Raw genomic sequence first — 68,095 nt, 5'->3', positions numbered from 1 at the left:
CCTGAAGTGGCTATTTTCTAAACTTGAGTTATTTACGTATCACTCTCAGGGTTTTTGCTATATCCCTGGATCACCTTTCTTAGTATTTGCTTAACATTTTAATTTAAATCAACTTTAAATCCACTCACTTTGTTTTTAGTTAGTGTCATTTTAAGCAGTTAGTATCCACAAAATCACCAGTTTGAAGTGCTGCTGAGCTTTTCCGATTACAGATCAAAATGACATTGTGAAAGCATTCCCCGTGTACCATGGGAAGTGACTCACCTGGGAAGGGAAGCACTTTACTATGGATGGTGTACATGGAAATAGCAGTGGTGGGAGGCAGCATGGAAAGGCAGGCACGCTAACTGCTCTGCTTTCTCTTGCCCTGTGCTCTTCTCAGATGCCGACACGGCCCTTTGGGGAAATGTGTGCACTGTGTTCCTCTAGAGGTGAGTCTGGGGAGCAAGTTCCTGGCAGGCGTGATGGCTGCCTCCCCGAGCCGTGGAAACACTTGAAGCCCCTGCCCTTGGCCGTGGTGGTTGGGAGACCTTCCTGTTAATCATTGTCCTGGGCCTCGTAGTCCCACTGGTGCCTGCTGCACAGAGGACAAGCTTTATTTATGGGAGTGACCTTCCGGTGGGCTGGGGTAGCTGAAGCATTTCTCCTGCTCTGACAGAGAGGCCGCGTTTGCAGTGGGCTCCCTAACAATCCTTTCAAAGCCTGACACGAGCTGGCCTGGTGGTCGTGCTCATCACTGTTTTGATTTACGTCGCCTGGAATCTCACGTCTCCTCCGTTAGTTCGTCCTGATGAGACCGAGAGCCAGCATAATAGTGCTGACTACGACTGGGTAGCGCTGGCTTCACAGCAGCAAGGCCACCCAATTTCCTCCATGAGGCTCCTTTTCATCTGGTGACTTTTTATTTTTTTTATTTATTTTCTTTTTCAAAATTGTCCTCATATTTACTTGACTTAGTGCATTTTACATTTAATAGAAATTCATTTCATCTTGCAAAGGTAACTGGTACACAAAGAAAAAGTGCTTCTGATGTAGAACAGGAGAGACCTAAGCCCTGTCCTCCCTCGTCGCCCTCAGTAGGGCTTGGCTCTGCCCCTGTGCCTGCCTCTGCGTGCCCTATGACCCCAGCAGGTATGTGACCTACTGATTATGTGTTGGCAGCCATTCGATGAGGACTACCTAAACCATCTCGAACCACCCGTGAAGCACATGTCTTTCCACGCCTACATCCGAAAGCTGACCGGAGGGGCCGACAAGTAAGCACCTGAGCGCGGCCAGGCCACACCACTGTGGCCTTGACGCCCAGTTTGTTTTGTGAATCTGGCTGGTGTTGCTGAAAACCACTGGGCATCTGAATGAGAAACATAAAGATTAGGGTCTAGGCACGAAGTGTTTGAACTCATGACTTTGCCCTGATTGTAGGAAAGAAACAGGTGGTGCAGACTCTGATGGCCTGCTGTAATCCACAGTGCCTCTAGTGCTGGGCAGCTGCCAGGCTGGTTATGGCCACCGTGGAGGCCCCTGGGGGACCTCACTGACACTCCTGGCAACTTAGTTGTGTGTGAAGGTGGGTGAGATAAGGTGTGATGGTGGATAGTTGTGTCTGTGGAGTCTCACCTTTTCCTCTGCTCTTTGGGCAAACTGAACCACATGTCGGACAGCCCCTGGCAGCCCCTGGCCCGGTGGCCTTGTGGTGCCTCCGCAGCTGCTGTCTGCGGGCTCAGCCTGCCAGGCACTTGGGGGAGGCAGGGTGGGCAGTGGGGCTGCTGGCTTTCCTTGAGTGGGGGCTGTGACAGCGGCCAGAGAGGGACACACACAGTATTTTGATTTATTTTAAACCACATCAGGCACTAGCCTGTGTGACCCCTTCTGGTGCCCGTGTGCTCACCTCACCAGAAAATAACGGACTCCATACTGTGATTTTATAACTGCTGTTAGTGCAGCCAGAGGAGATGCTGGCTGAACCGGAGTCAGCAACATTCGGTGAAGAATGCCATGTTGGCCTGATTGTAGTTTTTCTCTGACAACTCGCTGACATCCTAAAATGACTTTTTAAACAAGTTAGACCAGGAGAAAAAAGTCCCACCAGAAACCCACTGTTGCCTGTCATTGGGAAAGCTATGGAGCTTTCTGGACAAGGCAGTGAGGAGAGGCTTGTTGTGCTAAAATCCTCCAGCCTTTCATCAGTTTCGGTCAAGGGCCATGGTCTCCAGTGGGGGCACATTTGTAGCTGTCATTAACATGAGGACGTGGTGGCAGTCATTGCTCCCAGGGGCAATCAGACCAGCAGTGGCTGTGAAGATGACATAGAATTTTTTGGACCATTTTGTGAACGGAAAACGGGCAGAGGGTGGAGTCAGTTGTGCAGCTTCACCCCAGGTTTAGGGTGGGGCCCAGGACTTCCTTATAACCGCAGTCTCCTAACTAGAGTTTTATTTTGGCCAACAGGAGAGTGAAGCTATCGTTGTTGTATATCCGAATCAGGTTTTTCCTGCAAAGAAGAGTTTTTTACAAACAACCTAAGAATGAGACTCAATTAATGTAACTTAAAAAGAACTCTTTGTTTCCCCTCAGTGGTGCAGGTTAGGTCAGTAGATATTCAACAGTATTCTTGAAAATCTTTGTGGATGTGAGTGACAGATGGTGGAAATGAAAACCGTTTTCATAGGAGAGTAGTTCTGCCTCCCTGTGCAGGATGGAAGCTGCGCCCACTGAAGAGTTCTAGCACATTTCCCTGCTGCTGCCGCCTCGTGCTCAGCCTCGTGCTCAGCTCCGTAGGGCTCTGTCCAGAGGTGTCAGACATCAGGATGTTATTTCCAGTCTCCTGCTCAGCTTTTCTCCACCGTAAGGTTTAATTAAGTTGCCTCCTCTTACTCAGGGGGAAGTTCGTTGCTCTGGAGAACATCAGTTGCAAGATTAAATCAGGGTGCGAGGGGCATCTTCCATGGCCTAACGGCATCTGTACGAAGTGCCAGCCAAGCGCCATCACCCTGAACAGACAGGTGAGCTGCTCACTGTGCCCGTCCAGACTATGGGGGGGCGGGTTTGCCTTCATGGCTGAGAAAGGAGCGCTTCCTTGGCGAGCAGCTGCCCTAGCAGAGTGGCACACGTGGCACACTCACTCCTTGGTGACCAGTGACCCTTGTGGAACTCATACACTGCAGACATTATTTGTAAGACTTGCAGCTTGCCGGACAAGCATGAGGAGGGGCTTCGGTTCGCTGTTCTGTTGGCTGTGTGGAGGCAGAATTGTCCTGGTGACTGTTTAAAATGCTCAGCGGTTGTGACTTTGCCTTTTAAGAAACCGTGGCCCTGGAAGCTGGTAACAGACCTGTGCTGGGACCAGCTCAGGGCACCCCGCCAGGCCAGGGAGGAAGGGAGCTGAGCTGGGCTGAAGGAGGAGGCAGAGAACCAGCGAAAATTGCATGCGGTTAGGCTGCCTTTCCCTTGGAGAGTGGCCGCCTCACCTACCCCTGCCTTGCCCCCGCCCCTCCCCGTCTGCCCTCTGCCCCCACAGGCCCACATGCTGTGGCTTGACTGTTTGGAGCCCTTTCTTCCTTTTCTTCCTTTCCCTCCCTCCACCCAGCTCTTTGTTGTCCTCTCCCTCTTTTTGAAAACTATTCTTTCCCCTAGAGATTCTGAAAACCTCTATTTTAGGTGAAATCCCAATAAGATTAATTTGAATTAATTTCTTTTGTTTTTTTTTTTTTTAAAGATTTTATTGGGGAATTGGGGAAGGGGAACAGTGTTGGGGAGTCAGGGAAGGGGAACAGCCAAGTTGTTGTCCTTCAATCTTAGTTGTGGAGGGCTCAGCTAGATCAGCTCCAAGTCCAGTCGCCATCCGGCTGCCTGTCGGCAGAAGCTGCTGCAGAGCTCAGGCTGCTGGTTCAGTCTTAGTTGCAGGTAGGCATAGCCCACCATCCCATGCGGGAGTCAAACTGGAAACCTTGTTGCTGAGAGCGCACGATCTAACCACTGAGCCATCCAGCTGCCTGTCAGCAGCTCAGCAGCAGCTCAGCTCCGGCGCAGCTCACTGGCACATGTGGGAATCGAACCGGCAGCCCTTTAGCTCAGACCTCGCGCTCTTAACCAACTGAGCCACTCGGCCGGTCCCTTGAATTAATGTCTTGAGGAACCCCACTCCTATACTGCCTACCCACTAGAATCTGAAGTAGATTTAAGGGCAGAGCATGGTCTTAAAATGTGCACGTGCATATGTTTTTTTTTTTAAAGAGCCAAGTAAAAACTATTTATGAATGGTTTGTACTAGAAAAAAATTATTTACTTTTGATGAATGTTTGTATTTAGCCCATTGTTGTTAACTCGACAGAAATACAGACACGTGGACAACATCATGTTTGAGAATCACACAGTTGCTGATCGCTTCCTTGACTTCTGGAGGAAGACAGGGAACCAGCATTTCGGGTACTTGTACGGACGGTACACTGAGCACAAAGACATTCCTCTGGGCATCAGGGCCGAAGTAGCGGCCATTTACGAGCCCCCGCAGGTAGGGCTGCCGCTCACGGGCCTGTCCGCGTTGCTGTGTTTGAAGGCTGTGAGGCCCTTGCCGACAGCGTGCTTCTGCTTTAGCATCGGCCCAGTCTGTCTTGTCTGTCTGTCCCAGCACACACGCACACAATACTTGTTTTCTGAGTTATTGGAGAGTAACATGGCCGCTAAATGTTCCGGTGTGTATTTCCAAAGAATAGGCATTCTCTTACATAATGTTGATCAGATTAAGTAAATTGAACATCGATACAGTATTTTTATCTAACCTGCCATCTGTGTTCCACTCTTGTCAATTGCCCCCAAAGTGTCACACAATTGCTCCCTCTCTCCTCAGTTCTGTGTCTCGTCTGCCCATGCCTGCTGTTAGCTATCACAGGAATGATGGAATTAAGAGACTCACAGAATTACTCCATTCTGTGTGTCTCAACTGTGTCAGAATAACACCACCAAATGCCTGTACAGGACTGAAAACAGCTGAAGATTATTTTGGTGGTGGGAGGAGAGTCCTTAGGGTACATCCCACAAGGGGCCAGCAGTCTGTTACTGTGTTTTAAAGTCGCGTGGAAGGTCCTTTCTCTGTGATTACAAAGTACCAGCTAGTTACACATTTGCTTTATAATATTTTCAATATTTAGGGATTGGTTTTATATACTGTGAACACGTTGGATTCTAGTTGATGATGAGCATACTGTCATGGGGGGGGTGCACTCATGTCTGCACTTAACTGTGGATGGAACAAAAATAAGACGGGCTGGGGGGCGACTAGGGGACGGGAGGACGTGGAGGTGCTGATGGCTGGTCCAGGCACGGGGTACCTGGGGTTTCACTGTAAAGTTCTTTAGTCTGCTGTATGTTTAAAATTGTTTATAAAAGTTGAAAAGAAAAAAATTTGCACATTTCTAAAGTCACATCTACAAACAAGGTATTTGGTCCTCATCCTGTTTCCTCCCTTCCCCTACAGGTAAGTCCACCTGTAGAAACTTCTGGTTTAGACTTCTAAAGTTTCATTTTTTTAATATGAGTAGATACAGATACCCATACTGTCCCGTCCTGGCTGTGTTTGGGTTCGTACTGTACCGTACACACCTTTGCCACCTATCTGTTCTAGACAGCATGCTGTGACTGGCCTACTCTGTAAATAAACCGGGGTCTGAAACTGCAGGCTTGTGGCCTCCGGCATCAGTGCCCGTGTCCTCCCTGGCTATGTTTACAGATTTTGAGTAGCCTTACTCCTCTGACATTTCCCGTGTTTACTGAGAGCTACGATGGGTGGGTAGGTGGATGGATGGATGGATAGGATAGATGGATGGGGTGCTTGCAGAGGCCCTTGTGACAATTCACTTACAAGGAGACATTAGGTGCCAGTAGACACCCACCAGAGGGGGCCAGGCTCTCTGACCCTAGGGCACAAGTGTACTGCAGTCAGGGGGGGCTCCTTGTGGAAGCACAAGGTGCTCACGTTCAGTTTTCACTAGGGAGTCACTTTCATGAAGAGTTTCAGCTGTTACAAGTGTGACTGAACAGATGCCTCTGGTGTCCAAACTAACAGCATCATCAGAGCTCCTAGTTTGGGGGTCCTGGAGGTTGAAACAATTGACCTGTGAAAACCTGTAGCTCATTAGCAATCAAAGCTCATGCTGGCACATGTTGTGAAACGAGGTCCTCCCGTTTGTCCTGAGTTGGGGATTTGACCTCTGCTCTGGAGGTATTAATGCTCTCCAGATGAGTGATACCAGCAACATCCAGTTCTTCCGTTTTGCGAGAATTTGACTAATTTATAAGAATAGATCCAGTTAGGAAGTGCGGTTTGGGCTCACCTTCCCTGTCCTGTTTCTGGGCCGGGGCTTCCGCTCAGCAGGGTGCTTCTCATGGTGACCCACGATCTGATTTCAGTGCAGATTAGAGATAGTGGCGAGCGTTGTCCACGCAGGCATTCAGGCTGCATGTGAGCCCCCAGAGCCTAAGCCCACTTGCCTCCCTGAGCGGAGCGCGCTGCCCACCAAGCCGCTGGTTCCCGACTGCAGGTGCCTTTCTGTTTGCTGAGTGCGGGTGTGTCTGCCGCGTCTCACTCGGTACCTGGCCTGTACCTGGCCTGTGAAGCCGAGCGCTGTGCCTGCAGGAGCTGCACACGCGTTTACCACGGCTCTTTTTGGGACGCATCTTGCCCAGTCTCGCCAAATCTATCTGGAATGAAACTGTCCAAGGAAGCTTTGAAACTAACTTCTTTCCCCAACAAAGAAACCTTAAAAAAACGTGTAGAGACCCTGCCGTCCTGAACAACCCACACTTGATACGGAACTGACAGGACAGCCTGAGGACCGCATCTCCGTGTGCTCTCTGAGTCTTGATTCAAAGCGCGGTGCAGCCTGAGAAGGGGAGAGCCCCGAGGGGGCTGCTGTGCTTCATCTGCTTGCCTTGAGCTTTTTCTGCTTCCGTCACTCTCCCTTTTGGCCGAGGGAGACCAGCTCCTCTGTGACATCTGAGCCAGAATGGAGCAGAGCAGCTGTGCTGCTTCCCTGAGCCCACTCCTCTAACTCTGTTTCTCCCTTTGCCGGCCTGACAGATTGGTACACAGAACAGCTTGGAGCTTCTTGAAGACCCGAAAGCCGAGGTGGTGGATGAAATCGCTGCCAAGCTTGGCCTGAGGAAGGTACTGAGGCCTGTGAGGGGGCCCTGGGCTCTGTTGGGGATGTGCAGGTGGACGGCATGGCGAGGCCTCATCTGGGGCCGAGCTCTGAGCTGTACAAGGTCGGGTGCAGGCCAGCACGCTTTGAAGCCTCGTTTGTGTTTATTGGATGCTATTAGCTTTTATGTTTCTCCGATTTAAAGTAAACTGAGAACATTTCCCTGAGCATAAAAAGAATGATCCCAACGCAGGGGCTGTTCACTTAAAAATCTGCCAACCACACTTCTTGGGGACTACTTCAGAGGGGAGGGAAGAAGTAGCGGGAGCCAGACCCCTTCTTCCTGCCCGCTTGGGGACCTCGACGCCAGGCTGTGTGTCCTGCCCGCCCCGCTGGGGCAGAGCCCTAGGTGTGAGCTCTTCCTTTGTGCACCTTTGCCGCCAGTAGCCAAGGCCCGTTCACAGTGTTCGTTTTCTGCCCGTGCGCTTGAAGCTTCTGGATTCCCTCTTCAGTCACTGAGTTTTCCTGTTTACAGTTTAGGCGTCTGAGCATGTAAGCCTTCCAAGTCTTACTGGCGGTTAGAGGGCAGGGAAGAATTCTTCTGAGTCTGTTGATCTACTTTATCTCACATCCTTGGTAAAGTTCCCAGAAGCTTCAGAGATGGGTTTTTACAAGCACATGTTGAACTGGGAATTTGAACACATCTTAGAAGTTCACTATTATAGCCATGTGAGTTTTATCCTTTACTTCCTAATCAGCTTAGACAGTGAAAACTAAATTCCCTACAGATAGACGGCGCAAACTGGAAATGTACTTAACAACCTCGGAATGTCACAGAACAAAGTCACTATACCATCATAAGAAAACGTTTTAAGGAAAAAAATGTCCTTTTATTTTTAACAAAGAGTCCGCATCTTGAGTTAGGGTCATATTCCTGTTTAAAATCTGTAAGTTTCTCTTGTTCAGAAGAGAAATCGGTATAGTTTTTTTGTGTGTGTTACAAACGCATAGTTCATGGTCCTCGTGACAATGATACAAGAGCTTAAGGGTACGTCAGTGTCCGTCCCCAAAACACTGGTTCCTTAGCCCTCACCCATCTCAGGTTGGTTTTGGTTCTGCCTTGTTTACTGCTTACTTACATTGGTCATGTATCCTTTAAGTCTCGTTTTCTTCATTGCCATCCTCCTTGTGGCTTTCGTTCATTGGGGCATTTTAAGGAAAATGAAAGTCTCCAAAGTTGTTTGGCCATGTGTGCAGGAGATGGATCTGAAGAGCTCTGTGTCGGTTGTACTGGAGAGTGTCCCGGGCACCAGGTCACGTCTCCAAGGAACAGAAGTGGGGTGTGTGCCTGGATTCCAGCCCCACTTGTAAACCTCCCAGCTAGGAGGCTCGTGGCCACGGGAGGGTCAGGGTCACAGAGCACAGACAGGCACTGTACTGCAGCAGGGTACACAGGGAAAGCTGGCTGTGCTCCGAGCTCGGGAGACTGGCGTGAGGGTGCCCTGGTGACGGGGGCCTCACATCCTATACTCTTAGGTGCTTCCTTCAGCCCCGCTTCGGTGCTCAAAGGAGCAGCTAGGCCAAGTCCCTGAGGCATGTTCCGTCTCTAGGAAGCTAGTTTTCTCCTTTCTCAGAGAAAGCCCAGCACCTGGCACGTCGCCTTTGTGTACTTGCTCTTGTCCATCCTCTTCTTCGCATCGAGTGTTCCCTGTGCTCCAGCATTCTGTTCACTGTGTCGGCCCCGGGCGGGCCCGCCCCTGGCACAGTGCTGGGCATGGCCTTCCCCCCCGGCCAGTCGGTGAACTTCGCTCGTTTGCCCTCCTCTCCAACCCGGCATCACCACAGGGTGGTCAGTTGCCCCTGAGCAGCCTCTGGAAGCTCTGGTGTGGCCTGGTAGCTTAGCTGAGGGGCCGACTCACCTAGAAGGAGAGAGCTGGCTCTCAGGAGTCTCTCACTGAGAACAGTGTTCTTCAGCTTCTCTGGGCAGAAAACATTCATCACCCGGTTCAGGAGGAGACTCAGGACAATTTCCTTTGTTGTGCAGGTCGGCTGGATATTCACAGACCTCGTCTCGGAAGACACCCGGAAGGGGACAGTCCGATACAGTCGGAATAAGGTGAGGTGGGCGGGAGTGCTCGCCGAGCCTGCACCACGCCTCCAGTGAGCCCTGGCTCATGCGCTCAGGGGCTCTGCACAGCTCATTCTGGCTTTGAGACCAAAGTATTTTCAGCACAGTGTTCCTGACACAGTAAGGCTGGGTCTGGGGTTCTGCCTCATAGAGCAGAGCCCACCCGACCTTGTACACCAGGCCAGCCGTGGGGCTGCTTGCCCAGTGCTTCTGGCCTTATAGTGGCTTTGCATGAGGGTTGCAGCGGCTGGAATTACAGGTATTTTCATCGTAGTTCCTGACGTGTTGTAGTTTACTCCTTTGTATCGTCTAAAGAAGGAACAGAATCATGTTTTGACATGATGCTGTAAAACGTGATATGCTGGTTCTCTTTCCTTAGGACACCTATTTCCTGAGTGCAGAAGAATGTATCACTGCAGGAGACTTCCAGAATAAGCATCCCAACATATGTCGGCTCTCTCCAGACGGACACTTTGGATCCAAGTTTGTCACTGCAGTGGCTACAGGTATAAACGCGGACAGTTACGTTGTAAGCACTACTACTTGTTAGTATATTTTGTTCCTCTTTAACTTCTCATCCTTCACTTAGTTACAGTAGATTTTCTTACTGGGCCTGTGCGTTATAGATTCCCCCTTTTGGTTTGTGGTTAAAACCCTGAACATATCAGCATCACTCACAAAACTGCTAGAATCAGGTTCTCCGTTCACTCTCCTCTAGTCCAGTCTCTCGTCCTACGTCCAAGTTGACTGGGTTCTGGATCTGAGCTCGGGGCTGCCTTTGCCCCTTCCAGTAACCAAAGATGGCTGTGGCTGTCTGGGAGGAAAGAGATTCACTGCTTCTGATACACGTTTATTTTTGACATCATGAATGGGAGTGTCATTTTAAGGAACCATTTTCATAAAGCTTTTTTGAAAGTGACGTGTATGTGTGATGTTATGTATATTACATTAGGTCTTGTGGACATCGTAAATATATAATAAGATATTGTGGTCTGTAAAAAAGTGCCACCAAATCTTTCATAACATATTTGAAACTTGGAGAGCCCACTCATAAAAACTGTTTGGTCAGTTTTTTAAAGTAAACACTGACGTTGGTCTGTACCCCCACAGGGACAGTCATTCAATTCGTTCTTGGTAACCATTCTTCCCCTAGTTCTGTAGAAAGAAGCTCCCCCTAGTCTAACAAACACCAGTTCACAAACAGCCCGCTGCCTGGGGAACCACGAAGAAAAACATCCTCACACCGCCTGGATTTTTAAGATCCATTGGCTTAAGACCCATTTTGATTGACAGGCGCCTTCTTTTTGAAATACGTGCTTTGCTGAAGCGGGGGCAAGGACAGCATCCTTCACACGTTAGTGTGAATCAGTTGAGTCAGATTTATTTTTCTGAATTGTTGGTCAGGTGCTAAGGGAGTGGATGGGCCTTTTGATGAGGATTAAAGGGAACAGTAATTCTACAGCATGAGTCCTTCCGTGAGGGCAGAGGGCAGACTGGGCGGGGCCAGTCAGGATGGGGACCTGAAGGGCAGCAGGACAACAGGTGAGACTGGATGCCACGGAGGGGAGTAGAGAACAGATAAGTTTTACATAAAATACAATTTTCCCTCATCTCAGGTCATCATAAACGGGGGTCTTTGTGTCCATGAGTGTGCAAGGGAGGGACATTCAAGGTCATGTGGGATGTGGAACAGTTGTTTGTTGTGGGGCACTCTCCTGAGCTCAGCAGGACATCTGCCGCCTTTGACTCCAGCCCGCCAAACCTCCCTGCCACCTGTGAGCAGCCAGACGTCACCCTCACAGGGTTCCAGAACTGCCCCTCGTGAGAAACGCTGTTTTAGGCTCCTGGGTAGCCTGACCCTTTAATTACTGTTTCTGTCGGGAATTACTCGATGGGCCAAAAGGACTGGCACGTGTTTGGAACTGTAAACAGTCTAACTTGGGGCCACCGGGACCTTCAGTCACAAGGCACACTTCTTGTGGGGAGTTTGGAAATTGCCATGGAATTTTTGCCTTTGAAAGTGACATTTCACAGAAAGGTTTTAGAACTGACACAGTAAGTATCTTATACAGAAAGGTTGAAATCCTTCCATGTCTGTGCGGAGTTGTTTTGGCAATGTTGTGAGATGCTCACGTATAACTCTCTTTCCCTGGGGGCAGCCGGCAGAAAGGTGTTGTCCAAAACCCCATAGAGCTTCTTACTCCAAAGGAATGTGCTGTCTGTCTGGCAGTGGTTCTTAACCTGATGGCACCCTGTACACCTGCCTGAAATGCATCTTCCTGAGGCCCTGATGGCTGGAAGGGAGCAGGTCTGTGTGTGTCTGGCTGTCTCCCGGGAGTCTGACCGTTGCATCACAGGGTCCGTGGTGCTTCGGCAGGTATAGTGCTCTCAGCTGTCCCCAAGCTGCTGCTGAAGCTGCACGGGGGTCGGGGGCAGAGGCCTTGTGTCCACAGATCCCTCTATGCCGGGCACTTCTCTTGCCTGAGACTGTTGGAGTGATGGTTGTGTGTGGGGCTTGCTCATGAGCCTGGAGAATCTCACGGAAAGAAAACGCATCACAGGGCCTGAGCTTGAACCCCTGCCATGACACCAGCGTCCGTCTTTGTCAGCTGGCACACCCAGTTCTCTGGGCTGTGAAAGGTCCTTTCTGAGGCTGCACCTTACATTAGTAGCAGCTGAGTTCTTCCTGTCACAACCTCTTTCCATCCCACGTGTGGATTTCCTGGCAGACTCATTTGGAAGGGGTTGAGTAAGCCATCAGGCCTCCCTTGGCATCTCAGCCAGGGTTCAGTTTCTGAGGAGGTAAAAGCAGCTCATCGGGCATGGTTTCCTGCGACTCCCGGGCAGAGGCCTTGCAGCTCCTGGTGCTGAGTCTGCCTTTGGGGACCACCCACAAGCACCACGTTGGCTGTTTCAAGCAGCCATCAGATTCACAAATGGCGCTTTCCATTTTTCTCTGGTTCTCAAAGGTCAGATGTTTCTTTCTCTAACAAGCTATCACACTTTAATGATTAATGTAAAAACTGGTGCCAGTTACAGTGCCCAAAGCAAAGCAGTAATCCAGTGCGCACGTGAGGGCGGCTCCACCACTCCCTGTGCCCCTTGGAACCCACACCTGCTCACTCATGCTGCAGGACTCGTCTGAGCACAGCAGGGGGCAGTGCCCAGGCTTTGCCACCTGCCCTCAGGTAAGGGAGGGCCAGGCAGAGGTGCAGGACTTGGTTGGACTTAGAATCTGGGAGCCGGCTGCTGTCGGCCTTTGGTGGTTCAGTTTGGTGGTGCAGTTGAGCAGACAGCAGGCCTGGGCCCCAGGTCCCCTCAGGCTGGCTCTGTCCCCATCCTTTACTTTTTCTGATTGCTTGGCCGTCAGGTCTGGTTTTTGGTAAATGTTTCAAAGACAGACAGACAAAATTTCTGTTCCCTGATCAGTAACTTCATTCTGTTTTTGTCAAAGAATCTAAAACAGAGATAGTCAGGGTTTTTAAAATTTTCCAAAGCCTTAACAGATCATGGATGTTAGAGTTGTCCGAGTGTAGCTGGATTCTGGAAGCGCACGTCTGTGGCGGTGGAAGTTAGCTGTGGGCACGGTCTCATCTTACCTCCCCCAGAGGCTCAGGGCCCGCCTTTCACAGCGGGCCGTCCTCCTTTCAGCTTGTCTCAGCCAGCTTCCTGCTCAGCGTCACATGACCAGATCCTTTCCACTCAGCAGCTTTTGGCACTTACCCTGGTCCTTACCGTGACATGTTGGCAGTTTTTATGAAGTGAGTGTTGAGAGGGACGTAAGAGTGAAAGGTGTGGAGGGTGGCACACAGTGCAGTGCAGGCAGTGACCTGGGCTGGGGCCATGCTGCCCGCGGCTCTGGTGGTGCCCGCAGCTCCTGCATGGGGAACTCTGCAGCTTTCTCTCAGGCGGACACTACTGTGCGAGCGATGCAAACACTGGCGTCGTCCCTGCCGCCAACGGCTCTGTCTTGCTCTTCTCCCTTTTCCTCCCTCCCACGCCTCTCCCTGCCTCCAGATACGTCTACTCACACACGCCTACTGGCTCGCAGGGTTCTGTCTGGCCTTCCTGAAAACCAAGCGCCCAAGTCCTGGGTGACACTGGGCTGAGTTTGTGCGGATGTTGGAGAATGTTGACCAGTTTTGAGTTTTGTTTCCTGATTCGGCGAGTATGTATCCCTTGGTGGGACCTGTTTGAGGAGCTGTAGTGGTGCCTCCATGCCTGTGTTCAAGGCCTCCTGCTCAAGCCGCTTGTGTAATTGCCATCCAGCATTTTTGAATTCTTCCCCACGACAGCCTCCTAAGAGTTGGTGTGCTCTGTGGGCCCGAGGGGAAGGGCAGCAGATACAGACTTGTTCTGAATGTCCTTTGGTGGATTCTCACTGAAGGCATGTTTCTTACAGGTGGTCCCGACAACCAGGTCCACTTTGAAGGGTACCAGGTATCCAATCAGTGCATGGCGCTGGTCCGTGACGAGTGCCTGCTGCCGTGCAAGGATGCCCCCGAGCTCGGCTACGCCAAGGAGTCCAGCAGCGAGCAGTACGTGCCTGATGTGTTTTATAAGGTAAAAATGCAACGGTGGGAAGGTGTTGAGTAGCTGGAGAACGGTGTGGACACTGGACGCCTAGGACCTGACTGGCTGTCGGTCCGCCGTGGTTGTTTAGCTCCCAGCTTGTGGATGAGGGATTCCACAGCACTCCCAGGCTTGTTGTCATTAGACTGCTGTGATGTTAGTGCTTCCAGCCAGAAGCGGAAATAGTGTCCAGCCAGAAGCGGAAATAGTGTACAGGGCCCGGTACGTAGAACACCACACCAGACCGTCGCAGCACACACACAGCTTCAGCTTCTAAAAACGAGAAGATGGTATATGCCAGAGCCTCCCCAGGGGTAAAGAGTGGAGCTGTAGGGGCAGGATCTAGGCACTCCTGAGCGGTACAGAAGTTTCAGCTAAAATTGAGACAAACAGTTGTCCATCCTTAAGTCTGTTTCTTGTGACAGCTATAAAAACTCTTTTTATTGACAGTTCTCGGGGTTGGACACGTAGGTGTTGGGTGCTTCCCGGCAGGACCAGAGACACTGCCGGTCTCACCGCAGCTCGGGACATGTTCCCAGTCATAACTGGGCACCTGGCCCCACCTGCCGCCCGGAGGGCTCCTTGATATCACACCACAGGCAGCTTCTGTATGTCGGAAAGTAGTTTGTCTGCATTTTTGAAGGACCTTTTCTAGGTTGACAGGTTTGCTCCACTGTCGCCTGACTCAGTGTTTCTAGCTGGAAGTCTGCTGTCACCATCATGTGTCCCTCTGTCCAGACTGTGACCTTTTCCCACGGGCTGACCCGTCCTCTCTGATCACTGGGTTTTAGCACTTCGGTCACAAGTGCCTGGTGGCTTTACTCATGTATCCTGTGTTTGGGCTTTGGTGAGCTTCTTGGGCCTGTGGTTTGATGGTGGTGTTTTGGGGCCGTCGTGTTCATTTTCTCTGGAGGCCAGAACCAATGGCTGCATACGAAGCGGCTGTAAAACAACGCTCGTGTCTCGCCTCACACTCTGTGCTCAGGGGTCTGGGCAGAGCTCGGCTGCGTTCTCACTCTGGGCCGTCCAGGCTGCTGTCGTGAGTCAGCTGGAGCTTGATTCCATGAGGCGTGGGATGTACTGGCAGCGTTTAGCTTCTTGGCGCCTGGCCCCCTGGCAGCTCCTGGAATGGCAGTTTGCTGCTGCTCCCCTCAGCCTCGCAGGAGTGCCTGTCTTGCTGGCTGCTGCTGCCAGCAGAGCCTTGAAAAGGCCTCTGTTCTTTGTGTTGGCCCACCCAAGTGACCCCGATTTTAAGGCTGGTTGATTAGTAGTGACCTCGATTACAGCTGAACAGTCCCCTTTGCCTGTTAAGGGACCGTAGTCATGGGCATGGTTTTTCATCACGTTCCCAGTCCTGGGGAGTAAGGCGGGAAATACCTCAGGGCTGCTTTTAGAATTCTGCGTAGGATAGCCACCCAACCAAATGTTCCTAGTAGTGGCTTTCTGGCACGGGCAGGGCCTGAATTCTCAGCCTCACGTGCAGCCAGGGTTGAAAAGAGCCCTAGGCAGGAGAGAGCTTTTAGTCTCCAGGTCACTGATCACTCTTCCGGGTTTCGCTGGTTGCCTGTTCTGTTTCCAGGCCCCTTCCGCCTGAGGACATGAGACAAACGGCCCCAGTGCTCAGCCCTCCAGGCAGCTCAGCAGAATGGTGTCTGGTGGGAATCTGGCTCAGCCCAGCCCCACCTTCGCGGGCATCCTGCAGCGTCTGTGAGTCAGCGGAGAGCAGGCCTTCCGTCCTGCATCAGCGGACGCCCTGGCCGGCTGCGTGCTCGTCTCTGGACAGTCCCCACCCAGGAGTTTAGTCCACTTAGTCCTCGTTCATCTTTGTTGCTTCCACAGCTCTCTAATTCATTTTAAAATGTTTTTATAATTTTTTTCCCCTTGTTTGTGGGAGCGGTGACCTGCCATGACCTGTCGTATCCCATTAGGAAGGGGAAATCCAAGTATCTTTTCAACATTTTTGCCCACAGCTGAAATCCTTTGTTGTTCCTGACCATGTTTCTGTTCTGGGGTCTTCCTTGCAGTCCTTTATAGCTGAGAAGGAGCTTGCTTCGATCCTGATAAAAGGCTCTAGCTGGCCTGTAGGCACACAGTAGGACCCCCAGGGATTGTCATGGCTGGCTTCCAACATGGCTGCCTGCTTTCTAGGGTCTTTATAGGTGTTTCTTATATCCTCACAGCAGCCACAGGGTGAGGTTTCATTGTGATTGCTGTCATTGTCATCCTTCCTGTTTTCCAGTTGAGGAAATAGAGGCTTGCAGAGGGTCACATAGCTGGTGATGGGGAGAGGGTGACAGAGAGGGATGGGTAGGGGCAGGTCTGAGACTTTGAGGAGCCCTCATGGCGCTGTAAACACTTAAAATCATAACATTCAGTTTGAATGTTTTAGTTGCCTAGTGAATGGAAAATTCTAGAATGGATAAAAACCTTGTTTGGTGAACCTAATGCCCTGCATGAAACCTGCCCCAAAGATTTCCCTCTTAACTGTCTCTACTGACTAATCATGATTCATTCTAAAATTGTTTTTGTTGTGAAATAGCCTACATGTAAAAGTCCATAAAACACGTAAACAAAAGTAGTAAACATGCGCTTGTCTTTATCCGTGAGAAGCAGAACACGACCCGCACCACAGGAGCCCCTAGGAGCCCTCCCTGAGCTGTTCGTCATCCCTGCTCATCTGACTATTTTTACCAGATATGTCCTCGTATGCCTTTTTTCAAACTGCATTTAAATGAGATGCCCTTGCTTTTCTTCGGGAGCCCTGACTGTTCTTGGCCCTTTACTCCACGTACATTTTATTTTAAGATTTTATTGAGGAATTGTTGAAGGGAAACAGCGTTGGGGAATCGGGGAAGGGGAACAAACAAGTTGCTGTCCTTTTGTTCTTCAGTCTAGTTGTGGAGGACGTCGCTTCACTGGCCCATGTTGGTATTATCATTGCACTCTTCCCTGGTGAGGCAGTCGCTTGCCGGCTATTGGACGGCCACTTATGGTGGCTCTTGGCAGCTCATGCTGGCTGCCGACCGCTCATGGTGGCTCATGAAAGCTCATACCAGCTCCCGGCCAGCCCCACTGCAGCTTTACTGCAGCCTACCTACGCTGTCGCCAGTGACTCATGGCAGCCCAGCTCCATGTCGAGCTGTTGTTCACCATCTTAGCTGTAGAAGGCGCAGCGTCACTGGCCCTCATGTGGGATCTGAACCGGGGCCCTGCTGCTCAGAGCTGGCATCCCAAACCAACTCTTTTTTTTTTTAAAGATTTTTTTGGGGAATTGGGGGAAGAGGAATAGGCAAGTTGCTATCCTTTTGTTCTTCAGTCTAGTTGTGGAGGACGTTGCTTCACTGGCCCAAGTTGCACCATCATTGCGCTCTTCCCGGGCGAGGCAGATCAGTCGCCGGCTTCTGGACGGCCGCTCACGCTGGCTTCTGGCTACACATGGTAGCCCATGGCAATCCACCTGCCGTCACTGTTGACTCACGGCAGCCTAGCTCCAGGTTGAGCTGTTGTTCAGCATCTTAGCTGTAGAGGGCAGTGCCACTAGCCCTCATATGTGGAATCCGAACTGGGGCCCTCTGGCATCCCAAGCCAACTCTTAACCAACATGCCACTCAGCCGGCCCCTCTACATACATTTTAGAGTTGCCATGCAGGCTGCACCCAAACAGACAGGTCTCCTTAGGGTTTCTTTGACCCCATTTCTGTGCAGGTCCCCCTCCGAATGTGGAGTACTGCGCTGTGTTGTGTCCTTTAATGACTTTCACATGAAGGTCTGGCCCATCATTATTAGATTGCTCCTCCATGTTACAGGTATCATGTCTTTATTTATTTTTATTATTTTGTTTTTTTAAAGATTTTATTGGGGAATTGGGGGAGAGGAACAATATTGGGGAATCGGGGAAGGGGAACAGACAAGTTGCTGTCCTTTTGTTCTTCAGTCTAGTTGTAGAGGACATTACTTCACTGGCCCATGTTGGTATTATCATTGCGCTCTTCCTGGGTGAGGCAGATCGGTTGCTGGCCCCTGGATATCGGCTCACGATGGCTCTTGGCAGCTCATGCCGCCTGTAAGCCACTCACGCCAGCTGCCAGCTACTCACGATAGCTTACGGCAGCCCACTGCAGCCTCACTGCAGCCTACGCTGTCGCTGGCGACTCAAGGCAGCCCAGCTCCAGGTCGAGCTGTTGTTCACCATCTTAGCTGTAGAGGGCAGTGTCACTGGCCTGCATGTGGGATCCGAACCGGGGCCCTGCTGCTCAGAGCTGGCGTCCCAAGCCAGCTCTTAACCAACGTGCCACTCGGCTGGCCCGGTATCATGTCTTTAAAATTATGTTTTCAAACTGTTGCTGTTTGAAACTGGTACGCTTGTGTTTGGAGCAACTGTGCTATTGGTTACTTGTTCCTCTAATTTATATATATATACACACACACACACATTCACATACACACACGCTGACATTCACACACATACACAACCTCTCTCTCTCTCTCTCTCTCTCTCTCTCACTCTCACTCACACTCACACACTCTTTTGGGTTTTGTACACAGACAAGCATCTTACCCAGAAGTGACAGTTCTGCTTATTCTTTTCATTCATCCTGGCCCCTCGTGCTGGCCAGGCTTTCAGAACAGTGTCCAGTGTCCAGCATTTTTGTCCTGTTTTTAAGCATAATGGAAATGCTTTCACGATTTCATCATTAGCTAGGAGTTTGCTGTGGGCTTTTCGAGTTTTTTATTTAATTTATTTTTTTAAGCTGAGCCATCCTGCTACCTGTTGGCAGCTCAGCAGCTGCTCAGCTCGGGCTGGGAATCGAACCGCTGTTGCTCAGAGCTCAAACACTTGAGCAAGCTCTTAACCAACTGATCCACTCGGCCGGCCCTTGAGTTTTTTTGTATTACCCTTTTTCAGGTTTGAAATTGGCATTTTATTTCTGTCTTGTGAGTTTCTTGCACTTGGCCATGGGAGCCGTGTTACTTCCTTGATCATGCGTCATTTTCATACATTGCTGATTTGCCTTAGTGAGAGCAGCCAGACTTGCACCCAGGGCTCTCTGTAGCCCTGGAGGATTGGACACACTTCTCATGTTGCAGAAAAGTGCTAGTTTGAGCAAAGACATGTGAAAGCAAACATTGAAGTAACCCTGCAAGTCCCCCTGGGAGTGTTGGGAGTCAGATTTAAAATGTACCTGTGAGCAGGACCCACCGTGGTCTTTGTCTCAGGCTGCTCGGTGTGGCCTTATATGTGGTAACAAATTGGAAGCAATCTGAAAGTGTAGTAACGGGTGTTAAATTATAACACATCTACATGTAGGATGTTACTGATCACTACAGGCTTGTGTTTAAAAATTATCTCAAGATACGGGCTAAAACTCATGATGTAAAATTGAAGGTATACCTGTATGTACATTTTTGTGTTGTAAAGACATGTGTAGCTGTGCATGTGTGTGCATGTGTCTGTGTGTGCGTCCACACACAGGACAGGAGGGAAACTTGGAGGCCCATCGGAGGACCCGTCTGTCTGGGATGCACTGTTCAGCCAGGGAGACACAGCCCAGAAGCACGTCCTGCAGGTGGGGGGGGCTGTATGCGGACCCTGACATTGGAGGCCTGTGTGTGACTTTGCCTGAGGCATTCAGCACTCACACGGGCTCCCTGGGGCAATTGGGGAGGGACGTGTGGTCTTTCCCCTGCACACCACGGGCGCGCCCCTTTATGACTTAAGACGAGTCACCCGTTTCTTGTACCATGCTTCACCCCTGCAGAAGGACATATTAACAGTAATCACTAGGGCCGGCCGAGTTGCTCGTTGGTTAAGAGCTGGTTTGGGACGCCTGCTCTGAGTAGCAGGGCCTGGGTTCGGATCCTACATAGCTGGGCTGCCATGGGGCAATGGCCAGCTGGGAGGTCGGTGGGGGGGAGTGGGGACAGGGACGTCTGCAAGTTCAGTTGCTCACCGGAAGCCAAGTTATCTGCTGAGAGTGAGGCAGGAGGTGGAGTGCTGGCGAAGCGAGCATCTCGGCAGGAGGCAAGGGATGGCAGGGGACAGGCAGCAGGACCGCAAAGTTGGGGTCACGATCAGAGTCTCGTGTGCATCAGGAGTGCAGGTAGTCCAAAAATTAATGTACAGAACATTTTATTAATATGAAATCAAGTTTGCATTTATAATGGATTAATGAGACATTAGGCCTGCCTTCACCTGTCCTTCCAGCCCCACCCTGTGCACGCAGGATGTATGCAAGCTGCTAATGGCATCACCACTGGGCCTGCAGCCTCTTCTCTGGTCCAGACTTTAATCAGGGGCCAGGTGTTCCGCCCAGGTCCTGGGCCTCCCGCGGTGAGCAGGTCACACATTGCCCCTCCTCCCGGGCTGTCTGGGTGACTGTTGAGGTGTCCTGGTGTGGTGTGGTAGATGCTCCAGGACCTGAAGAGTGTGAGACGTAGCCAGGTGGGTGGGAGCCCATCCAGGGGCTACAGTCCAGAGGCTCGGTCTGGCTGACGGGTGCTTGTGATGGGTGTGGTGGGCAGGAGGAAGCCAAAAGGAGAGATGGAAGGTGGTTGTGGGACATTCCTGCTGGGGGTGTGAAGACTGGTCAGGAGGCACAGGCGTCAGATGCCCGTGGCCGACCCAGGAGAGGGCAGCAGGAGAGAGATGTGAGGTGGGTCTGAAGTCGAGGGTGAAATGCAGCAGCAGGAAAGGGCTGAAAACCAAGTCGGTGAGAAGGCTGATGCCCTAATCCAGGTGACATGTGTCCATCCCCTGTGGCATTTAGGGATGGAGAGGGTGTGCTGGAGCGAGTCCCAGAGGCCTTGCAGGGCTGCAGGGAGGAGCCCAGATGGGTCCAGGTCTGTGGTTCGGGTGGGGGTGTATACTGAGACCGAGCTGCCAGTGTGTGGGGTGGGGGTTCAGTTGCTGACATTAGGGGTTTGCTGTCAAGCTGTTAAGAGGTGTGGACCGAGAATGCTGTTTTCAAGGTCATCTGCACAGAAAGCCCAAATTAAAGCCCTGGAAGTAGATGAGAGAAGCTGAGATTGTTCCAAGGACAAAGAGGGTGTTGAGCAGACCTGGGGAACCTGCTCTTAGGGGGCTGGCCCAGCCAGGGGTCGGAGGGTGGATTCCTGGCTTGAGGGGCCGGTGTGGTGCCAGTGTTGCGAGGTCAGGAAGAGGTGACAGGAGCTGCAGCGGCGCGCCTGGAGTTGCTGGCTGTGGAGGGACTGGCTGTTCCAGGGCTCCCTTCCGGCTAGGTCATCATATCTGTTACCACCAGTCCCTCAGCCACACACACGTGGGTCTGTCCTAGCGTCTGGCGCTTACCCATCGTGCTCTGTGGGCCATCCGTAGCTCATTCTGCAAGTTTCTAAACCACCGGGACAAATTCCCAGAACTGGCATCATTTTGTCAATGGATGACATATATTTAAAGGGTTTTATGAGTTCTCCCAATTTCTCTCTAAGAAGATTGGGTAGTTTACTCTGGAAAGCTGTAGGCAGACCAGCCCTGCCCTGGGCCCTCCCGCCCAGGCACCCCACTCTGGAAGTCTTCCCTCAGTGGGGTCTCCTGTGTGTATCGGCGTTTTCTCTGAATCTCCTACGTGTGCTTAGGTAATTGAGAGATGGTTCATCATTTCTGCGTTCATATGTGAGGTCTTTTCTATGCTAACGCTTTGTCATGTTGCAAACATGGGCCAGGTCATCATTTTCTGAATGCTTTTCATACAAAAAACCCAAATATTTTCTAATTTCAAAGATACAGCATTCCTTTGTCATCATACTTAGGAAGCAATTCTTTATCCTAAAGGTATATGTTTACCTACACTTTCTTACAGTGCTTTTATGATTTAATTTTACACTGAGATCCATAGTCCATTTACCCATTATATCCTTATTTATTACAGCTCCACAGTACACTTTTGTATTTGTTAGGGCAAGACCCTGCACTATTCAACTTCTTGAAAGAAATGTTTTCATCACAGGGATTATGAATTGTTATTGCATTATTCAGGAAAATTTATCAATCAATCAAGAAATTGCCAATAAGAAAAAAGATTCTGAACAACACAAGGACGTGATACCCAGTCTGGAGAAAGGACTTTGTGGTACCTGCCACCTGAGCTTGGTGGTCACTCTTTCCCTTGAGTGGGACGTGCGTCTTGCTGGGCGAGGTCTGCTGTCAGCGTGGGGGCCTGCGGCAGGGGCGTGGTTGGGAGGTACTGAGATCCTGTGTTCTGATGTGGATGGGTTGGTCTCTCACCCCCCACGTCCTCCACCCCCGGCTGGTAGAGCTCTGGCGCCTCACTTATTTTCTCACCTTCAGCAGCCTCAGCACGTCTTGGGCAGCCAGTGGTTGTGTGCTTGTGGCGGTGAGCCTGGAGCAGACGCCATGACGTCTCAGAAATAAATGCCAGCGGCTGATGGTTTGCACCTAATAGGGACTCCGTGGGTCTCATCAGCTTGACTGTTCCCTAAAGGGTGATGCTTCACGAAACTGTTGTGAGTTTTTCTTGCTCTGTCCTGTGAAGTTACAGATCAAGCTGCTTGTGTTACTTGTTACCCTTCTCTTCAGTTCTTTAAAGAGAAAAGCAATAGATTCAGGATTTCATCTGCTTTTCCAAAGCAAGGTGCTGCCACCAACCCATGGAGTTTGCTGCTGTTGTAGCACCGGGGCCACGTTCCTTCGTGCTCACAAAGACGGAGGCCCTGGGTTTCTTCCTGGTGGCACCATGCTGGTGCCGCTGTTTGCAGAAGTGGCCCTTAGCAGGTAGTGAGGCAGTGAGTGGAGGTAAAGCCACTGACACTGGCAACTGCCAGACTTAGATTACCGTGTCTTCCTCCAAGCGTATTCCTGCTGGCATTTGCTGATGCCCATAAAAAGTGATTGCCTGTTAAAGTGGTGGATAGGGTTGGGGTCGGCCGGCCAAACCACTGGGGTAAAGGCATGGGCAGCGATAGAAGTTACCTGTTTGCCCCAGAAGAAAGGGGGTGCAACATCTTAATCTTTTTGGTGAGCAGCAAGGCACAGTTGGGTAGTTAAATTTGAAAGAGAATAGCAAGACACAGAAAAAGAGAGAGGTGCATTTAGCAAAAAAAATCCCTGGAGGGGAAGACGAAAGGAGCAGATGCTAGAGAAATGTCTCTGCCTCTTAGAGCTTAATTAGGTTCGAGGATGAATTCCAGACGGGCTAGTGATGTGTGAGTTGTTGCAGGTTATTTCTTGTAAGGGCAAGGGTGTATATTTGGAAATGGTGATTTCATTTGATTGGGTTCAATTCTTGCTTCCTACCATGTCTCTTCCATTGAGAAACTGCTACTTCCAGGGCCCTGGGACCCACTCAGCGGCTCACATCTCGGGCTGCCCCTGTCAAAGCTGGGAGAGCTCCCAAAGCTGGATCCAACCAACCTGGCTGCTGCAGAAACAAGCACAGGGCACACCTGTCCATGGAGGGACCAACGACTCCTACCCAGACGGAGTGGAGAGTCGTTCCCGCATCACAGGAAGGCAGGCAGACAGAGCTTATGTTGCCAGGAAGGCGCCCTGTGTAGATAGCGGGTTAGATGGGTTTTCTGCGGGGGCAAAAGGACAAGTCCTTGTTGGCAGTTGTGTGGGTGGTAAACTGAGATGTATTGCAGCTAGAAATGTTCATTTCTGAACAAAAGGAACACAACCAGATGGGGTCTCTGGGCTTCCCTTGAGGGCAGCGGACCAGGTCTCCCTCAGGAGTAGCCTGTGAAGCTTGTCTGAAAGATGGCATGGGGCTCTGGGCTGCCCGGGAAGGTGTGGAGAGCCGGGGGTGGCTTTGCATTGCCCTGCTCACCTCAGGGACATCTGCTTGGCACCCATTCGGATATGAGAGCTTAATAAACATAAACTTTTATGTAAGGCCCTGTAATGGGAAATTATGGATGTATAATTTATATACGACTCAATGAATGATATATATAATGTTAAGTGATGATTTAGATAGAAAATATGACCCCCTCTTACAGAATCTTTAATGAAAAGCATCAGTTTTTATGAATTTATTCCTAGAGCTCTGTTTGAACGCAGCATGTTTGACATAAATCAGATCTAATTGTCATTTTATGATTAATGAACATATGCTGGCCATTTTTCCCCATAATTAAACTTTATGTTCCGTGCATCTGACAAAGCAAAGCAAGTTTAGACTTTGACAGGTGGGTGGTGGGGCTTTTCCATGTCTGTGTGTTTGTGTGTGTGCACTCATTTGTGTGCATATTTTTTTAGTAATGTACAAGTATTAAGTTTCCGTAAAGTCGGGTTCTCTGAGGTGTGAGCTCATTAAGAATTAGTATTCAGACCTGTGATTGAGCCAGCTTGCAGAGGCAGAGAGGGCACAGATGGAGCCTGAGGCGGCAGGAGCCAGGCTGGAGTGCGAGTGGGGGTGGCAAGGCTGGAAGGCGCTCCCCGTGGGGACTCCCCGTCCGCCAAGAGCACGGCTGCTTTCTCGTGTTATGGCCATCGTGAAGAGCTCCAGGAAATGATGGAAGGAGGATTCACTGGAAAGAGGCACATTTTCCTTTCTGCTTTTCATATACTTCACCAAGAATTGTAGTAATTTAAAAGGTGAGACAAACATGTGGAAGGAAAAATGTGTCACTGGTCAGCACGCCTTCACTTACCTTTGTTTCCCCTTTCAGGACACAGACAAGTTTGGCAACGAGATCACCCAGCTGGCCCGCCCCCTGCCCGTGGAGTATCTGATCATAGATGTAAGTGCGTGTCGTCTCCTCCTGGGCTCACGGTGGGCGAGTTAGAGGTCAGGACTGGGGGTGGTCACTGCACGAGGCTGGCAGCATCCTGGACAGTCTCCCCCCTGGTAGCGCAGGACAGGCCGCCAGGGGTGCTGGGCCCATTAAGCTCCTGGCATCCCTGGAAAAGCTTACAATTTTAGGGTCTTTTTCTTTCAGTTTTGTTTTTTTCCTTAAAAACAACTTAGGGGTTAACTTCTCCCAAACTAAAGTGCAACGAAGGATCACTGACCAAGCCGAGCAGCCTCTGGAGGTCAGAGACCCAGCGTGGCTTCATGGGTGGCATGTGTGGGTGCTGCCCTGGTCACAGCTCACAGGGGGCCACTGTGCCTGAGTCGGCCCCAGGCAACACAGCTGTGACTATTCTTACATGAGTGGTCGTGTGGATTCCTGGGTGGAGCTCTAGGAGCCAAGAAGGCCCAGGACTCCAATGCACCTGCTCAGAGTCTCAGCTCTGGCTGCACGCTCTGGTCATGGAGCAGTGGCTGCAGACCACGGCTGTGAGCGTTGCAGGACGGAAGTCCGTCACGTCTGCAGCAGTCAGTGCTCTGTCCGAGGTGACGGGAGCAGCTCGTTTCCTAGCTGCTGCCCGCCAGCATCTGTGTGGCTGCGTGTGGACTTGGGGGAGGCGTGTGATGCAGGCTGTAAAAGACGATTGCGCTGGGGGCAGCAGGTCCCTGGGAGCCGAGCACTGGCGCTCCATCCATTAATAGCTCCCGAGATCATATTTCTTACCTGGGCCATAAAGGCATCTGTTTTAGGCTACCTGGGGTATAATTAAGATGAAAACAGATTGATGGAGCACATTCTTAGGCAGCGTCGGCATGATTTCAGGCCAGCTTTCTGAGGGCTTCTCTCCCAGTGGCTGCTCCACCCCTCTTCTTTTATAAAGGAGCTAAGTTTTTGCCTTAGTGCAGGGCTTGGCAGACTGTGGCTCACAAGCCACATGCGGCTCTTTGGGTACGTACATGTGGCTCTAAAGTAAAATTAAAAATGAAAATAAACTCTCATAGTTTCATTTATAATATTACTTTAAATTTTTCTTACTTGTAAAAATATATTTATGGCTCTCAAATAATTTTAAATTGTTGTGAGGGACAGGCTTGGCTCTTCCAGGGGTCGGCAAACCTTTGAGACGGAACGTCTCCAGAGAGCCGCGTGTGGCTCGCGAGCCGCAGTTTGCTGACCCCTGCCCTAGTGCATTGTTTCAGTGATTTGGGTTGATGAAGGAACATTCCCCCTGTGTGATGCTGAAGGTCTCTGTTCTTGGTGAAGAAGTTGGAGCAGTCCCTTGATGGCGTGTGCCCAGACAAGTGTGCTCAGCTCCTCATCTAGCCCCAGGCCCACCACCTGACCAGAGCAGGTAGGGAGAGGGGTTAAGCACAGCTCAGGGGCTCAGTCCCTGTGTCCCCTTCCCCAGGCGCCTTGGATGGGTACTGAGCACTCCAAGGGGCAATCACGTGTCTAACAAACACTCCTCTTAACCCCACATTTAGTTACTAGTGGGTGTTCCGCTGTGCTGGCCCATGGCCGTATCTGCCTTCCCAGAGGGAGGGCCCAAGCCGTCCACAGGCCTTGGTCTCAACAGCGTGGACTCTGCTGACTTTGGAGTCATGACCGCAGCTAAGCTGAGCCTGTGTGTACCGGCCACTCTGAGGGCTTCGCCTCTGTGGGCATTTAATCCTCATGGCAGCCTTAGGGTGTGGGAATGAACAAAGTGAGGCAGGGGGTCCTGGCTGACAGGGCCACGCAGCTGGGACAGGCCGTGTCCCTCAAGTCCACAGCCTCCTCCACGAGGCCACTTGGTCTGGTCCATGAGAGGGCGTGGGGCTCGGCTTGGCCTTAGTGCTGGTGCAGTCACAGCGTGTCGCTGCCTCTGCCAAGCTGAAAAACAGACAGGACAACATTTTCATTCTTTAGAAATAGTCCCAAAGGAACCAGCGTGGCTGCCTAAACCTTTTGCTGCTAGTGTCGTCTTGCAGAGGAAAAGCTGCGTCAGCCAAAAGGTGGATGACAGCTCCCACTTGGGGCTCTTGTGGGAGGGACTCTGCCAGGAGCAGTGAGAAGCCACCTGTCGATTCTCGCACATTTACACTGTTCCTGTGGTTTCTGGTGATGATATGTTAGATGTAACGTGCCCCCGGTCGTCGCAAAAGCGTGTCTGAGCCAATGAAGGGCTTAGGCTCCCTTCAGACACCAGTTCTCGGTCCCAGTGTCCCCAGGGGAGAGTGGGAGCTGTGCCCTGCAGCCCAGAGGCCCTGGTCCTTCCTGCCTGCTCACACCCTGGCCCCACGGAGCAGTGCCCTGAACTCAGAAGCGCTGCGGCTCTCAGAACCATCGGGCTGACTCTGCATGTGCCCTTCAGACCATGGTGGGAGCAGCCAGCTCCCGAAAGGCCTCCGTGCTGTCCCCATGGTCACCCGTGAGTTCATACATGGCCGCAGAGAGCAGCTGTGTGGCAGGCTTATCACATGGGAGCTGTGCCTCGGGCAGTCCCAGGTGGGCTTGAGTGGTACATCATGGAGCCGGTCTGCTGTCCTCAGGCTGCCCACATGTGGCATGATCTTAGGAATTATTAAAAATGATTCCTTAGTTTGCTTCCCAGAGTCAATGCCTAAATTTTCATTCAGGTGGTTCTAAGGGTTAAATTAGGGCTCTGTTTGCTGTAACTTGGGGCTGGGGCTGGGGGACACTTGAGGGCTGCCCTGTTTACAGTATAATTAATTTGTCATGGGTTTGTCTTTTTATTCATTAGATCACAACAACTTTCCCCAAGGACCCAGTTTATACTTTTTCTATTTCGCAAAATCCATTTCCTATTGAAAACCGGGATGTGTTGGGTGAGACACAGGTAAGCTCTTTATCTCTAGAAATATAATTTAAGTAACTCTTGCTTGTTTATGTAGTGCTAGCATTGCTTTTCCGAAGTACCCAGCTTTCAGATGCCCTGATTCATTCTGTGGCAGAGCCCAGCTGGCCCTTTTTCCCTGACACTGTCCATCACTGATCCCTCCCTGAGCTAGGTGACAGGTGACCACCAAGGCACATCCCCGCCAGTCAGGCCTACGGCTTGGCCAGGAGGACCATTCTTAGTTGACTTGTTTTTCTCCCCAAAATTTGTCACTTAGTGTCCTCTTACAACAACTTCTTGTTGTTGATGCACGTTGTCTCTTTATGGAGCTGTCTCACTCCACTGTTGGCCCCGGCCCTGCCTGCTCACCCGCTGTGTTTCTCAGGCAGCATGCGAGCGTGGGGCCTCTCGTGCCTGGCCACCCTGGCTTTCCTGCTCGTGCAGTGGCCTCCGCTCTCCCCTGCAGAGCAGGGCAGATCAGAACTGCTGTGACTGCACTGTGGGGGCCACGTAGATGGTCTGATTGGGTAAAAGGCGTTGCAGAAAATGGCTTCATTAAAGAATGTCTGTAAAGAGATTTTCTTTTGAGGCGGTGGTTTGTTTACAAAACCTCTGACACTTTGGTCTCCTCACCGCCCATCTGCCTGGAGACTCGGGGTGCTTATAGAGGTGCAGAGCCACTTATTGGGGCGGCAACCATGAGTCTCCTGTTTATAGTCCTTGTTACATAGTGCGCCTGCACCCCCCCACACACACACACACACACAACTCCTCCCCAGTGTCTTCCTTGGGTCAACAAGGCACCTAGGCGGGAAGGGACAGTCCCTGAGTGCACATGTCTCACAGCTGGATCACCTTCCTGGGAGAAGAAGGCCGCAGCTTATTCCTCAGCTGCGTGTTCCTCTGTCCCTTGGTCCCCATCAGTGGCTGTAGAAAAAGAGGTAGAGAGACGTCCATCAGCCTTAAATGTATTCAGTTATGTCTTGAGAGGAGAAAGGCTTTCCTCTGGGTCTGGCACTAGGGACTGTGATGGAATGCCGTGTTTATTCCCTTTCCTCCCATCCCTTCACTAGGACTTCCATAGTTTGGCCACCTATTTGTCCCAGAATACCTCGTCCGTGTTCTTGGATACCATCTCGGATTTCCACCTCCTGCTGTTTTTGGTCACCAATGAGGTCATGCCTCTGCAGGTACGGACCAGCGCGTGCCTGCTAAGCACCTACCTGGCTTTGGTGGTCCCCAGGTGGGGTTTGGCTATAAAGAGGTGTTTCCTTTCCTCACCAACCAGAGACTTGGGTCGAAGTCCCCGCCTTACGTGCTGTGGGCCGTAGCTTTTCACAAGGGGCTTATTGATAGAAAGATGATTTTTTTTCACAGTTAGCACTTGCATGAAAACACTTACGTGTCCGCTTTCTGTGACGGAGGCTGGCCTCCTTCGTTTGTTACAACCATGTGGGAAGCAGAGATGGTTGAGGTCTGTGTTCCTTGGCACGGAGCATCAGAGACCCAACCAAAACTCCAGGCCTGACAGCTTCAGAACCGCAGCCCTGCTTCCTACTGACGTCCCCTCTCCCACCTCAGCTTCTATTGCCTTGGCCAGCAGCCAGGCCCTGCGTGCACAGCTGCACAGCCGGCACTTTAAGACACCCTGTCGCGGGACAAGAGGGTGAGTGGGCCAGACGGCAGCTGCTTTCTGAGCAGGGGGGCAGTCGGCCGCTGGGCAGCAGATCCAGCCGGGAGGCCCTTTGCATGTGCTGTGTCGTGGGCGTCCTTTCTTTGGCCTTTTTCTGCCTGAGACACCCAGAAACACCAGAAAGGAATGGTTTCTTTCTGAGATACTGATATCCCTGACTCAACACCTTCCCCCAAAGGTGACAGAACAAGATGGGGAGGCCCCGCCTCCCCTCTGCTGTTCCCCATCAGGTGGCCTGTAGCTTTTCTTGTATTCTGCTGGCTTTATCTTGTGTCTTTATTTTGTCCAAAATCTACCCTTTTCTGATACTTCACACCAGGCACCCTGAGACTTGCCCCGGTTTTGCCTTCCCTGTTAAGCCCTGAGAGCTGCACCTCCAGTCCCAGGTTCAGCCGCTGCCCGTGTAGTTGGCCAGATGTGAAAGGTGGGGCTCGACAGCAGGGCCCCCTCGCCAGCCAGCAGGTCCTGGTTTGCAGTCCCCTATCAGAAATCATTTTCTGTAGGTACTGAGGGCCCCCTGAGGCTTATAAACCTCTCATTATGTATTCTCTTCATTTTGCCCCCTGAGGCCTAGGCTATAGAGTGTGCTTTTAAATATGTGATTGAAAAGAGAAAGCTGGAGGGAGAAGGGTGGACTGATGACCATGGGCTCCTGTCCCTTCACCTAAGTCCCCAGGAGAAGGGATGGGAGCTTCTGTTACCTACGTGACAGATGGCACAGCAGCCAACTTGGGGCCGTTTGGGCAGAATTTAATTCCTAGCTCAATGTAGCACTCGTATTTATAGACCAAAGTGTGTGGCATTTTGCATTTTATAAGGACAGACTGCCAGGTTTTCTCAGTTCCCTTTGAAGTTGCATTGTGATGTTAGGGAAGAAGAAACCTATAGCAAGAGTGTGTCTACCGAGGGCCGGCCGAGTGGCTCAGTTGGTTAAGAGCTCGCTCAAGAGTTTGAGCTCTGAGCAACAGCGGTTTGAGTCCCGGCCCGAGCTGAGCAGCCACTGAGCTGCCAACAGGTGGCAGGATGGCTCAGCTAAAAAAAAAAAAAAAGTGTGTCCACTGCAGGCAGAGTAAGTCGGAACCTTCTTATCTGGCTTCTCGCAGGACAGCATCAGCTTGCTGCTGGAGGCCGTGAGGACCAGAAATGAGGAGCTTGCGCAGACATGGAAGAAGTCGGAGCAGTGGGCCACCATCGAGCAGCTTTGCAGTAAGTGGCCTCCCCTTCCTCCGTTCCCAGGGTCACACCTGAGCCCAGGGTGCTGGTCACAGACCTACAGAGCTCCAGAGCTTCTCATTATGCTCTAGAAGCCTGACCCCAGATGTGTTCCGATGGGAGTCGTGGGCTGTTGGGCGAGCACAGATGGATCTGCCAGGGCATGTTGGGCGTTCACTACTGTGACACACGTGCTCCAGGGCCACAGATCGTTAGTACACAGCTCTGTGAGTTCTGACACATGTGCGCACTGGACACACTAATGTTCAAGCATCTTGGGAGCACTTGAAAAGTCACTATTTTAGATAAACAGACCACATTCACACACGTGCTGCGAGGACAGGAACCTTGTGGTGTTCTCAGGCTTTTCTTTCTCCTTTTTCCCACTAGTCCTCAGAGTTTTCTTGATTGAAAGGGGAGAAGAGTTCTAGAATAGAATGTGGGGTGCTGTGCCTCCAGGAGCCTGAGTGACCGCACCACCCGGATGAGAGAGGCTTGTGCGCTGTTGGGGGCAGCTGCTCCCAGCGCAGCCATCTCGTGCGTGTGAGCTGCTGCACCGTGCGGCCCGGCCCAGCCCGTCCAGCCGTGAAGCCAAAGGGCAGGCGCTGTGTCTTCTCTGTGGGCTTGAGAAGGACAGGCCCTTCAGGACAACTGAAAATGCATATATAAAGAAGCTTACACTGTCTTCTCAATCTAGTGGGTAGGCACCAGAGCCCAAATTAGCCCAGCAGAACCTCCGCAGGACCTGAGCCAAGTGGAGCCGACTGAGCGTCCTCACTCTCGCGATACTGAGACACCCAGGAGTTCTGTGGTTCCAGAGCCTTGGTTGTGTTGTGCTTCTTGTTAAGTTTTCTTTCCACACAGTTCTGAAGGCCAAGCCAGTGGTGTGGCCGCCCTGTGTGCCATGTGTTCTTGGTGTTCTGAACACTGCTCAGATGTTCTGGAAGAGACGGAGGACAAATTGTTCCCACCAAACTCCCTAAAATAGAGCCCTGCAGCCTTGTGTCCCTGGGTGGACAGTGGTGCTGCTGGCTAGTGGCCTCAGCACCTGGTGTAACTCCCACATAAGGGGCTCTCCGCACCCCGTGCTATTTGGGGATCCTTCACACAGAAACTGATTGCAGTAGCTTCCATGTACTGGAGCCCCCTCTCTTAACCCAGGAAGAGTCCCAAAAGGGACTGCACACAGGGAAGCGGACAAGCACAGGGCTCCCTGGGGGCCTGACGGGAGGGCGGGTCGGCCAGGAGGTCATCCAGGACACGCAGTGGCCCAGCTGGGGAAACGGAGACTAGGTCTGAAGAGGTTCCAGTCTGAGCAGTCAGCATGTTTTTGCCATCCCCATTAGACACTAACCTAAAGCTAGCGGCCCCATGGGAGCTGGGGTCCGCGGGCTGCACCCTGTGTGCTTAGACGGGGGGAGAGAAAACCCACTCCGTGTCTGGCGTCGGTGCCATGGCAGCAGGGAGACACAGCCTTGCTTGGAGAGCTCCTGGCGGTCGTGACTCACTTTGCTGCCAAGTGTGTTATGTGATTGTCAGATCCTATCAACAGGTATTCTACTCATGGAGCTGAAATCACTGTGCATGGCATTGGTGACAAATTAATGCTAGCACCACAATACATTGCAACGCCTAGGGGCACAGTTAGTGAAGCCATGCAAGAGCTCCCTGCTGAAAGCTAGCACTCTGCCAAAAGCAGAACTAAGTAAATGGGAAGAAATACCATCTTTCCGATTGAGCGACTCATATTATATAAGATGTCAGTTTTCCCCAAATTAGCACAATCCCAGTCACAATCCCCACAGGCTTTTTCTTTTTCGGAGTGGGGGTGGGGGGAGTTACATCATTTATCTGGGAGTGCAGAGGGCCTAGACCACCTTGAAAAAGAGCACACAGACCTTAACCTCCACAGCGTACGCCATGTACAGAAGTCAACTCAAGATGGGTCATAGATGTCGAGGTAAAAGTTACGACGACAGCAAGCTGACCATCTTGAGGACCTTGTGGTAGGACTGAGAAAAACACTGACTGTGAAAGATCAGCCAATAGAACTTGATCGAATTGAAACTTTGTGCTCATCACAAGACTCTTAAAATACAAAAAGTCAGGGCACAGACTGGGGGGAAGTGTCTGCAATACATGTATATGACATGGGACTGAAGTGCAGTCGTGTGCCACTTAACGACGGGATACTGAGAAATGCGTCATCATGCTGTTACATGACTGGCAGCTCAGGGGGTCTGTTGATGCAAGTGTCCCCACAAATGGGAATGCACTGCGATGTCATGCCAGCCATGACATCACTAGACCATAGAAAACTCCAGCTCCATTGTATATGGACCACCGTCATATGGGTGGGTCCATTGTTGACCAAAATGTTGTTACGTGGCACATGATTGTATAGAGAGCTCTGCATATTGATAATCAATAATTCAAAAGAAAGAGCATGAGTAAAAACTGGGCAAAAGATTTAGACATTTCACAAAAATATAGCAGTGGTTAACATTAGTTATCAAGGAAATGCAAATTAAATGAGATGCCATTGCCGTTCATTGGAGCGGCTAAAATGAAAGAATTGACTGCGGCCGGAACCTTGGCATACCTGGTGAGAGTGAGAATATGACAGGCCCACTCCTGGGTTTTTACCCAAGAGACATGAAAACATGCACACAAAGGTTCGTGCAGGACTATTCACGGTAGCTCAGGACTGGAAGTGACCCAGATGTTCATCATGAGGGGTGGGTGACCAGTGAGGGAGTTCACACAGAACTGCCTCAGCAAGGAGGGCGGGGGTGAGTGGGTGGCCCCTCCACGCTGGAGCTCTGCAGACAGCAGCTCTGTGGTGGGGTTCTGGAAGTACGCGGGGACGCTGGGTTCTCGAGCCACATCTGCTGGCACCCAGAACAGAGTCCACTTTCACTCTGACGAGCGTAACAGAGTCCCAAAGGGTGGAAGTTTTCCTGTGCAGAAGTGACGGACACTGGCTTCTCTCCCCACCCACAGGCACAGTCGGGGTACAGCTCCCAGGCCTCCACGAGTACGGCGCTGTCGGGGGCTCCTCTCACGCCGCCACGGCCGCCATGTGGGCCTGTCAACACTGCACCTTCATGAACCAGCCGGGCACCGGCCACTGCGAGATGTGCAGCCTCCCCAGGACCTAGGGCTTCCGGCCCCTGCTGGCAGGACTGGGCCCACCCCAGCCCTCTCTGACCAGGATCGTTGGGACCGTTCCCACGCCGGCAGCCCCAAAGGCAGGGCGGGGGTGGCTGCCCTGGAAGAGGGGCCAGGCTGGTGCTCTGCTGGCTGGAACCAGTCCCCCAGTGGGGCCCGGGCGGCCTCCTCTGGACGCCTCGGGTGCCAGCCCCCACTGCTGGGAGGACTGGCGCCTCTAACTTCACCTGGAATGGAGGGGCAGGAGCACCTGCTGCTGCCATCGGCTTTCTTTCTCCTTCCTTTGGATGCTTTTTGTTCTTGCTCCTCCCGTGGTTTTGGTTGGGGGCTCTTGCTGGCCTCTGTACCCTGATGCTCTGGGGCAGACCCTGCCTGCTGCGGCCACAGGCTCACTGGCCTCCCGTCTGCTTGATCCGCAGGTTAACTTGCTGCCTACCCTTCTTCCTGTCCCCACCTGACATCCAGGTGGGGGTTTAAAGTCGGAATTGGTTGTAATAACAGTTATCAGTAATTCCTGCCCGGAAGACTTTTATTTATTATTTTTTTAAGATGAAAACTGCATAAAAGGGGAGTGAGACTAGTTTCCACTTCCTTCCCTCTAGTGAGTCCCTGTGGGTGTGTGCAGGGTGGGTGAGTGTGGACGGGGACCCACAGTCACTTCTTGGAAGTAAACCTCAGTGCCTGAGACTTTTCTGCCAAGCTGTATAGCTGCGGCAGCTGCAGACGCGGGCCATCTGAGCAGGAGCGCAGCAGCGGCTCCTGCCAGGCAAACGGCCGATACCGCTGGCCAGGCCTGCACAGGGTGAGCTGGGTTGCCCAGGACCAGAAGCTCCGGTCGCCTTCGCCCCAGACACCGTTCTTTCCCATGGCCCAGCCCAGCCCCTGGTCTGTGGCACAGTGACGGAGCCATTGAGACCTGCCCAACTGAGGGAGTAGGGGCTTTTGGCCTGTTGTGAGGCCACTTGGGCCTGCTGTGGGGACATTGGAAAGTGGCCACTGTGCTGATGGTGTGAGGTCTGGGTGGTAGTCAGACCTTGCGCATGTGCTCTGGGCTCCCTGAATTTCCTCTGGCTGGGCTGTCGTCGGGCCCTTCCCTAGGGACTTGTGGGCACGCTGATGCCTCTTTGCCTTAACAAGAGCCGTGTCTCCAAGCTGCCCCGAACCCATGCGAGAGGCCGGCCCAGATAACAGAATGTGCTTGGGGACTTCATGTCTGCCCTGGGGTGGGGGCAGGCCTGTGCAGAGAGCACTGGGTGTTGGCTTCTGCCATGCATGGTCCACAGGCACAGACTGGTCTGCTCTCGGGGCCACGGCAGAACAGCTGGTCCAGAGGGCAGGAGGGCCAGAGCAGCCCGTCTGCAGCACAGCCCGCTACCCAGGACTGTCTGGCCGCACCCCTAGGAACACTGGCTGAGCTCGGCCTCTGTTTGGTCCCTGCAGTACGATGTGAGGCTGCAGGTGGGCCTTGTGCGTGGCCTTTGTTCCCCGGCGCCGCGGGGAGGCCAGAGGTGCCGCTTGCTCTGTCTTCACCCACCCAGCTAGTTCCTTTCAGCCAATATTCTCTCAAGTTCTGGCATCCGCACCGTTCGTTTGTTTCCTTCTGTCTTTTAGCTAAAGAAAAAGCGTGATTTCTCTGCTTCTGGTTCTGAGTCACTCTGTTCAGTAATGCACTTTATTTTATTGTCCAAAGAGTTGAGCTCAGCGAGGGGTTGGGAGCGCCCTGCCAACTGGCGGGTCTGGGCCCAGGCAGCTCAGCCTCACTCTGCGCAGGGGAAGGGCCCCCCGAGTTCCACCTGCCTCCTACCTGCCCTCGCGTGGACACGACCTCTCATGCCACCAGACGCCGTAGCCCAGCAAGGGGTGGCTGAGCGCACACCTGCCCTGGTGAACACAGTGGCTGCCTGGCCTCTATCATTCTGCTCCTGGTGCTCCCACTTCGGCTCTGCTGGGGGCTCATGGGTGTGCGTTGGCCGGGCTTGCGTGAGCGTTACCTGGACTCCAGCCCTGCAGTGCAACTAATAAAAGCACCTGAAGCGATGCCAGGCTCCCCATTTGTCGTTCTGGGCCCTGATGCCTCTCCTTGTACCCTCAGCTTTTTGTCTGCAGGGCGAGTTCGCATCTCCTTTGTGTCAGGTGACCACTTTATCCACACCTCACTGTGTCAGTGTCCTCTACTGACACGTTTGGACTATTGAAGGGCGACCCCCTCCCCCCAGAGTCCTCTGCCCTGAGCGTCCAGCGGGAGGTCTGGGTGGAAGAGGAGAGCTGGCCTCCCTAGGGTGCTCTTTCTGCGCCTTTCCTGCCTGTCAGCCATTTGGCTGCACCTGGGCCTCTGCATGCTGGGACACACGTGTGACCAGGCAGCAGGTGAAGGACGAGTGGGGAGCAAAGCCAGAGGTGACACACACACTCAGTACTGCTGTCCTCCAGACGACTCGCTGCTCCCTGAACAGGTGTACAAATATAATCAAGCACCTGCTGATGTCTGAGGGCCTTGTGGCGGGTGGACCCTCAGGTCCTGTCTCCTGTCCTATCCCTGAGGTGCTGGCTTTTGACAGCAGTGTGGTTCACACCGACACTGTGGTTCCCGAGTTCAGATGCTGCTGTGCTGGGCCATAGGCGCGCTCAGGCTGCTGAACGTGTCGGTTCTGTGAAGTGAGAAGGTTCTTGGACCTCTCAGGAAATCGAGCAAATGGAGTGTATTGCTTGGAAATAGAACTTGGGCGCCTGCCCCTGGCATATGCAGCCTGACGGTGGGCTCTGTTGCCTGCAGCTTCCGTGCACACACCGTGCTTTCTCCCCCAAGTCTGCCTCCAAATTTGGCATAGAGACCTCTGACCATTGGCAGCAGACCGACACCCTGCACAGCCACACGGAGCTTCCCCAACCCCCAATCTGCAGCACCCCTTAGCTGAGCCGGCTTGCAGCCCTTGGCTCATGTCAGTAACTTGCAGGACCAGCACTCAAGGCCCCTTATGTCAGGATAGGCTGGCAATGATGCTCGTAAACCTGTGTGTCACCAGGTATGGGTTTACCTGAGCTTGGGGCCCAGGAGCCTGCTAGCCCTGGAGGAGGAGGGGTGCTTCCCTCCATGTTGGAACATGGCCGGGAGGGCTGGAGCCTGGAGTTAACAGGCCCTGGGTGGGAGTGGGCCGGGGGTCAGAGTAGACTTGGAAGGAGCACGTCCTCACTTCCTAATTCCAAGGCCAGTGGGAGCTGGTCCTTATGCCCCTGGGCCCCTCCCTGTCCCAGCACCAGGACAGCCTTTCCCACCCAAAGGGCAGAAATGGGTGAACTACAAGTGCTACCCTGGGGGTGAGTGCTCTGCCTCAGCGAGGGAGGTTAGGACTTTTGCTACTGGTCTTTGTGTTTGGGCATGCACACCAGCCTCCGTGATGCCAGCTTAACTTCCCAGCCCAGAAAACATTTGGCAGCTAGGCCCCTTCAACATGCCATGCCTGGCATGCCTCCATATGCCTCTCACTTGGTGTTTGGCCTTGGAGCTTGTCCCATTGGCTTCCCAAAGGAGAGGGGTGTAATTGAGTCCTCATTCTGCAGACACCTTTTGGGGGCACTGGGGATCTCTGAGTTGCTCATACACAGGAGAGCTCTTGGCCCCTCTCTGGTCAGCATCTCTCCCAAGCCTTGGAGGACGAGGAGAGGGAGCAGCCCGGTGGGGACAGAGAGCTCACCCCAGCTCCACCTCACCGCCAGGCTCTGCTTATTGTGCGTCATTTTTTTTTATGGCCCTTGGCCCCCAACCTAGAATTCCTCTGGCTTACCCCACTGTCCACTCAAACCAACACACCCACGGACAGGACAGCGGGTGTTCAGGCATGAAGGGAGGGAACACTTGCGTTCATGTTTGGCTCAGCAGCTCAGAGCCCTTGGCTGTGGACATTAAGTCAGGATTCCCCCCGGTCGGGCAAAACTGCAGGTGACCCTTGACATGGCAGGTAAGCCTGTTAACCATTTATCCTATTGGGTCGTTGGGAAAGTCATGACGCATTTTTGCATTGAAAAACAGAAAAATACGTCATGACTTTCCCAATGACCCAATATCTCGACCAATCACTTGACCTATTTCCTCTGAAACCTGCTCGGTTGTAAAGATAAATAAGGCCCCTAGGTTTGGGCTCATTCTCAACCTATTCCTTACCATTGGCTTAAACCTTAGAGGGAATGTAAAACAAGCAATTCAGACTTAAAAAGGGACTCTGGAAAAGCCCTGGCTCTAACTGCTGCCCATTGCTTTATGCTTGTAGATTCTGACCTCAATTGTTATTTCCTATGTTACCTTGAGAGGTTCAGCTGGTCCTCAGCAAATGCAGGGACTGGCACCTCCCCCAGGCCGACCCCTCTACACATTGCAGCTCCGAGTAAGACCAAGTATTGTTAGAAGCCTAGAGGGTAGAGGGGGTCCCTGACAGCCCAGTTCACTCCTAAATAGAAGAACTTAACACTTCTCTGGAGCACCCCTAACTGCTTTCGGGCTGCAGAAAGGCAGCAGCTAGGTTCCCTTCCCTCCGATCAAACCTGTTTCTTCTAAGTGTCCATAGGACTCCCTCCCCGTCTTAACAAGTGACAAGAGCTGACGCCACCGCTCGCTCCTGGACTCCTCCGCAGCATCCAGCCGCTCCCCAAACCCTGGAAAAAGTTTTAGGAGCGACCGCCTGCTCCGGAGTTGCGCCAGCCTAGGGCCCCCGCCCCGCCCCGCCCCGCCCCGGGGGAGCCTGCGTGCTGGCCCGGGGCCGAAGCCGCCCGGCTCTAGGGCGCACGAGGGGAGCGGGACTTGGTCCCGGACCAAGGGAGCCCTCAGGGCCTCGCACGGGCGTGGGGGATGCTGTGGACCCGCAGGGCACCCCCCAGCCCAGGAAGGCGCCTCCGGCCGCGCGGCGGTCGGGCGTGAGCGAGGGCAGGCCACTGGGCTTCCCGCATTTGGCTTCAAACACGTCGGCCCTTCATTGAACCACTCTGTCCACTAGCCTTACGGCAGCAGCGTGGCCTCCCGTCCCCCAGCCGAGGCCCCACGGTCGGGATCGCCCCTGGGAAGCCGAACGGCCGCCCGCTGGGGCCCCGCCCCCGGCGCCTTCACTCCGCTTTACGGCGGAGGCGGGGCCACGACGTGGGCGGCCGTACGGCGCCCCCGCGCCAGCGCGAAGGCGGCGCCGCTCCCCCCACGCTCCCCGCGCGGCTGGCGCGCGCCATGGCCGGCCTCGCGCCGCGCGTCGACTACTTGGCGGACTTCTGCCCGCTCGGGGGCCTGACGGCGGGCAGGCCCCGCGTGCTGAGCCGCGGGGCGGAGATCGTCCTGTCCACCGGGAGGGAGCTGGTCTACGTCTACGACCGCGAGGGCCGGCTGCTGACCGTGAGCGCCGAGGGGCGGGGTCCCGGGTCCCGGGTCCCGGGGGTCTGTTCGGGGAGGGGGCGGGTGGAGAGGCGGGGCCCCGGGCCGTTCCGAGGGGCCGGCGCGGCGCGTTCGAGGAGCGGGTTTGGAAGCAGCCTGTGCCGTGCTCTGCCTCCCCGACATCCAGGCGGTGTACAAGTTTCCCGGGCCGGTGTGGCACTTGGAGGTTCTGGCCCGTCGCGGGGCGCTCTACGTCCTGTGCGCTCAGAGGGGCATCTATTGCTTGTCTTTGGACCAGGCGAGCAGGTGAGGAGGGGTCGCTGGGCAGCACGGCGTGGGCCGGGTCTACGCGGCCGGCGCTGCCCTCAAACACCGCCCGGTGGCCCGTGTGATCCGCTTGCCCCTGGATTGGGCTCAGAATGAGCCCTCGCATGGGGATGGTGGGCTCAAAGCCAGCTCACCAGTCGTGGGTGCCCCCACCCCCAGCCCCTGCGCTCTCGGGCAGGCTGCTGTTCGCATTGCATCCTTAGTAGATGGAGTGCAGACGGCTGAGTCTGCAGCCAGGAGCAGGACCTGCCCTCTTGGCCTTGGTGGCCCTGTGTCCTCTGGCCTGACACACCTTTGAGGTGGGCTTCTGTGGTCCCTGACTCAGCGGTTAGAGGACGTCCATGTTAAGGAGCCGGGCCCCTCCGAGTACCAGAGCCTGGATGTGGGCGCCTGCTTGCGGCAGGCTTAGGGCATAGAAAGAGTAGGTGCGATGCCGAGATGAGACTGAGGGCCTTACAGGTCTGCACTGATGAGAGTTTTCCATCGGAACGCCTTGCTGTGTTGTGCCCCTGGGCGACCAATGCTGAGCAGACCAGTCCATGGGGCAGGTCGGAGCGGTGTGGTTGGCCGCCCACTCCCTGCTGAGCCTCCCCCACACTGCTGAAGGACTGTGACAGTCACTGAGATCGCTCCCTGTGAAGGGCCCAGAGCCAGCGTACTCGTGGCAGGTACCGTGACAGCATGTGAACATCGTGACTGACAGTTCTCTGTGTTCTCGAAGGTCTGTGCGCCAGAATGGTGGGGACGACAAGGACAGGGAGCCTCCTTACCCTGTGATCCCTGTGGACCTGCACGCCTGTGTCCTTCCTGACGCCACCCTGTGTGCTTTCACTGTGCTGGACTCCGTGCTCGTCACACTGGCGCAGGGCCCCGCCCAGTGGAAGGTGCAGCTGTTTGAGCGTCCCTGTCCAGGGGAGGACCCCAGGCCCAGAGGCCTCATCGGTGAGGTGGAGTTGTCCACCTGCAACCCCCCAGCTGGGAGTCCAGGGGAGCCCAGAGCCCCCCGCTTCCTCCCAGTACTGTGCTCTGTGTCACCACCAGGCTCCAGGGCCCTGCACGGCCTCCTTCGGGGTTCCGGGGACTTCACACTAGAGGGGGCTCTCTTTGGGCTACTCTTTGGAGCTGACGCCTCCCTCCTGGAATCACCTGTGATCCTCTGTGGTCTTCCCGACGGCCAGCTCTGCTCTGTGGTCTTGAAGACCCTGGTCACCTCTCGGTCAGCCCCCGGTGACCCAAAGGCCCTTGTCAAGATCCTCCATCACCTGGAGGAGCCCGTCATCTTCATCGGGGCCTTGAGGACTGAGCCGCTGGCTGAGGACGTGGAGGACACGTACTCTGACTGCCTGGTGGCGCTTGGTCACCATGGCCGGACGCTGGCCATCAAGGCCAGCTGGGACGAGGCAGGGAACCTGGTGCCAGAGCTGCGGGAGTACTGCCTGCCAGGGCCTGTGCTCTGTGCAGCCTGCTGCGGGAACGGCCTCATGTACCACAGCACCCCCTCCAACCTCTGTGTGGTGGACCTGGCTCGGGCAGGTGTCCACGGGGACCCCGTGCAGCCCAGCAGGGGCCCAGGAGGCCTGCCCTCTCTGCTGTGTCCAACCAGCTTGAGTGTCTGCAGTGTCGTCACCCTCTCTGTGTCATCTAGCGTGCCGGAAGGTACGAGTCACCGTTTAAACCTGAAGCCTTGAGGAAAGGTGGACACCCCCGCCCCTGCCCTTTGTCAGTCTTGACCCCTGTGAACTGGCCTGTCCTGCCTCATTCCTGTCTTTCATGAGCCTGACAAGGGCAGGCTTATCCTCACCTCATGGTCGACAGTCCTTGCCATGGGGTCAGGGAGTGCCCTACTGTCCTGTGTGGGTTTAGGAGCAGATATGCCTGGGTGGTGTCTACACCTGGGTGATCTAGGGCAGGGGCATCTTACCGTGACGCTCTTACATTGCAGGTAGCTCAGGGGAGAGCCCAGGGGGTTAGGTCAAGCCTTTACACTTCCGAAGGCCCGCAAACGCCTGCCCCGCTCACCGTGTGGCCCGCTAACACGCCCACTCTGCACCGGAGGCAGGTGGCGTCCTAGAGCTGATGGTGTGTTTACCTGGACAGCCACAGAGGGTTTTAGCTGTGTTTGCCCATTGTTGAGGGAGAGGGACAGAGCCACCCTCCCCCAGGGCACATTCATCTTAAGATGGCCTGTGAGTCGTCACAGGGCGTGCCATGGACAGCTGTCAATGTGAAAGAAACGCTTTGCAGGGAGAGAGGGCCCTGAGCTGCCCCACCTCTGGGCAGTGGGATTGGGTTTGGGGGCAAACAGATAAGCCTATTTCCTGGGGGACCCGCTCGTAGGCCAGGAGTAGGGAGCCCCAGAGACCAAGGGCTTCTAGGACAGCCCGGCTGGAGCCACGTCAGAGTGATGGGCACGCACGGCTCTGCCCACATCCAGCTGACACGGTGCCCTGCACGGGTCCTTGTATGGCCCCTTTTAGTCCTGTCCATGTATAGTGTGCCACTGGTGCCACCTCCACTGTGCTGACATCCCTTCCCAGGTGAGCGTAAGGTGAGCATGGGCAGCTCCATCCGGCCCCTGGTGCGTCCCGGGCTCTCCCGGCCGTCTTCAGGGCCTCATTGGCTGCTGGTTTTCCGTCAGCACTTGAGTCTTAAGTCCAGGCGGAGCTGCTGGGTGTTCCGGCAGCTTTCCCCTCCCTCCTGTTGACTGGTCCCTGCCCGTGTCTGTCTTCAGGTGGCACTGAGCTCCTGGCCTTGTCTGCCAAAGGCCGCCTGATGACCTGCAGCCTGGACCCGAGCGCTGAGACGCCTCATCCCGCTGGAGTGACTGCAGCGAATGCTGGCCGAAAAATTAAGGAGTTGCTCTGTGGAATTGGCACGGTCTCTGAAAGGTGAGCAGCAGGCTGCGTCCTTGGGGGGCGATGTCCTGGGTGGGAACTGGAACAGTGGTCCAGGCCAGCTGCGTTACTTTGTCCCTGGCCACTAGCGAGGCCCCCGGCATCAAATTGTCTGGCAAAAGGCTTCACTAAAGGCTGGCTATCTCAGAAGACAAAAGGGGCACCCACCGTCTTCTCAGACCGCCACCCACCTTTTCCCTGGCAGAGGGTACAGGAGACTCCTCAGCTCTCCCCCAAGGGACCCTTCCCCTCGGAGGCCGCCGCCGCCTCCCCCTCCCTGCTCTCACTGAGGGGGCCAGCAGCCCCTTCCTCTGACCCATTCAGCGAGCTGGCTCCTCTCAGGCCTCACCTGCCCTCCCGTGGCCCTGAGTGAGCGTCCACAGGCCCTGGACCCCTGTGGGTCAGGCTCATTTCTATAGCGTCGCCCTCCAGGCTGTCGTGGTGGCTGCAGAGAAGCAAAAGGACCAACTCAGAACGTGGGGAGCAAGTCAGGGTGGCCAGTCCCACCACGGGCACCACCTGGGCCCTGGGGCTGTGGCGGAGGGCGGGCCCGGCCCGCCACGCACAGGCCTCTCGCTCCATCCTCATTCCTCCTGCTGCCCAGGAGGGGTTGGGTCAGAGGTGGGGGCGGTGTGGGTAGGACACACACAGCTCCTTGAGGCGGAGGCTTGCTCCTCGTTTGCTGTTTGTCGAGGAGCAAAGTTGTGGTCCCTCCTGACCTGGGAGCGGGGGACATGCCTCCGCCATCCTGACCGCTCACTCCTTCCTGGGTGCCATATCTGCTCTTCCCAGGGTGTCTTCTCTGAAGAAGGCAGTTGACCAGCGGAATCGGGCCCTGACATGCCTCAACGAAGCCATGAACGTGAGCTGCACCCTGCTGTCCCACCGGGAGGGCCCCCGGCCCATCACGTGCACCACCACCACCTCCTGGCTTCACCTGGGGCTGCGGGACCTGCTCACCGCCACCTGCCTGCTGGAGAACAGCAGCAGCTTCAGCCTGGACCGGGGCTGGGCCTTGTGCATCCAGGTCCTCGCCAGCCCCCATGCTGCAGAACTGGACCCGGCTGGCTCAGCCGTGACCTACACCGTCCCCGTGGACCGGCTCAGCCCCGGCGGTCGGCAAGAAGTGACGCTGCCCCTGGGCCCTGGCGAGGACGGTGTGCTCGACCTGCCGGTGACCGTGTCCTGCACGCTTTTCTACAGCCTCAGGGAGGTTGTGGGCGGGGCCCTGGCCCCCTCTGACTCTTTCGAGGATCCCTCCTTGGGTGGGTGCCCTGCTGACATCCTGCCCGAGCAGGAGGGCATCTGCCTGCCCCTGAGCGAGCACACGGTGGACATGCTGCACGGCCTGCGTTTCCGTGGCCTGGCTGCGCCCTGCACACAGGCCCCTGGCCCTCTCCGCCCCCCCAGTGACCCTGTGAACACCTTCCTGGCAACTTGCCGCAGGCTGGGCAGTGAGCAGGCAGAACCCACGTCCCTGCGAGCCAAGTACCTGCCCCCGTCAGTGGCTGCCATCAGGGTGTCGGCAGAGCTGCTCAGGGCCACGTTGGGGGACAGTTACTCAGGTTAGTGGCACTGGCTGACTTCTCTCTGGCCTCGGGGCCCTGAGGCCTTCAAGCCCATGGCCTGCACCTGTCTCCTTCAGGTGTGTCCCTGTGCTGTGCCACCCTGCAGTGGCTCCTCGCTGAGAATGCCACCGCAGATGTTGTGAGGGCTCAAGCACTGTCCTCTGTCCAGGGAGTGGCCCCAGATGGCACTGACATCCACCTCACCATCCACGAGGCAAGCAGGGGGTTGGCTCTTCTGTCTCGGGAAATTGGTCTCCACGCCAGTGGTTCTGAGTGGAGTCCAGAGCCAGCAGCGTCTCTGGGTGGCTCGGGAGGACATTCTCCAGGGGATCAGGACGCATGCTCAGCTCGAGAGACACAGCTGTGCTGGGGCAGGTCCCCGGTGAGGACCGGCCAGCCATGCACTGCTCAGCATGCACGGCCCCACCCCAGCATTGCTGGAACTCAGCCGGTCCCAGGGCTCCCAGCACTGCTCAGGACGGCCTTGTGTCCCCAGGAATGGCCCGTACCACACCAGCCCCAGCCACTCACCCCTAGATCATCAGGAGGTGCCAGGCCCCTTGTGGAAGCTGCTCGCATGGGGCAGCCTGGTCCCTAAAATGGGGCCGCAAGTCCCCCAGCCCCTCCGTCTTACACCCCTTCCTCTCTGAGACCCTCCTGGCAGCCGGCCTGGGGTCACGTCCACAGACCCTTAGGTTCCAGTGTTAGAGGCTCTCACGGAGTAGCCCAGGTGGCCAGGACACGTCCCCGAGGGTGGTGGGTGGGGCTGCCCACTGCATAGCCCTTTCTGATCAGGCCAAGACCAGGCCGGCGTCAAGGTTGGGGTGTCCCTGGGCCCCGATTCTGGGGGCTGGTGTTGGCTCTGCGCATGTTGGAAGAGCTGCCAGTCACAGCACCCTCCCCAGGCCCCGGCGTCCTGCCTTGTGTGCTGTGGGGGGAGCCAACCTGCTGCCCTGGCCCTCAGCCTGTCCTTCCCAGTTGCATCCTCAGCTCAGTGCGGGCAAACGCTCGGGAGGTCACGTGACCTCTGGCCTTGACCACCCCGCCCACTGCCTGTTTTCACGCCTGAAACCTTGACCCAGCTGTCAGGTGACCTGATCGTGCAGTGTGGGCCATGAGTGGGATCCAGGTGTGGGATGTCTATAGTGGGCCTGTCACAGCAGTCACCTTGTTCTCGACTGGGGGCCACAGGTCTGGCTCCCAAGGGAGGGGGCTCCTCCTGGACGAGTGAGCAGGTTTGGTGTTGGTCAGCTGGCTGGTTTGCCAAGTGGGAGTTGACGTCGGGTGGGGAGCCCAGGCCTGGACACCCTGGGCTGCCCACAACGGTAGAGAGGGCAGCGCAAGCCAGGGAGCTGGGCCCCAGGGCTATGGGCGGGCACGAGTCTCCTCATGTGTGGCAGGTGACTGTGACCGACCTGTGCCCGGAGGGGCCCATCCAGGCCGTGGAGATCCAAGTGGAGAGCCCCTCTCTGGCCAACATGTGCGGGGTCCACCACGCTGTCATCAGACGTATGCAGGTACGTCAGCCCATCGGCCTGCAGGGGCGATCTCTGTGAGGAGGTGGGGACAGGACCTTGGGGTCTGTGGCGCCCTGCATGGGGGTTACAGGCCAGCCTCCCCGCTTCTCTGCTTCCAAATGCATGTGTCCCGCAGGTGATCTGGGGCGTGGGGGTTTGCTGCTTACGCTCCTGGCAGCAGCTCCCGTGGGCGATCAGAGCCCTTGTAGTCGACAGATTAAAGGGGGCTGTCGTCACTTATCAGCTGCCACAGTCACCTGGGGGTTTCTGCACTTGGCTGGCTGTACAGAGGCCATGTGGGGAGGCCGTGCCCGGGGGTCAGATACCCCGGGCTCAGGTCCCGGGACAAGGCATCCACTTGTCTGAGCCTCCATGTCTTTGCCCAGAAAGTGGGAGTTGGCAGCCGGCCCCCCTGCAGCCCCGGTGCCCGGCCACCTGGTGCAGGAGCAGGCTGCTGCAGTCCCGTGCAGGGCAGTGGGACCATGACTCCCAAGTCAGAAGGTCTTCACGTTCCAGAAGAAAGTCTGCACAGCTCGTCTCTTCCCGCACAGAGGGCTCTGCAGTGGCAGCACCAGCCAACTTTGACAACTTTTCCTAAGCATGGTGTCTGCATCAGCCTCACCTGGGACTTATCAGTGCACGTTCCCAGGCGCCCCCCCAGCCTGAGAACCAGAGAGCCTGTGGCTGGAGCTTTGACGAGGCTCTGAGGGCCGCTGCTCTGGACCCCTCTGCACCCAGGCGAGCCAGACACCCTGCAGCAGCCCCGGCTGGCTCAAGAATTGAGCCCTGATCTTCAAGCCATCAGGATGGTCTCTAGGGCCATGGTGCCGCCTGTCGGGAGTTCTGCCTGTGACACTGTCCTCAGACTGCTCATGTTCCATGCCGAGAGCAGTCCAGCTCCTACGTTCCTCAGTCCAGCGGGGCCAAGCCGACCGTCACTCTCTCTGGGCCTCATGTGCGGGCCGTCCCCAGACCCTGTGGAACCTGGCAGCCACAAGGTGGACAGCTAGCCACTTGGTTCTGGGACTCTGCCGGGTGTGCAGTGTCTGGACTGTCCCTCTTGCTGTGTCTCGTGGTGTCGGCTTCTTGTCTCAGCGCTTGGCACCAGCGGCCAGCAGGGTCCTTGTTGTCTCGACCTGTCCACACCGGGTCTGAGCCCCAGGAGCCCACGGGGCTTCCTGCAGCTATCAGGACTGGAGCAGCCCCAGAGTGGGCTGAGTGAGCATGCTGACCAGCTGGAGCAAGGACTGAAGGCGACTCGGGATGGGGAGGGGGGGCAGCGGGTGGGGAAGAACCAAGGAGGCCAGGCTGGGGCTGGTGTGTGCCCGTGTGGGCGGTGAGGCCCCAAAGCATCTGGGGAGAAATGGGGGTGAAGCAAGGAGACCAAGAGGATGGGGGTGAGGACGGGAAGGGGCCACCTGGCTCAGGAAGTGCCTCTCCAGCTACCTGCCCCTTGTGCCCTCAGAGGATGGTCCTGGAGCAGGCTGCCCAGGGCTCCAGCCCCCCTGACGTCCGCATGCAGTATTTGCACCAGATCCAAGCCAACCATGAGGTGAGGCCCTGGACCTCCCGCTAGCCCGGGCAGTGAGGACTGGCCCCGGCCAGGCTCCTGTGTCCCAGCCGGCAGGGCCCATTCAGTCCTCAGCACTGACGGAGGGAGGGGGCGAGCGTGGGTGATATCACGTCTGTCTCTGGCCCCACTCCTGCCTGTTAGCTAGGACCCTATTGTCACCTGGGGAGCATGATCTCCCCTTCAGCCCGGCCACTCTCCTGTCCTGAGGGGCCTTCAGAGGCCAGGTGGGGTGTCCCACACTGTAAGGCCACAGATGAGCGTTTTTCCTGGACCACCTACCATGTCTCAAGGAGGATTTGTGCAGGATGGGTGTCCCCTAGAGGAACCCGGCGACGTGCCCAGTGGGAGGGTGAGGGACCTATCCACTGTCACCTCCCCCCTGCAGATGCTGCTGCAGGAGGTGCAGACGCTGCGTGACCAGCTGTGCACGGAGGACCGAGCCCGCTCCTATGCCGCGGCTGAGCGGCTCCTGCAGGTGTACAGGGAGCTCCGCAGCCCCAGCCTCCTGCTGCTGTGATGCCAGGTGGGCCACCTGACAGCTCAGCGCCTCTGTGGTTTTATGGAGGAAAACCTGGAACTCAAAAGGCTACTGACCAGCTTCTGAGCCAGGACACAGCTGCGGCTGGTTTTGGCCGCGGGGGATTGGGGGTGAGCATGGCCACTGCACTGCAGAACGCAGGGCACCTGGCCCCTGAATGGCCACCTGAGCCCCGCCCTGCCCCGGTTCACGGCCCGCGCCCGCATGGCTCCTTTGTCTTCCTCCCGCAGCTGCCCACGGCCTCTGCGTTCCACCTGCCTCTGCTGTGCAGTCCCCAACCCAGGGCACTCAGGTGGGATCAGCGACGTCCCCGCCACCAAGAAGCCCGGCCCAGAACACGAGGTTCAGACCCCTGGGCTGGAGCAGTGTTCCCCAGGCAGCCTGTGGAGCTCACAGAGAGAGAGGGCTCTGGCCACGACTTGGGGTGGGTTTGGATTTGCTGTCGCTGTTCCTGGAGGCACCCAGGAACCGCTTGGGGCACCTCGACTCTGCCTCTGTACTGCTGGGGTCACCAAGTGGGGGGTGCTCCCTGCCACCAAAGCACAAAGACCAAGGGAGGGTGCTCCTGGGTTGGCCTGTGGCTGCAGCTTTTTCAGGGCCTCTCAGGGTGGTGATGTTTTCTGTGTTGGGGGAGGTGACTCTGTGACGGCCCTGCTGTCAATGACAACTGAGCCTTTCTGTTGAACTGCCTTCACCTCTGCCGGTTTTGTTACCTCCCCCCTCTCACTTGGGTGGCATCTTGGACCTGAATTCCTGGGCGTCCCCCGCTCTTGACTCCGCTAAGTCTGGCACCGCTGCTCTGCCCAGATGAGCCAGCACTGGAGGTCCCTGCAGTACCCATCAGGCCTTTCAGGTCACAAGGGCCCCTTCCTAGAGGACCAAGGCCACTTCCTTGTCACCCTCCACAGAGGAAGAAAAGCCAACGGGGTTCTCTGAGTCAGGGTCTGGGAGAGTGGATGGTCACTGCATGGACCCCACACTGGAGGGCTCTCCAGGGCAGGGAGTGGGGGGCAGAGGGCCAGCCCACCCAGGACTGCCCTCATCCCATGTTGGCTGGGAGGAGCTGTGACGGTGACCTCCAGGGCGCGCGAGCGGGTTCACCTCCAGCCTCTGCTGGTCCAGGGTGGTCCCTACGCAGCCTGGAGGGAGGCTGCGGCCTGGCCTGGCCTGGGAAGGCTCTACCCCCTCACCAGCTTCATGCCCAGCTGTTCCCAAGGGTCACCTTTCTGCCACCTACCTGAGTGCCATAGGGGAGGATGGAGTGGCCAGGCCAGTCCACAAGTGCCCCGAGACAGACCAGCCCTTTAGGAGTAGGCCGAGGACAACATTCAGAGGGCCTGTGCCTGCCACAGAGAAGGGTGACGCGTCCCAGGCCTTGCCCCAGCAATCCCCCTCTCCCCCAGCACAGGCTGCACAGAGCCCAGAGCTGACCTGGATTTTTTGGTGGCCTGCAGGGCTCACCTACCCAGAGGGGCTGCTGTCTGCCATGTTTTGCCCAGCCCTGTAAGCCTCAGCTCTGCAGGCACCAGTGTGGTGTGTGGAAGAGCAACACAGCCATCTTCCCAGGCAGCAGGGGGCCTTGGCCACCCCTGGTCCCCACTGTGCAGCTCATGACACAGGCGGTGGCCGCAGAGCTAAGAGCTCTCCTAGCAAGCCTGCCACCTGTGCTGGGTTCTCAAGGAAAACCCTGGAGGGCCGGCCGAGTGGCTTAGTCGGTTAAGAGCTCGCTCAAGAGTGTGAGCTCTGAGCAACAGCGGTTCAGTGCCCAGCCCGAGCTGAGCAGCCAACAGGTGGCGGAATGGCTCAGCAAAAAAAAAAAAAACGAAAACCCTGGAGACAGCGCTGCTGCCTGAGACCCGATGGCAGCAGCGGGAAGGACCCTGTCCTGCCTGTGTGCTGTGGGTGCGGAGATCCTGATTCTGGGCAGACGCCTCGTGCTGTGTACACATTGGAGTATCCCAAAAAGGAGAAAAACTACACACACCCAAAAAAATCAAAAGAGGGGGAGGGGTAAAACGGAGCAATGGGGGGAACCTGATAAATCTGAGAGGAGGCGAGAAAGGAGGGACAGGACAAATAGGACACAAACCACAAGGCGATGCGTCTCAACCCGGCTGCAACACAGTGAGCCGGATGAACACACAAGACCTGACTGCAGCCAGGAAAGTGCCCAAACACAGGTGCAGGGTGGGTGCCTGGGGCCACATAGCCAGGAGAAGTGACAATCCACACTGAGCTGCTCGGAGCCACCTGGGCCACAAATGTGACCCAGGAGCCCTCACCTGCCCCCTTTTAGCATCTCCTTGGCCAGAGGGCACCACGCTGAACACACGCCCCTTTGCAGTCCCCTGCTGTGTGTGAGGCCCCAGGCTGGCCACCGCAGTGACAGCCCCTGCACGCAATCCAACCCCCCTCAGCCACAGCATGTTCCCTCCATCCAGTCCCAGCCGGTGCCAGGGTGTCCTTACTGCCACCCCTGTCGGCCCCTCCCAAGGACCCACTGGCACTGTTCCCTGCCTCCTATCTCCGGTGGCTGCCCCAGGCTGTGCGGGCACCAAGCACATTGCCTGGCTGAGGTCAGCGAAGGTGAGACCCCTCCTTGACACCCTGCGGGGGTCAGGGAACCCAGGCCTGGTGCTGCTTTCTTGGGCTCAGCACCCTGGCAGGTGAGTCCCCAATCTTCCTGTCCCAGATGCCACCAGGGGGCAGCTCAGCTGCCTCCTGCCCCCTCTGGCTCTGGGCTCCAGTGTCTGTTCACAGACTTAGCCGGTGCCTGCCCACACACACCCTCGCCCTCCCTTGTCCCTGAGGTGGGGATCGTACCCGGGGGTCCCCAGAGACAGGGCGACACGGAAGCTTGGGAGGTTGTCCTAGCAGGCTCTCCCTGCCCTCAGGTCGCCTCATCCCCTTCCTCTCCAATCCGACATCTGATCTCCCCGAACCCATTCTGCACCCCCTCCCTGCTGCCCTCTTTTTTTAAAATGCCCCATCTCCACTGAACCACCTCCTCGGGACTCACTGGGGTGGGGGGTCTTCAGGCCCCAAGCAAGGGCTAGGGCTGCCCCTGGGTGGGGAGAGGGCTTGGGCCTAGGGAAAGAGCAGCGAGGGTGTCATCTTTGGGTGAGGTCATCCTCCTGGGCTCCAGGCTTTCTCAGGCTGCTTCCCACCTGTGCTCCCCCAGCCCCCCATCACCCCATCTTCAAGGCCCTGACCAATCCCAGGGGGCACGACCTCCACCCCCAACCCCGCTTGGAAAGCACATGTCACCCAGCTCATCCAAGAGGCCTTGTCTTGCGGAGGGGTCCTTGAGGGCTGGTGTGGGGAGACGTAGGTGAGCCATGGGCTTTGCCCCATCATTCACCCTGGCATTAGGGCAGCCAGCCTGCTTGGGGGCAAGGCAGAGGAGGATCTCTGTAAGCAAGTTGGAGGGGCTTGGCCTGAAAGCCCCCCTCCTGGGCTCGGTGGGGCTGGGTGGCAGCAAGTCACGGGTAGGAGCTGAGAAGGCCCTTCTCCCTGTGGCTGGCCATCCGTGGCCCTGTCGGGGACGGCGGGTCGTTTTCCATCAGGCCCTTTGGGGATTCCCTAAGACTCTGCACCTGACTAGGGGAGCGGTGATGCGCGGTGGAGACACGCTGACCCCAAGGTCCCTCTAACTGGCTTGACGCCCCCGTGCTGGGTGGAGAGGAGCTGGCTGTGCGGGAGGCAGGACAGGAGGAGCCCCAGCGCTGACCCGCGGGCGGGGGCGCGCGTCCAGGCCTAGCCCCCGCTCCCGCGCGCAGAGCCAGCCCGCGCGGCCCCAGCTGCAGACCCTTCGCGCCCACCCCCGGGGCGGCGCCACGGAGCCCGCCAGCCTCTGCGACACAGACACGGTTTAATGGGAACAGCGGGCCGCGCGCTCAGTACTCCCAGAGCGCGAACCCGGCCGGTGCGTCCGCATCCGCGCGCAGCAGCCCCGAGGCGCCGCCGCGCAGGTACTTGCCGCTCCGCGCGCGGATGGCCACGCGGCCGCGCTCGCGGAACTCGAAGAGGAAGTCCTCGGCGCGCTCGCCGTCGCTGCACACGCTGCCGTGGCTGCCGGTGTGCCAGAACCCGCCGCCGCGGCCTGGGGGGCGAGAGGGCGTCGGCGGGGCGCGGCTCCCGGACCCCCACCCACCCCGCCGCCCCGGCCCCGCGCCGCCCGCACCTCGGATCTGGTAGGCGCCGTCGCTGAAGCTCAGGTGGAAGACGTCGTAGACCGAGCGGTTGGTGTCCAGCTGGTTGGAGCCCCGGCGGTGGCACACGAAGCCGTCCAGGCCGCGCAGCACCAGGATGGGCCGGTTAATGAGCTTGAGCACGAACTCCTCGTCCTGGCCTGCGGGGAGAGCCTTCCCTGTCCAGGCCGGTTGCGGCGGGCGCGGGGGCGCAACCCGGGCTGCTCCGAGAGGGCTCCCAGGGGCGCAGTGGACACACGGGCTCTCGGGGACCTAACTGCTCCCCCGATGTCAACAATGATGACCTTGACCAGCAAGTGTGGCCACTGCCCGGGGCAGCAGCACTTCCATGGTGGGGGCGGGGGGAGGGCAGCTCTTGATGGACACACGGTCTCCAAGCAGGTGCCGTCCCTGGGCGGAGGGCCCAGCCCGCCCCCCGGGGCAGGCAGGGAGTGCTCACCCACGAAATCACTGATGGCCGCCAGCTGCCCGTTCTTCTTCATGCACACGTAGCGCCCGTTACTGGCCTTGAGGGCCACCCGCCGGCCACGCCACTCCATCTCAAACATGGTGGTGGCAGAACTGGAGGGGCAGGGCAAGGTCCCTTCAGAGCAGCAGCATGTGGGGGCTCAGGGTCAGGGTTTCCCATCCCCTCAGGGCCAGTGACACACCCGCCACCGTTAAGAGCTGCCCCCCACCCCAGTGGGCATTCTCTCCCAGCTGGGCTGCTACAAAGTCCGTGTGGTGGAGGTGACGGAGGTGATGGGGAGGTGAGGGGGATGATGGTGGGTGATGTGGGGAGATGGAGGTGGAGATAGTGGTGGTGATGGTGTTGGAGGGGGAAGTGAAGGGGGGATGGAGGTGGAGACGGTGCACTCACACTTGTGTGGCTGTAGCCTGGATGCCTCCATGGGTGACCAGGGTCCAGTAGCCCCCGGTGCTGGAGTAGAAGGTGCACTTCTTTGTCTCTCGGTCAATCTGCATCAGGAAGGTCTCATGATCCAGTTCTTCATCTTGGTTGGCTGAGACGTTGACCCCTGGAGGGAGGAGATGGGAAGCCCCTCACGCCTCTTCCTGGGTGGGTGGGAGCAGAGGGATGGGGAAGCATGCTCTTTGGGGCAACCCCAAAGCTGGAGGGGGGTCTCATCTAGAACCTGAGAAGATTTGGAAGACGCTTCTCAGAGAGTCCGGGAGCTCTGCCCCCAGGGCCATGTGGGCACGTGGACCCTCCCACACACGCTGCTCCCTAAAGGCCCTGCCCAGCTCCCGCCACAGCCCAGGAGGCAGGCCCTCCTGTGCCAGCAAATCCCCTGCCTCCATTAATCGGCAGATAATCTGCCGGCTCCCACTCTCGACCTGGCATTTTCCCCGCCTTTATAACTCATTTCTAAGCCACTCGGTGGGCGCAGTGGGGTCCCTGTCCTTCCCAGTGCCATGGCCCGGGACACAGCCAAGGCCTGGAGTCCACTCCTGGGCACTGTGCAAGAGCGGGCCCCCGGTCAGCTCCCCGGCCCTGCACTCATATGTGAGGGGTTTCCCAGGAGCCCTTGGGGAGGGACTGAGGGGCATCTATGCCCAGCATAGGGGGCAGCAAGCAGGCACTGGAGCCTCCCCAGTATCTTTCCATAAACCGAGTCCGTTTCCATGGCAACTGGCCTCTTTGATTGGTGTGGCAGATCACAGAGCTTCCCACAAGCTCTGACATGTCCAGGAGGGATGGTAGCAGAGAGCCCAGGGCCTGAGGGTCAGGGCCAGATCTGTCCAACCTTCCCCCGAAAGGAAGGGCTGGCACTGGAGAGCCTGGGGCCTCCCACCCCCCCCATCAGCTCCCAAAGGCTGCTTTCTCCAGAGCCTCAGGCTGGGCCTTTCCTCTCATGAGGGTCACTGTTCAGAGGCAAAGAAGGTGGCCTGGCATTTTCACGGCCATTCCCACCATCCGTCAGCAGCCCCAAACTAAGTGAGCACCTGCTGCTCTGGGCCCACAGAAAACAGCCCTTCCCTCCTGGCACCCATCATCTGCAGGGAACAGCAGACAACAAAACGCTGTGTCCACTGCCCATGAACACTGTGGGCCTTGACCGGGGACAGCCTCACGGGAAGGTGACACTGAAGCACACCTGAGGGGGTGAGGGAGCCGTTCCATAGATGGCAAGACAGGAGCAAGGCCAGGGGTCCTGAGGCTGGGGCTGCATGCCTCTGCTGCCATCTCTAAGGCCAGCCCTGTTGGTGCCCCCACACACTCCCTCCAGACAGGACATGTTCCGGGGGCTCCATCTCACATAGCCATCTGCTTCTGAGTCCCTGAGCTGAGGCGGGAGAGGCTCCTGGAGTCCTGGTCGGTGCCGGCAAAGGGCACGGATCCCACTCACCAGGAGGGATCAGTTGAGAGGTGGGTGTGTGCGCACCAAGGGGCATCTGTAGGTATTTACGGAAGAACTTTCCTTCCGTGAAGACACAAGAAGAGCCAGAGCCCCTCTTTCCTCTGGACTTTGTCCGTCTGAACGTGAGGCCTGGGACAGCAGCGACCACCTGGTGACCATGAGGGCACTGGCCTGAGGTCAGACCTGTCCTAGGACAGTGGTTCCACAAGGAGGAGTGAGCAGGGACTTTGGTGATACCACTGAGCTGGTAATGGTGTCCTGCCTGGGACCCCAGCAGCCCTGTGCCTCCAGGCTCCCCTTTATAAGAGAGAATTAATGTCCTTGTGGCTTTTGAAAGTTTGCAGCCATTTTTTGTTACTTGCAGCAAAAATCACTGACTGTGGCACAGCCGTCAGCACCACCATGTCAGTAAAGGCCGGCAGTGAGGGCGGCAGAAACAAACAGACTCTGGCTGATGGAGGCAGCAAAAAGGGTATCAGGAGGAGAAATCAGGCAGCCAGGTGCACACAGACACCCCAGGGGGCCGGAGACAGGTTTAGGGGCTGCCTGGCCAGGAAGATGACCGAGATCAAGGCTGCTACTCTGCAGAACCCACTGCTCCACCTGCCTTCGATCTGGAGGTGCTCCCTGCCCCCAGACTGAGTGCCACATCCTGCTTCCTTGCACCCTGGTTGCCCAGTCTACATCAGGACAGCTGGGGTCACATGCCCTCAGGCTTATTGCAAAGGCAGTGATGAGACAAATGTGGGGTACCTTGGCTTCTACAGTGGGAGGTGGATCTGCTTGTTAGTTGGGACTTCCCCCAAAAAAGGGATGGGGTCAGATCCAGGGTGGTCCAGAAAATGACAAATAGTCCCTTCAGGCCCACCCCTCACCACCACCACTATCACCATCACCAAAACCACCACCACCATCATCATTACCACCAACACCAGGATCACTGGCAGAACCACCGGCACCATCTCTGTCACCACAGCCACCCTTACCATCACCTCCAACAGCCTTGCTCACAAGCTGCACATACCCAGCCTCTCCTGTGACTCACAGGAAGCTGTTTCACGTCGTAGCCCCCATTTCACTGACAAGCCTTGGCCGAGGCCAGAAGCTGGTGTGGGAAGGACCAGGGCTGTTCATCTTCTGTGGTGCCCCAGGACCCAGCCACATGCCAGGACGAGTGCACAGGACGTGCTTGTTGAATGCCCGCCCCTGTGCTGGACTGGCCTGCAGGACCTTGACTGCAGGCAGGGGCCCCCGTATCCACAGCTGGGCCACTCCTCCCAGGTACTCATGACGGGATCTACCACCTGGATCGGGGGTGGCAGTGTGCCAGGTCAGGGTGTGCCCGGCCATTCTTCTTGCGTAGAGCCAGGAGCCCAAGTGGGTGGCAGCTGACACTGCTGGTCTGGGGCCGGACGAGGGCCCACTGGTCAAGCACATTGGGGTGTGGGGACCGCTGCTCTGCCCCACTCCACTCCTGCTGGCTCCTCGCTCTGCCCTTGGAACCCTCCCCAATTTCTTTTTAAGTTCAGAAAGTGGGGTGGTGTGAGATAAGAGGTGGAGAGTGGGGACCAGACCGGTATGGGCATGGCCTACCCTCCTGCCCCTCATAGCAGCAGGCCTGGGCCTCGCCTACCTGCAGCTGGGCACTGCCCACGCTGCATTCAGCAGCTGCCCAGCTGTCCTGAGACAGACCCCTTTCTTCTAACACCAAAGCCAGCAGCCCTCAGCGGGGACCCTTCACATGGCCCACAGCCCAGCCACCTGCACTGTGCACCTCCACACACGTGTCTTCACCCACATGGACACGATGCCACTTCCCATGCGACCCCTGCACTGAGGTCAGGGCGACCAGTCCCACGCTCCCTCGTTACCTTGCCTCACAGACACATAGCGGTGGTTGGCGGCCACCATCACCACCTGAGGGTGACTCTCCTCCAGGTCAAACAGCTCGTCCTTGCTGGGCCGTGTGTTGCGGCCAGCCCTGAGTGTGCCAGTGGGCCCCACGGGTGCCAGGTAGAGGCCGTCACAGTCCTTGAAGGCCAGCTTGCCCGACTTGAACTCGAGCGTGTAGCGGGTGTGGGCCTCGGGCTCCCAGACCAGGCGGCCGTCGCTGCGCAGGTAGCGGCTGTCACAGGACTTGAGGCAGTACTGCCGGTTCTGGAAGATGAGTGTGATGAGTGCGTCCACGCCCCATGGCGTGTTGCTGTCGGCCACGATCTCGTCCTCCTGCGGGCACAGGTGTGCGTAACGCCGCCGGCTCACGCTCAGCAGGTGGGCCTGCGGGTGGATGGCCAGGTGCACGGTCCACAGCTCAGCTGGGGAGATGGCGGTGGCGAAGCAAGACAGCCGGTCCTCAGTGCCACCAAAGAAGCGGCCATGTGGCTCCGACTGCAGCACCCAGCGCCCGTCGGGCTGCGGCAGGACCAGGAAACGGCAGTCACGGCCCGGCCGCTCTGCCTCGCAGGCCACGCGCCCGTCTTCCTCAGCAGACAGGTAGCGGCCCAGATGGCTGCTGCGGAACAGCACGGCGGTGCCCTGGCCGGGGTCGGGCTCCAGCACCCATGTCTGCTTCCTCTTGAGACTGGGGGCCGAGGCATTAACCTTGAAGCCGAAGCTCTCGGCCGTCAGGTACCGGTCAGTGTCATTGACGAGGCCAAACTGGATCTTCAGCACCTGGTGCAGGCCGTTGGTGGGCATCTTGGAGACGGCCCGAAAGGAGCTGGGAAGCTCTCTGTGCGCTCACGGCCCCTGAGATCCCCCAGAGGCCCAGCCCCCAGGCCCTGCCGGCGTCATGGACCCGCTGCCTGCTCGGATGCCGCCTCTGACCAGTGGCCGCGGGCCTGAGCAGCTCTTACATGACCAGCAGGCAGGAGAGGGCGGGTGGGAGGAGGATCAGAGCTGTGCCGGCTTAGGGACAGCGGCTGCCTGTCGTTACCCCAGCTTGGATTTCAGCCACTCCCGGACTGCACCGGGGCCGGACCCGGGGCGTTGGGGCTTGAGAGCGCCCCCACTGCAGACCTGACCTCCTCCTTGTCCTTACCAGCAGCTGCCGAGGCCCTCGGCTCAGGCCCTGTGCCCCGCCTTGTGGTTCCTGCACTTCTTGAGCTCTCTCCTTGCCCCCTACCCCAGGGCCCCCAGGGCCCCCAGACCCACTGCACGGACTCACCAGCCCAGCCCAGATCTTTCCCAACGTAGAAAAAGCTGCCTGGTGGAAAGCTCACAGTGCAGCCGCAACCCGATCACAGCCTTCCACCCTCAGCAGCCGCCAGGTCCTCGGCCAGATCCAGTTACTGCTTCTCTGATTCCTGCTGCCAGGAGCACCGCAAGGCCCCCCACCTGGGTGGCCTGCAGCCCGAGTCATGTGCTGTCCCCCTAGGCTGCCCCTGGGCCACAGCCTGCAGCCCTGAGCCGAATGCTTCTTCAAGGGTGGCCTGGGCTGCGAAAGTGGCAGGCAGGGCTGTTGGTGCCAGTGAGCAGGCCCAGCGTCCCTGTCTGGGCAGCTGTGGCACCCGGACTGGAGCCAGGGTGCAGGCAGCGTGGAGAGGCAGCTGCTCACCGTGCTCACACCGGGCCGGTGGCCTGGCTGTGCTGGGCCCGAGAGAAAGGGCCCCTGCTTAGGGCCAAGATGGCAGCTGTATGATGGACACTGACACCTGCGAGTGGGTGGCACAGGGGCCGGGTGACATGAGAGTGTGATTGTGGAGCAGACGATGTCATCCTGGGGGCACGGGGAGGTCACAGGCCGTCGGACCCGGGCCGGAGGGCCCAGCTCTGAGCTGAGCTGTGTCCTGAGCACCTCATGGGGCCCATGAGGCTTCTCTGTCCTAATGGGTGAGCTCTGGTCAAGCCAGCCTTGTTGGGTAGCCTTGCGGCCCCTGAACTGCCATCCACATTGCCAAAGAAAGTGGCCTGACTACAGGGGTCTTTGTGGGGTTGTGTCCGGGGGCCACGTAGGGATGAGGCTAGCTGGCTAGGAGAGCCCGGAAGCTGGTTACCCTTGGCCCTGGCATCACCCCGTCCTAGCTGCTGGGGTGCCCGGTGGTGCCCCCTCGCCACTGAGCCCCAGGGGTCAGTCTTTGGGGACCTGCAGTGGGCCCACTCAGCCTGGTCATGCCTGTCTGTCTCCTGCACCTGCCTCAGAGGCCAGGAGCCAAGTAGTGAAACCAGAGCTGCCCAACCTGGGCCTGGGCCAGCCTTGGTGTCCTCTTCCTCGTCACAGCGTGTGACCCTCAGGCCTCCCTGGGGACCGGGACCTGGGACAACGGGCCACTTCCAGCCATGGCCTCCAGAGTCTCACCCCTCCTCGTGTGCCCTCGAAGCTCCAGGCAGATGCTCCTCTATCCCTCTTGAGGCCACGCTGGGGCCCTGTGCTGTGGGGGTCCGGCAGATCGAAAGGGACTTGGGCTGGGCCCGTGTGGACCCCCGGGAGCAGGCGGGGCAGATGGCACAGGGCCTGTGGTCAGGAGTGGGCACAGGTCAGGGGTCCTTCCTCTAGTCTTCCAGCCCTGGGCAGTGACGTAGCCCAGCGCACGCAGACACTGAGGAGGCGGCCATGGGACCCATTCCCTTGCTGTGTCCGGGAAGGGGTGCGGGGAGGAGACCCGTGCACAAATCCAGGCGGCAGCGTGGTGCAGGTTGTGGGTTGGCCCAGCAAGGGGCTGGTCTTGGCTCTCCCTGAGGGCTGGCGTTGTCTGTCTCTGCGCCCACACTGTGGGGCTCCGACTGTGCCCGGCTGGGCTGTGCGCCAGGAACTCCATCTAGGGAGATTGTGCCCCTCCCCAGGGATGATGCCCACACAGGATCCCCCCACGCCCCCTGGGGCCTGGGCCCAGGCCTCGATGCAGAGAGATGTCCCCGGCTTGTGGTACAAGCTGTGGTCCCCCTCCTCCACACCCGAACCCCCAGCCAGGCTGCACGGGACCTGGGACGTCCGATGTGCATGACGGCCTCATTAGCGCTGACTGGCGTTGGCAGGGCGCTCGCGGGCATCACGTGCCCAGCAGAGGAAGCCCGGCCGCCAGGCACTAAGTGGGTCTGGCTCCGGGCAGCCTCTCGGTGGCAGAGCCAAAGTGGCTGCGGCCTCTCGATTCTGGGACCCACAGCCCAGGTGGGGGTGGGGTGGGGCTGCCTGGCACTGACCCAGGGGCGTGAGCCAAAGGGTGGCCCCTCAGGCTCCAGAGAGAGGCGGGCTTCCCAGCCAGGCTTCTTTGGAGGGAGGTAGTGGCCTCTGGTTCCCTGTCCCCCCTCAGGAACCAAGGCCCTTGTCCCACTACCTGCTAGGGCCATGGTTGCTTTCTGGAGCAGTCCTCCCACCCGCACAAGGTTCTGGCACATAGTAGGTACTTAACAAGTCCCTGTGAGTGTTTGATGTGAGGGTTCTTGTGTGATGGGCTGAGCCCTGCAGATAGATGCTGCAGCGTGTGCGTGCGTGCGTGCGTGCGTACGTGCGTGCGTGCGTGCGTGCGTGTGTGCGCGCATTGATGGGGATGGGCAGAGGGAGCCATGGTTACCCGGGACCCCGCCTCAGAGCCCACGCGCCAGCCCAGCAGGGCGCTCAGGCTGGGCACTGCACTGGGGAACGTGCTTCACGGGTCAACAATCACAGCCTGATATACATACACTGCTTCCCAGAGCCTCCCGCCCCGCAGCACCATCCTCAGGCAGTGGGGGGCACCCTCTCATGGAACCCCTCGAAACCCTGTGGCTGTGCCCGCTCTCAGAGGGTGTCCATGCAGCCATGTACTTGGGGCACACAAACCACCACTCTGTCCTGTCCAGCCTGCACTCTGGGGTGTCCAAAATCACTGCCACTCTGGGGGGTCCCATTCACCCACCCCTGCTCACCTCTGAACCTGACATGGTCCCCTCCCCGGGGTGGAGCCATGTCTCCAGTGTGTGCCCACTGCCCCAGGCTGCCACCCGAGACTGCTGGCCCAGGCCTGGGCACAGATGTCAGGCCACCTGATGCACCAGCTTTAACATGTTTGACTTGAAGAAGGGTGCCTTTTCCTGATAGGCACCCAGAGGCCATTTGAGTGAGCAGTGCCCCTGGGCCCCTACTTCAGGGAGTGACCACCTATGGATGGACAGAGCCAGGTGGACCCTCATGACCACAGCTGGACCCGGAAGGCAGGGATTCCCTCAGCTGTTGGAAGCCCCCAGCAGACAAGGCCCCTCTCAGTGAGTGTCCAGTTGGGCTGGGAGCAGAAAGGGCTGTTTCAAGGGTCTTCCAGGCCCCTGGCATCCATCCTGAGGCTCTTAGGAAGCTGTTCTTTTCTCAGGGTGTTGGGGGGTGGATGGGCCTGGCCTCATGGCGGGTCCCCCCTCACCTGGTTAGGCCCCTCTGGAGCTACCAGGGAAAGGCCTCCACCACGGCATTTCTAGACCACTGGACCTGGAGCGAGCGCTCAGCCTGGGCTCCTGCCAGCAAGCTGCCTGCTGCCATGGCGACCGGCGCGTGCGCCAGGCTGGGTGCCCGGGCAACGCTGATGCCGGTGGCGTGAGCTGGCACGGGCCCTGTGTGTGTGCAGGCCGGGGCGGGGGTGGGGGCGGCTCCCTGCCTCGGCTGGCTTGGAGCCCTGGAAACTGGGAAATGGACCAGGACGGAGGCCCGGCTGAGGACCGCCACAGGCCACACCTTTCCCAGACCCTGGTCTCAGCCCCTGCTCTGAGGCACATCAGCCACACCTCCCCTTGGGCAGCAAGGCTGAGAATTACCTCACACAGAGGAACCCCCAACACCCCACCTCACTTCCCAGAGCCCCCCTCAGCCCCAGGCCCTGGCTACCTGCTGCATTTGCTGGCACCCTGCCCCTCCCACAGTCTCCTTGGCCCCACAAAGCGAGGGCCACCCTGCCGGCCTGGGCCCTGGTGGGCATCGCCTGCTCCCAGGGTCCACCTTGGCAGGCGCCCAGGGCCCAGCCTCCTGCCTCGCTCCTGAACACAGGCCCCTGGCTGGGTTGCCTCATGATTTTTTCATGGCGGAGCTCACTGCTGCTGCATAGTTCCACTTACACAGCAGGCTCGTGCTTCTCTTACTCCGGCCTGGGTTGGTTTACTGGAGGCCTGAAGGCGGTTTAGGGTGACAGCTCACCCAGGCAGGGCAGGAGGGAGGGGCAGCGTTGGGATGAAGAGTGTGGGAGGGGGCTCCCGCGTCTCAGACTGCTCAGTGTGTGCAAACACGGGGATGCCGGCCTGCACCTCCCCCCTGTTGCACATGAAAATCCACTCACACACACCTCCCAAGAACCCGCCCCTCCTCCACCCCATGTTCCCTACCTTCCTCTATCATCCCCCATCCCCCAGGGCCACTATCTGCCACCCCCTTACCCTGCACTTAGCAGGGAAGCTCCTTGAAATACTGGTTTTCGTGGACTCCTCTCTTGCCAGGTACCCCTCCCATTTCAAGCACAGAACTGCTGGCTGGATGGGGAAGCCTGCTTGGGGCTGTCAGGGTAGAAAGCTGTGGCAGTTTCCTGGCTTTTGTCTCTTATAAAGCCATAAGGTTTGATAGGGGAGGGGAGGGAGATCAGAGGCCTCTGGGCCCCGGCAAGGCTGAAAGTCCTCATGACCACAAGGTGATCTCCCAGAACCCAAACCCCAGGACCTTTGCACACACCTAGGATGAGAGGGGAGCATTCACAGGAATGTCTGCGAGGGAGCCCCTGGCTACATGGGGCTCAGAGTGAGGACCAGACCAACTCCAAGAGAACAGAGAGCTATTTACTGCCCACCTGGGTTTCTAGACACACAGGTTCGAAGCCAAGATGTGCCAACACCTGGCATGAACAGTCACAAGCTCACAGCTCCACAGGTGACCGTGGTCGCCTCTGCCCTGCCCCGTCCATAGGCACCCTCACACAAAAACACAGATCCACATAGCCCAGATACGCATGCACACACACACACACACATACACACACACACACACACACAGCACAATGCTGCATCTATGTGCAGAGGCTCAGCCATCGTGAAAGAACTGGATCCGATACCAAGCAACCATGGGCCCTGGTGATACTGTGAGCCAGAAACCTTGCTGGGGACCCAAAAAGGAACTGACTCCATTTCCGACTTCTGGGACAAAACAAGAGTGGGTCATTTCCTCGACCTAAAGAGAGACAGGCTCTGCATACGGTCACCGTCCTTTGTCTAACAGCTCCCATCGGGGCAATGCCACCCTACTCAGCTCCAGACTTTAGTGCTGGTCTGCTCATAAAAACCTCCTCACCTCTAGGTGATACTCCACCGTAAAAGGTCTTGGGTATTAAATATGTGATAGTTTATGACAACTAAACGTGGTACGGAATCCTGAGTTAGGTCAGGAAAAATGCCATGAAGGACACCACTGGGACAGCTGTCATCATGGAAATACAGACTGTAGATTAGATGAATGGTGTCACAGCAATATTAAATTGCCTGATTAGGGTCACTGTACTGTGACCATATAAGACCTTGTTCCTGGTCTTATGAAAAGCACTGAAGTTTTAGGGGTAAAAGGCAGAATATCTGAGACACACTCCCAAATGGATCCAAAATGACAAGAGAGAGATAAAAAGAACGAGAAGGCAAGTGGGTAAATGTTAAGTGTGAGTTTGAAGTTATCGCAAAACAAAAAGTTTAAAAACTACAATAACTAAAATTAAAAATTCCACTGCAGGGTCAAAAGAAGTAAAAAAAAGAATCCCAGGAAGTTAATAAGAGAAAACAAATACAAACAGAAGAAAAAATAAGAATATTAAAGGATTCATCTAGTAGATATGACACCCAATTAATAGAAATCTCCCCAAAAAAGAACAGAAAAAATATAAACCTAAAGAAATTGTGAAAGAAATAATACAAGAAAATTCTCAAGAACTGAAGGACCCGAGTGGCCAGGGAGTGGCTGAGGATGAGACGGCTTCACCAAGGCTTCACCGAGAAATTTTAGGTTACCACGAACGGAGGGAGAAGCCCAAAGGCTCGTGGAGAAGCGCTAACAGTCGTAGACGTTGATTGGATCAGGACTCAAATGACACCCATTCCCCAATAGTGACAAGACAAGCACGAGCCAGGGAGTCAAGCCTTCAAAATCGGTGGGATCATTTTCAACTTGAAACACCCGCCCAGGTAGGGCGAAATGCAGGACTGTGCAGACACGAGAGTCAAAATCCTGCTGGCAGGCTGGGCGGCCCCTGGAAAGGGGGGTGCTGTGGGGACTGGCAGGAGGGGAGCTCTGAAAGCACAGCTTCAGGCTCCCTCGGTGCTTGTGGGTGGGGGCCGTTCCTGGGGGTGATTCACGCCCACAATCCCCAGTGGACACAAGGGTAGCGGCCGACTCATGTGTCACCCAGGGAGGTGGAGGTGGCGATGCCGCTTAGGCCACCTGCCCAAGGGGGCCACCTGTCTTTCCTGGGCAACGGCCTGACCCCAGCCGGGCTGTCTCCACCTTCAGCACCACCCCACCCCTGGTGGCCCATTTCCCCCCACTGCCCTGGTGTAGCACTGCAAGCCCCCTGAGGCTCCCCCCCCCCAGTGCCTGGAAAAGCAGAATACTTCCACCCCCTTTTGTCCCCTAACTCTGGCCGCCCTCAGCCAGCAGGGTGTGTATGGTGGGGGGGGGTACGGAGGCTCAGAGTCCTGTCCTTCCAATTCTGGCTCCACCTTTCCTGCTGTGTGACCTGGGACCAGCAACCTCTCTGAGCCTCCCTTTCCTTCTCTCTGAATTGATTATCAGTGACGGCCTACTGAGGCACTGCGCATGTATTCAACAGACACAAATCCGGTTTCAAGGTGTGCCCTGGCCTTGGGGTCCCTCTGGGGGTGCTCTTCGTACATCTAGACAACAGGTGCTCCCTGGCTGAACCGAGCCCCGGGCCTCCCCTCTTCAGCCCGCTCTGAGTGTGGGCTGACCGGATCCCACCTTCCCTCCCTGCGTCAGCACTGGCTGAGGTCACCGGCCACTCCCAGACCGCTCTGCGTCATTCTCGGGCTGCGGTGACTCAGCGGCGGGCAGGCAGCACCCAGCGCCTCCCCAGATCCGGGAGGGCCGGACGGGGCAGGCAGGTGCCACCGGACTCTTCTACCGGCCCCAGCGCCCAGCAGCGATAACGGGACCCACCTGGCGGCCCACCTGGGAATGACAACGGCGCGCCTCGGAGCTGGGCACTCGGGGCCTGGAGGCCGGACAGGGCGCCATCTCCTGGCCCAGGCCTCCAGCTCGCTGCCTCGTGGGGTAGTGTCCCACTCGCAGCCTGTGCCACGCAAAAAGAGGTGCTTGCTGAGTGTGGGCACTGCGCCCACCTCCCCCGTCCCCAGGGCTCCGGGTGCCGTGCTCTGGCCCCGCCCCGCTGGTGTAGAGGAGACGCGGAGGATGTGTGGCGGACAGGAGGGGGCTTTGGCGCCAGGTCTGAAACCAGCTAACAGTGGGGGTGCAGAATGGCCGCGGGGATCGGGATAGGCAGGGAGTTCCAGACCTCTGACCCCAGTTTGCGCTGTTTGGGGGCTGCCAGCTGCTTTTCCCGCCTGGAGCCACCCCATCTCTCCTGGGGAGACTGGCGCGGTCCCCAAAGGGTGCAGGGAAAGCCGGTTCAAGGCCAAGGCACCGGGAAGGACATGACAGGATGTGTGGCCCAGGCACCCGCCCCCGAACCAAATTAGGACTGGAGGCCCTGGAAGTGAGCGCCCAGCGGGAGCCGCTCAGCGACCGGCTGGATCGGACCCGCCCCCTGGGGCTGTAGACCCGGCTATAGACGGGACCTGGGCGGGGCCGAGCGCAGCAACTCCCGCCCCCTCAGGGCCCATCCCCTAGAGCGCCAGGCCCCTTCCCTAGGAGGTCTGTGCTGGGGAGGGAGGCCGGGGCCTACGGCCAGGACGACCGGTCCCGACCCTGGACTCTACTCCAGCCTGGACCCCTCCTTCCTCCACGCTGCCCACCCCAGCTGCAGCCCTTGGGACAGTGGTGGGGAGGACAGACTGCCCAGAGCAGCGGCCTCCTGCCCATGTCCCACTCTGACCCGCCTCCTGGCCCTCGGCATGCCGGGGTAGGGACACCAGTTCCAGGGCCCCAGACCTAGTCTAGCTCGAGAGCTCGGCATGCCAGGCGTGCTCCCGTCAGCCCAAGACCCCGGTGGGAGGTGCAGGAAGGGTTAGCTGTGTACCTTCTATGCATCTCTTCAAGGACCCACCTGTCCCCTGCAACCCTAAGAACCTACCAGCTTGGGGCTGGGGAGAAGGTCCCTGGGGGCAGTTAGGCCTTGGGACTCCACTCTCAGCCCCAGGGCCATATCCCTTCCTTTGCATGTTGGAGTCAGGGTTGGGGCCAGCCTCTCACCGGTCTCCCTTCTGCCTCTCAATGAAGGCTTCTCCCTCCCAGTTCCCTCTGTCTCCATTTATGCCAGGCACTATTCAGGCACAGGGGACACCAGTTCCACCGTTACGCCCTGAGAACCTAACGCCCTGGTGAGGAGGAGTCAGGGGATGTTCAGGTGAGAGGTGGGGACTTGACCTGAGGCCAGAGGATGGTCTGGAGGCCTGCATGGAGGAGGCAGCCAACAGGAACAACTTTCTGTGCAGAGGGATAGCCAGGTGTTGTTCTGGGGCTGGAGGTCAATGAGCCAGAGGTGAGTTGGTAAAGGGGTGGAGGGTGGGGCTGAGAGGCCCTACAGCCCAAGGGTAAGGGGCTGAGGTTCCATCTGGAGGAAGTGGGTGCACCGGGAACAGAGTGACCTGATTTGCAATATTAATTATGGGGAAGCAGGTGGACAATTACGGAGGCGGTGGACAAGCTGGACAGACACCCCAGTAGGTCAGGGATGTGCTGCCAGGAGAGCTGTGGCCTGGAGATGAGCTGCTCCTGGCTTTGGCCACGTGCTGTGGTGCAGGGTTGTGTCCATGAGGCAGCTGAAAACCCGGACTCCTGGGTTTAATCCTCCTGTCCCACTGCAATCTGTGAACACCGTCAAGCTCCAGGCAGTGGCTGTCACCCTGTCTACAGAGATCCAGGGAAGCGTGGCCTGGGGGAGTGCCCTCAGGAGCAGAGTGAAGACCTGCTGCCCATCAATGCCACTGCTCCCAGGAATCTTGGGTCTGACACACAGTGGCACTGAGTAAGTGCCTCTTGTCACCAAACATTGAATGCCTGTGGATATCAAGGCCAGAGGCCTGGAAAACCTCAGCAGTGAGGCCTTGGGGGGAAGTTTTTCTGGGCCACCCGATGGCCTCCTGTCCCCAGACCTGTCGTCAGTACAGCAGGGCCACCAGCCTCCACACTCCTCACATCATTGGCTCGTCTTCTTTGCAGAGGCCAAGGCACAGGGGGCCACAAGTGACACAGGGCCCATCCCAGCCCAGTGCTCTTCCAGGGGCCTCTTTGGTTCCTGCTGCACCATAATGGGAACTGGGGAGCCTCAGGAAAATTCCAGTGGGGCCTGTCTTCCAAAGGCCTGGAGCCATCCATTGCTGGGGCAGCAGGCAGGAAAAGAGGGACTTGGGGACACTTAATCTAGGTGTCTCTATGCACCTGACTCCCCAAACTTCATGTGAGGTGCACACTGCGAGCCTCAGTTTACCTGTCTGTGAAGTGACACAGTCGTGGTGCCTTCTCAGGCAGTGAGAACCAGATGACACGAGGAGGCCTGGCCCGGTGCGTCCCGACACAGGACAAATGGCAGCGATGAGCACACAGCTCCCAACTCCACTCACAGAGGTTGGAGTGACTGTACAGAGTGCACGACGAAGACTTCACAGGGATACGGGCTGGGCACAGACCTCCAGGTGTGCCCCTGAGAGCTGGCCCTGCTGTGCCTGTCTGCAGTGCTGGAGAACAAGTCCCAGCTTGGCACCAGACCAGAGACAGCAGTGTGTGGCCCTGACCTTGTCCTGTGATCTGAAACGGAGGCAGGCAGGAACCTGGCCTTGCCTCCCAGGGCAGCCCTGGGGACCACTGTTCCAGATAGAGCCGCTCCCAGATGGGAGCCCATTCAGGGCACTGGAGCGGGATTTAGGTGGCACAACAATCATCTTGCATCTGATCTGTCCACAGGCTGAGGACAATAAGACAGTGAGCTGAGGGCAGGTAAACTGCTTTTCCTTGGATTCTTTAAAAAAAGTTTTGTTAGATAATTTAGAGTTACAGAAAAGTTGCAAAGACAGTATGAGTATTCCTGTGGACTCTACCCAGTTTCCCCAATGTTAGCATCTCAGTCATGGTACAGTTGTCTTACGCGATTGACCTTTGTACTTAGTATTCATTGAGCTCCAGACTTCACTGGCATTGCACCAGTTCTTCCACGACCGCCCTTTTTTGTCCCAGGATCCACCCCAGGACCCCACCGTCACATTTGGAGAGAGAAGGAAAGGCATTCCCGGCAGGTGGATGGCACAGGCAAAGGCCAGGGCAGGGACTCACTGCCAAGTTCCCTACGCTGTCTGCCTGATGAGTGGGAGGCAGAGGGACTGGGGGGTGGGGGTGTGTAAGGGTGTGCTGCGGGGCCATGCTACCAGCCGCAGAGGTGACAGCGATCCTGGGGAGCGTCCCTGTAGGCAGAAGCAGGGCGACGGCAGGCAATGTGGGTGTTAGAGGGGGGGAGACACCGGCAGGACCCTGAGCTGGGTTTGGGGCTGTCTCAGCAGGGCCACACTGCCTTGCAAGGTGGCGCCACCTCCCTGCTCAGCAGTTTTCTCAGCCATGAAATGAGACCCAGGGAGGTCACAATAAATCCACCAAAGGCAGCACTGGGCTAGGGAAAAAAATCACATATTTCTCTGAGGCCCACGTCTCCATCCTCCAGATGGGAGGGACACACCCGCTTCTGGGCAGAAGAGCAATTGCTGACTCTCCCTCTTCCCCAGGGACTCCCCGATCATGGAGTCGGGGATGCCACATCCACCCGTTCCCCTCGCAGGGAGGCCTGGCCCTTTCCAGCCTCAGGAGGGGTGAGGGCGGCCCTGAGTTTCCAAGAGCACAGTCCAGAGGTGACCTTGGGCAGGCCTCGCACTGCCCAGTTGCAAAACGGAAAAATCTCGGTGCAGAACGCGGTCCTCCCTCATCCCCCGCGCCAGGGTGGGAGGCCTGGTTCTACCTGGGGCCTGGGCCCACCGCGTCCTGGTTCCCGGTGGTGCTTCCCAGGAGGCAGTCACCCCTCTCCCCCCCAGCCAGGAATCCACCTCCGCATACGCCCACTCCCTGCGGCCGCCTGACCTGGGGGGCCACAAGCACCCCCACCCCCCACTCTCGCGGCTCTGCATAGCACAGAGC

At 56.7% G+C, this 68,095-nt stretch overlaps 3 protein-coding genes across 5 annotated transcripts in view; 2 read left to right on the top strand and 1 right to left on the bottom strand.

The window, feature by feature from the left end:
* The window catches only part of NPLOC4 (NPL4 homolog, ubiquitin recognition factor), a gene marked incomplete at its 5' end in the record, with an annotated part of 45,919 nt that extends 10,358 nt beyond the window's left edge, over positions 1-35,561 (top strand). Inside the window, 13 exons of the mRNA XM_019661942.1 lie at positions 383-431; positions 1,162-1,256; positions 2,879-3,002; positions 4,331-4,510; positions 7,076-7,162; positions 9,181-9,252; positions 9,644-9,770; positions 13,667-13,827; positions 24,487-24,558; positions 27,353-27,448; positions 28,522-28,638; positions 30,245-30,347; positions 33,357-35,561. Coding sequence (XP_019517487.1) covers positions 383-431; positions 1,162-1,256; positions 2,879-3,002; positions 4,331-4,510; positions 7,076-7,162; positions 9,181-9,252; positions 9,644-9,770; positions 13,667-13,827; positions 24,487-24,558; positions 27,353-27,448; positions 28,522-28,638; positions 30,245-30,347; positions 33,357-33,514 — 1,441 coding nt within the window. The remainder of the gene's footprint in view (positions 1-382; positions 432-1,161; positions 1,257-2,878; positions 3,003-4,330; positions 4,511-7,075; positions 7,163-9,180; positions 9,253-9,643; positions 9,771-13,666; positions 13,828-24,486; positions 24,559-27,352; positions 27,449-28,521; positions 28,639-30,244; positions 30,348-33,356) is intronic.
* A 3,116-nt stretch (positions 35,562-38,677) lies between these two features.
* On the top strand, positions 38,678-47,978 carry FAAP100 (FA core complex associated protein 100). 3 transcript variants are annotated; one of them, XM_019661999.1, is made up of 10 exons: positions 38,678-38,892; positions 39,059-39,177; positions 39,920-40,854; positions 41,930-42,086; positions 42,885-43,657; positions 43,738-43,874; positions 45,061-45,177; positions 46,643-46,729; positions 47,136-47,273; positions 47,519-47,978. In XM_019661999.1, exons 1-9 carry the CDS (start codon positions 38,731-38,733, stop codon positions 47,265-47,267), a joined length of 2,619 nt encoding a protein of 872 aa, XP_019517544.1. In that variant the 5' UTR covers positions 38,678-38,730; the 3' UTR covers positions 47,268-47,273; positions 47,519-47,978. The 3 variants fall into 3 exon arrangements, with proteins under 3 accessions (XP_019517544.1, XP_019517542.1, XP_019517543.1); XM_019661997.1 differs by lacking the exons at positions 47,136-47,273; positions 47,519-47,978 and having other exon boundaries at positions 45,564-46,726; XM_019661998.1 differs by lacking the exons at positions 46,643-46,729; positions 47,136-47,273; positions 47,519-47,978 and having other exon boundaries at positions 43,738-45,154.
* A 3,164-nt stretch (positions 47,979-51,142) lies between these two features.
* On the bottom strand, positions 51,143-57,004 carry FSCN2 (fascin actin-bundling protein 2, retinal). Its single transcript, XM_019661943.1, has 5 exons — positions 55,731-57,004; positions 52,359-52,515; positions 51,939-52,060; positions 51,472-51,639; positions 51,143-51,390 (listed from the first exon to the last, which is right to left on the bottom strand). The coding sequence occupies exons 1-5, from the start codon at positions 56,554-56,556 to the stop codon at positions 51,185-51,187; spliced, it is 1,479 nt and encodes a 492-aa protein (XP_019517488.1). The 5' UTR covers positions 56,557-57,004; the 3' UTR covers positions 51,143-51,184.
* Between the last annotated feature and the right edge of the window lie 11,091 nt (positions 57,005-68,095).

Source organism: Hipposideros armiger, unplaced genomic scaffold (genome assembly GCF_001890085.2).
Source record: "Hipposideros armiger isolate ML-2016 unplaced genomic scaffold, ASM189008v1 scaffold_362, whole genome shotgun sequence".
Lineage (NCBI taxonomy): Eukaryota > Metazoa > Chordata > Mammalia > Chiroptera > Hipposideridae > Hipposideros > Hipposideros armiger.
This window is presented reverse-complemented; position numbering and strand designations above follow the sequence as displayed.

Bases quoted from the DNA above. Each gene is read 5' to 3' on its own strand.
- FAAP100 (XM_019661997.1), top strand. From the start codon at position 38,731: ATGGCCGGCCTCGCGCCGCGCGTCGACTACTTGGCGGACTTCTGCCCG. The intron at 43,875-45,060 runs GCAAGCAGGGGG...CATGTGTGGCAG, and splicing joins TCCACCTCACCATCCACGAG to GTGACTGTGACCGACCTGTG. The intron at 45,178-45,563 runs GTACGTCAGCCC...GTCTTTGCCCAG, and splicing joins CTGTCATCAGACGTATGCAG to AAAGTGGGAGTTGGCAGCCG.
- FSCN2 (XM_019661943.1), bottom strand. From the start codon at position 56,556: ATGCCCACCAACGGCCTGCACCAGGTGCTGAAGATCCAGTTTGGCCTC. The intron at 52,516-55,730 runs GTAACGAGGGAG...TCCTCCCTCCAG, and splicing joins CTATGTGTCTGTGAGGCAAG to GGGTCAACGTCTCAGCCAAC. The intron at 51,640-51,938 runs GTGAGCACTCCC...CTCTCCCCGCAG, and splicing joins GGCCATCAGTGATTTCGTGG to GCCAGGACGAGGAGTTCGTG.